General features: G+C 37.5%; 7 protein-coding genes across 9 annotated transcripts; 5 read left to right on the forward strand and 2 right to left on the reverse strand.

Moving 5' to 3' along the window:
* Positions 1-2,104: 2,104 nt before the first annotated feature.
* Positions 2,105-7,761, reverse strand: LOC140880314 (coatomer subunit alpha-1-like). The gene is made up of 3 exons (XM_073284653.1): positions 7,312-7,761; positions 5,781-6,275; positions 2,105-5,364 (listed from the first exon to the last, which is right to left on the reverse strand). The coding sequence occupies exons 1-3, from the start codon at positions 7,517-7,519 to the stop codon at positions 2,423-2,425; spliced, it is 3,645 nt and encodes a 1,214-aa protein (XP_073140754.1). The 5' UTR covers positions 7,520-7,761; the 3' UTR covers positions 2,105-2,422.
* A 9,102-nt stretch (positions 7,762-16,863) lies between these two features.
* On the forward strand, positions 16,864-19,879 carry LOC140880768 (uncharacterized). 2 transcript variants are annotated; one of them, XM_073285507.1, is made up of 4 exons: positions 16,864-17,415; positions 17,728-18,111; positions 18,716-19,291; positions 19,428-19,879. In XM_073285507.1, the coding sequence occupies exons 1-4, from the start codon at positions 16,957-16,959 to the stop codon at positions 19,557-19,559; spliced, it is 1,551 nt and encodes a 516-aa protein (XP_073141608.1). In that variant the 5' UTR covers positions 16,864-16,956; the 3' UTR covers positions 19,560-19,879. The 2 variants fall into 2 exon arrangements, with proteins under 2 accessions (XP_073141608.1, XP_073141609.1); XM_073285508.1 differs by having other exon boundaries at positions 19,417-19,591.
* A 402-nt stretch (positions 19,880-20,281) lies between these two features.
* On the reverse strand, positions 20,282-22,238 carry LOC140882101 (V-type proton ATPase 16 kDa proteolipid subunit). Its single transcript, XM_073287855.1, has 3 exons — positions 22,092-22,238; positions 21,721-22,006; positions 20,282-20,800 (listed from the first exon to the last, which is right to left on the reverse strand). The coding sequence occupies exons 1-3, from the start codon at positions 22,168-22,170 to the stop codon at positions 20,668-20,670; spliced, it is 498 nt and encodes a 165-aa protein (XP_073143956.1). The 5' UTR covers positions 22,171-22,238; the 3' UTR covers positions 20,282-20,667.
* Positions 22,239-24,592: 2,354 nt separating this feature from the next.
* LOC140878325 (uncharacterized) lies at positions 24,593-27,775 on the forward strand. Its single transcript, XM_073281928.1, has 2 exons — positions 24,593-27,275; positions 27,350-27,775. Exons 1-2 carry the CDS (start codon positions 24,593-24,595, stop codon positions 27,703-27,705), a joined length of 3,039 nt encoding a protein of 1,012 aa, XP_073138029.1. The 3' UTR covers positions 27,706-27,775.
* Positions 27,776-29,945: 2,170 nt separating this feature from the next.
* LOC140881723 (bZIP transcription factor 29-like) lies at positions 29,946-33,313 on the forward strand. Of its 2 annotated transcripts, none has more exons than XM_073287254.1 (5): positions 29,946-30,276; positions 30,362-31,628; positions 31,697-31,829; positions 31,917-32,001; positions 32,840-33,313. In XM_073287254.1, the coding sequence occupies exons 2-5, from the start codon at positions 30,658-30,660 to the stop codon at positions 33,067-33,069; spliced, it is 1,419 nt and encodes a 472-aa protein (XP_073143355.1). In that variant the 5' UTR covers positions 29,946-30,276; positions 30,362-30,657; the 3' UTR covers positions 33,070-33,313. The 2 variants fall into 2 exon arrangements, with proteins under 2 accessions (XP_073143355.1, XP_073143356.1); XM_073287255.1 differs by having other exon boundaries at positions 30,392-31,628.
* An 878-nt stretch (positions 33,314-34,191) lies between these two features.
* Positions 34,192-35,888, forward strand: LOC140883678 (probable methyltransferase At1g29790). Its single transcript, XM_073290237.1, has one exon. It carries the CDS (start codon positions 34,353-34,355, stop codon positions 35,592-35,594), a length of 1,242 nt encoding a protein of 413 aa, XP_073146338.1. The 5' UTR covers positions 34,192-34,352; the 3' UTR covers positions 35,595-35,888.
* A 2,802-nt stretch (positions 35,889-38,690) lies between these two features.
* On the forward strand, positions 38,691-39,392 carry LOC140878326 (uncharacterized). Its single transcript, XM_073281929.1, has one exon. It carries the CDS (start codon positions 38,691-38,693, stop codon positions 39,390-39,392), a length of 702 nt encoding a protein of 233 aa, XP_073138030.1.
* The last annotated feature ends 32,469 nt before the right edge of the window (positions 39,393-71,861 follow it).

Below are 71,861 nucleotides of genomic sequence, written 5' to 3' on the forward strand. Positions count from 1 at the left end.
AATAGTTGTGCGGTTGTGTTATACTCTTGGAAAGAAAATAAAATTTAGTTATGAATGAGACTTGATATGTATTAATACTATTGAGTCTTGAGCTAAAATCTCATCGACGGCTTGAGATGTTTAGTTAATTAGAATAAATTTAGGTAAAATTGTGTTTATTTTCATGCCAAAGTCGCTTGCACAAATAACTTGAGATGTTTAGTTAATTAGAATAAATTTTGGGTAAAATTTGTTTTTATTTTCATGCCAAAGTCGCATTCACGAATAAGCAAAAATGAAAGCTGTGCTGCGTGATTTTGGGACAAATGTTTACTCACAAGTTCAACTGTGCTCCAAATGGTGTAAACAGGGCAAGTGCAAGCATCACACTGCTGCTTTCGACCAGTCCCTTTCATTGTTGGAGATTCAACACTTTTTTCTAATATTTGTCATTATGAGTGTTTCTTGCTTAGAATCTTGCAAGATTTTCACTCTCTTTTAGTTGTGACAGGAAAAAAAAAAAAATTATAGGCAAACTTGGACTGGTACAAAGGCAAAACAAGAAGTTGGAATGAAGAATTTTAAAAAAATTTACTATTCAAAAATCAAAACTTTATCATAATATACCATGATCTAGCTACTTTAAAGGCAACTAAAATTGATTTTGAAGAGAGGATATATATTACTCCAACATGAAGACATATGCGACAATGACAGGTCTGAGATCTCCTAGTTTTCTTCCATACTTTGGTTAGAAAGCTGCTCAAACACATCCACCATGGGTTACAGTGATTGAGTACAAGTTGCAGCCTTCATTCAAGTCTTTTGTGTTACTGTTCCCCTCCAAACCAACACACACTTGCAAAGCAGATTCAACATCACATCACCCTTTATCTTCAATTGACTCCAGGATAAGTCATCCCAAATTGCCTCTCGCAGTATGCACATAAATCAAGATAAGGGGATTGTTTATTTCATCGACATTTCTGTTGAATTGGGTTGGCTGTGGGTAGATCCAACGTCTCATGTGGAACTGATCGACATCGATCACCCTAACGCATTTTCCAAATCCATAATAATCTCCAAATGGTCGTAGAATTTATGGGTTATCGTCAAGTGTAGTATAAAGTATGAACTCCTACACATCAACATGTCACTCTTTTATGACGAGGGATTGGTGTAAAATATGATATTTTTATGTCAAAATAACTTAGTCTATTATTCACCACAGGGGGACCACTATTATTTATTGCTTTGTGTTGGTCACTTTTGACGCATATAAAATGATTTCGAAAACCACCTATTCTTTTCTTCCACACCAAGTTCATCCCTTCAATTTATGTTCATACATGAAAATTTAATCAGCCTACTGTCCCTGACTTGATGCACCTCAAGCTTCTCTACTTCTTATCGGGATCAAAATAAATATACCAATTTATTAAAAAAGAAGGCAATAGTGGAAAGGAAACAAAACAAATATTATTGATGAGTAAAAATGTGTTGGTTTTGGTCTTCATAGACTGACTTCTCTACAGGGGAACGGCGGATTAATCACATCAAAACATAAAGTTCGGATAAATGTAAATCAAACAAATACCATTCCACTTTATGTGATGTAAGTTGCTGTAATTTGGCAAGTTGTGAAATCGTGCACGAATTCCCTTAATCGAACTGAATAAATAAATAAACCATGAAAATTAAGCTTATTTAGAGGATAGATGAACCGAGGCTTGAACAAACCATGTCCGGCAGATGCAAGAGGACTAAGCACAAAACATAGCATCGTCAACGAACATCATGTCCAGTTAAGTTCACAAAACACACAAACCAAACTAGTTGGCCATATGGATGATATGATGAATGATGCATAACCATTAGGCTTAACTAATGGACATGGAGTCCACTTTAAATATGGGAGCAACATCTTTTTGGAAATCTACTAACTAATGCTACTACATCAACTGGAAATCTAATATCGGTTGAATTTGACCAGAATGAACTGTGAAACCTAAGGACAGGAGTGTATATAGAGAAAAGTAAAATGTAGTTTCATCTATTTGAATTAACTCACAAGTATCAAAAGCATATAGTCAGAAGGATAATTGAGTAAACAAAATGTCTATTATATCTGCAAAAATAACATTAATGCCCACCGCACAAGAACTGTTGTGCGCCTTGCATAGCCACCACACAGCATAACAATGTTCAAAATAAAAAAAAACTCTTGCGTAACTTTATTACAATGAAAACTGTAACCAAGAAAAGGAGAGAAAGGGTGGGATATTGATCAACGTGATTACAAATGAAACAAATATAGAACAGATATATAAATCGGAATTCGAAATTACTACCTCTTTGTGTGTCCTGATGGTACCTGCGAACCGACATACCAGTTTTGTTTCTCCAATGGTGAACACAAACAAGAAAGACAAAGAATATGCAATCATCTGGTTTGTGAAGGAGAACAGCGCAAGCCAGATGCATCAGATCCAACCACAGAAAGGTCACAAACCATACAAAGCTGCCCTTGCTGAGATGGAACAAAGTGTGTACTGCAGTAAGGACAAGTTACATCTTTCTGCCCTCTGTAGATCGGGATGTAAGTGGCACCACACACAAAGAAAGGATTTCTAAAATCATAGTTCAGTTGTGCAGAATCTTTCATATTCTTCTCGGCAGCCTGTAAAACCTGTCGGGCTGTTCTGGCTTGGTTTTCGTTGCTTGGGTTGGTTTCTAGAAGTCGCCTGGCAAAGTTAGCGGCGGTGCTCAGATTTTGAGCCTTGTAGCAAACAGTCATGGCATTCATTAGTGCAAGTCGAGTGTGTGGAAGTTGGAGGTTGCAATGGGTTAAATATGCTGCGAGCTCCTGCTGACGAATTGAATTGTCCTTCAAATCCCTTCTCTTAAGCTCCATCTTCAAACCCAAAACATACTCTTTTACAATGATAATCAACTCTTTGACTTCATCAACCTCTCTCCGTGTTTCCACGACAATCAGTGGAATTGTGTGAAGAATCGCCAGGAAATTTCGAAGAGCTTCTGAAAACTTTCCAGCAGTCATGGCCTTATAACCAGCCTTGAGTTGTTCATCCAACTGTGGAAAATTAAACACAAGAGCGGGGGGACCCCGCACATTGGGACTTGCTGACTCGCTCCAACCCCTTTCCACTGCAACTGAGACCACTGGGGCTGACGAGAACGCACGCAAGTATGTATGGCTGCCCATGTAAAGATCAACAAATAGAGACTTCAAAGGTGAGAAATTTCGTACTCCTAACTGACGGCTCAATAGGCGCATTGCTGTGTCGAAATCCCCAGCAGCAGCATGTTCAGCAGCAAGTGATGATCTTTGGACCCAAATCTGGCTCACAGGCATGCCAGGGGCAGGGGCAACAAATACAGAGGAACGTGAAGTTGTTTTTGGCGTGTCAGCATCAGGAGGCAGATCCAAGTCCTCGAGATCCCATCCTCCCTCTTCATTCTCCTCATGCTCATCCTCATCCTCCAACACACTAATGTCTCCATTCTGTATCTTGTCCACCTCATCGATGTCCAAACCCTCACCCCAATCAGCATCTGCAGCATCTTCATAAGCATCGTTACCACCTCTGGCTGTATCATCTAGACCACCCTCAAAAATTCCTTTACTAACCATCAACAAAGGCCAATCTCCTGCACATAAAACCGGATTTGGAGGTATCAATAGAGCAGGTTTCCTTGCCTTGGGCAAATGGGGAATTTTATCCCCAAGTTCTACAGCTATACGCTCTGCAATATCATCGAGCCCATGCACAGTGGCTGTAACGTATGCAAGAGGCAGATGGCCTGCATTCTCCAGAATCTTAACACGCTCCCCAATATCTCCAAGATACAGTGCATCATGAAATTGACCCATCACATCATTCTTGACCTCGGCAATTCTCATCATTTTGGATAATTTTTCCAGATTACCGGTTATCAGATAATGAAAAGATAGTCTCTCAAAGTTTTTTGTCTTCTGGTATGCATATTCAACAATCCCGGCATTTCCCTGTCGAAGTGCCTCCACTCCTAGTCTATACCAGTGATCTTTTTCATCAATCTTTTTTGCAGATTCAAGGGCTTTCTCAATATTACCGCATTCAAGGGCTAAGTTGAAGCGAGTCCTTTCATCCTTCACGAAATAAAGAGCAACCTGTGGGAAGCCCTTCTGCTGCAGGTAAGCAATCATTGCCTGTCCACACAGTTCTGAGTTCTTTATCATGCTCATCACTTGGTCGAATTGATTTCCTAGCAAGGATAGCTTGAAGATATACTCTGTTGAGTCAATAATGATAGGGCGGTTTTTCCCCTCTCGATCCAAGCAAAATATTGAGTTCCCATATATTTTCGTAATATACACTGGGACATCCATGGTCTTAATAATTCCACTGTCCCCATTTGGAAGGCAGTACTTGATATGCGTCAGTGTCGTATAGATGAAGACTCCATTATCATCCCATGCTCCACTCTTGACACGAATAGTCTCGTGAAGAGTGCAGCGGTGCACAAGGTTTTTATCAGCAATAACAATGGAGTGTTTGCTCAATAAAGCAACAGAAGCCATATCAGGAGACCAAACCACATACCTAACAAAAGGAGTTTGAAGATCCCCAAGAACATTCCTTTGTTGGAGATCAAATATGACAACCCTGTCCTCTGCCCTGCAGAGTAGATTTCCAGTCCCAGCATAGAATATTGCATCAGTAGCAATTGGAAGAACACTCTTTTTCACTATTTCATTTTTCAGGTTCTTGACCAAGACTTGATTGCTGCTTTTCTCAAGCACCGCAAACCTATTTCGAGCCACAAATACTGCTGAACCCCCAGCACCTTTCTTTGCCTCCTGAACTGTGTCGCCTCTATTGTAGCTGTCTTTAGGAATAACATAGAGCTCATATGATCCCCCATCTGCATCTGAGCAAATCAAAACAGCATTCTCAGTAGGACTATAAGAAAGAGTTCGAGGCCCTTGATTTAAACCATGTGAACCAGGTCGGCGAATCGTCATCAGTTGAGCATCTTTCTGAGTTGAGTACTCAAATACACGAAGAAATCTGTCCTTGACAAAGAAGACTGAATCACCACTAACAGAAAAGGCAGGACGCTCTCTCTCCAACTTAAAAACAATCATGCCGCTATCATGACCAGCAGCCAAGAGATTTATCTCAGGGTGGACTGACAGGATCCAGAATCGGTCAAGCTCCCTACGAAAAGTATGCAATCCAGTTCTTTTTGTTGCATCCCAAACTCTGATACTTCTGTCTTCAGAATTTGAAATAATGATGTCCTGTCTCGCATGAAACAATGCACAGGATACATTATTCACGTGGCCTCTCAATGTGTCCACCTCCCAAGCCTTCGTATCTGAGACCAAATAAATCACATATCACAGCCACTCAGTTCTGAAACTAAAAACTTATGCGACTAGAAAAGCAGTCTATGATCACGAGGGGATTAAAGAGTAAAAAGAATCTGACATAAGGAAATTCAAAAGAGGTCTGTTAAAGAAAAAATATAGTGAAAGCTGGTTTCAATATCTTGGCTCTTTTGGCAAGGAAAAAGAATCTTGTGCTCCTTGATTAGAGAAACTACAAAACACATAATATCACCTAGTCCAACAGATTTCTCTAACTGTTCAATAATCAATATACATAATGTCAAGCAAGCACTAAACGAATATTTACACTAGCATGCATATATTTAGGTATCGGTATGAATCGTTCTAACAGGGACCGATACGCTGCAGCAATCAGCCAATCATAAATATCAGTGGGCCGTACCATTCATGCGCCAGATTTTAACTTGACGGTCATCTGCTCCAGAAACAATAAGAGGAAGAGTAGGATGGAAAGAAGCCCAGTTAACCCCTCGATCATGGCCTTCCAAGACATACTTCACAACAGCATCAACACCACCAAAGAAGTCTGCATTCATTTGAGACAATCGCAGTATGTCATCGGCTGGAGATACTGTTTTCTTCCTCAAGGCACCAATATCCCATACACGAACAGTCTGGTCCAATGATGCTGAAACAACCAAGTCTTCTTTTGGGTGGAAAGATGCACACATCACATAATGATTGTGCCCAGTCAACACAGAAATGCAAGTTCGCGACTGCCAGTTCCATATTCTAATTGTCTGATCATCACTTGCACTGACAATCCAGGGGCACTCGTGATGAAACTGAACCGTCCGGATGTAATCAAGATGTCCAAGAAGAGTAAAGAGGCACCTATGCATTTTGTAATTCCACACCTTGATTTTGTAATCGTCACCTACAAAAAACAATGTTTTGGCATAAACAAGAAATATGCATCTCAATACAAATGCAAAAAAAAAACTTCAGAAACATAGCCTATTAAAAGCAATATGTCAACCATAATCAACATTCTGCGATCCAAATAGAAACTGAGTTCAACCACATGTCACAGAAAATCAAATGATCAACAGAGATGACAATTGACTGACGTGAAAGATTATCAGACAGTTACTTACCCAGATCATAAAACCATACCAGGAATGAACATAATGATGGTGGATTTTCGACCATCAAACCCTCCACCAACTTATACAATATGTATCATTTATTCCAAGGTAATTGAAATTTTTCCTAGCATCGATTACAGCAATAAGGTGATATTTCTATCTAGAATCCCCTGCTCCGTCTGCACCAACATACTTTGCCTCAGATTAAACTAAGCTCCACCAATCGAAATTTCCCAGTAATCAGAAAACAGAAACAGAATAACCTAACATCGAATTCCAGATCTCATTTTACACATCACTGGAAAATAATTTACTGCCAATTACAGTCACATGAAACTGTTAAAAGAGATACTGAATAATCAGACGTTACCAAATAAATTATAGGCCAACCATAATTACAAAAACCAACACCATAAACTAAAATAATTAAAGTAACATAAATCGCTCTTGTTCCACGGTACAATTGTCTATCACCAGATCAACTTTCAATCACAAATTTCATTAAATAAAACCCAAGTGATAACATGGTAAGTGTCTCAGATAAGAGAGAGAAAAAAATTTACAGAACAAGCTAATTGCAATCATCGAATTCAACAACAAAAAAATAGCAAAATCAAACATCCAGCCCCCGTAAATCCAAATTGAAAAAAAACTAGTTATCTAGCCAACAGCCCAGCATCACAATCTCAGTACCAACAGTCCAATACAAAACATCAGATCCAGCCTCTAGCAGAGCGTCCATACTCCAAAAGAGCAATCAATCACATCAAATCGATCATAAATCGTAATGTAAACATGAATTCTAAGGAAAATAACGAAATAAACCTCCGGATACAAAAAGCGGCTGTGACTTATGAAAATGAACACCACGGACGGGCCCTTCGTGCTCGTCAAACCGATCAATGAGAGTGCCCATGCGATAATCCCAGAGCTGGATCACGCCGCTGTGGAGACTCGCCAAGATCCATGGCCTCTTGCTGTGGAAACTCAAGCCTTTCACTCTATTACTCTTCGTCTCAAACTTCGTCAACATTTTACAATCTACTTCGCCGACAGGGAATAAAAAAATGAGATCCGAACACAAACAGGAGATGCAAAAACCCTAATTCAGACGCACGATCCAAACATTATTGGATCTGTGAAAAATTTAGCATTCTCAAATCCAAGTGCCGGTGGGTGCGGGATAAGAAAGGTGGTGTAGGTTAGGGAAGGGAGTGTGTGTGGGGGGGGTGTAGAGATCGGGGTGAAATGAAGAGCAATTGAGTGTGCTTTCAATAATTTGTTTGGATTCAGGATCCCATATTAATTAATCGGGTTTAAATTTTAATTGTTCGATTCTAAAAACCAAAATTCCATCACCTTATTTTACGCATTAATCCTTTGGTAAAAGTAAAACTCTCGTGAAAGTTGATGTATAATTTCTAAGATAGAAGTCAAAATGTATTAATTTTTGTTGAAAATATGAGTTGGACCGATATCTTGAAACAATCTCATAATATATCTTATTTTTTTTAATAAAAAAAATAGGCTTGTGTGACTGACCGCGTTAATCGGTGTGAATAAATTCAACTGGCAAGCGTACCAGGTCAAGTAATAATATAGTGGACAAAGGTCCAAGTGTCGAACCACAGGGACTGTAAAAATATGATTACCAAAATATATTTATTTATACTTAATCTAGACTAATAAAAATATCGATTTCAGATTTTAACTAATAATTAAAAATTGCAATTAAAATTTAATTAATTAAAACACAGCAGAAGACTTTGGATTACTTAAAATTTGGAAAAAAGCTTCTATCAAGGACACACATAGGTACCAGACAATTCATGTAACAAGCAGTAAATCTAAGATATCAAACTTAATTGTAATTCACGAAAATTTTCCTAATTTGTTCGAAGGACTATTTCTAGAACAATCAAACCTATTCAAATATAGATGAACTAATCTTTCGTAATTCTAATCAAATTTGAATGCATAAATTGCTGTGAAAATTCAGTAAAAACCTAAACCGCATAATGAAACCAAATTCTATTTCTAGTCAGTTTTACACTATGTTGATTATCGAAGTGATCAAAATCGAGACCTCTTCTGTCGACTTGGAATCGATTAACAAGCAAACAAATAACTGGCCAAGAAATTTGCAAGACAAATATAAATTCGATAATTAATAAAATCAAATAAAGTCTAAAAATCTCAAATAAACAAACGAGTTTTCTACATAAATTGTCTGGCCCAATCACGTGGCCTTGGTCGAAAAAGAAAACTACTCAATAAATAAAATCATGATTAAACAAGGTTTTTAATCATCAAAAGTAAAAATAAAATAAAAGAAAAGAAGAAGAAATCTTCTCCCAAGCCTGGTAGCAGTAGCAGCCTCCTCTTCTCCGTTGAACTTCTGGAACCCTTAAAATTAATTAAGATTTTCTATTTATAGTGCCCGAATCCCGTAATAATTAAATTCCTTGCAAAATAATATTTTTTCTCGGAAATTTTGCTCTTTGCGACACACGCGCGCGCCTGAAAAAGACCTCGCGCACGCGCAGCTTTAGAAACTAGTGGCCTCACGTCTCTCGCGCTCGCGCACGGTGTCATCGCGCTCGCGCGCGTCTTCATCAAATTTTCTGAAATTTTGTACTGCGCTCGCGCGCGCGTTTCTAATTCCTGAATCTGCGCGATAGCGCAACATACTTGCGCTAATTTCTTTCCAGCTTGCGCGATTGCGCCTTGCCAAGCGTTGAACTCATCTCTTTAGCGCCAAACACAATCCTTGATGCGCGATTGCGCCTTCTCCATGTTTGTTTGCGCCTATTGTTGTGCAAACGCGCAACAACTCTCACCATCAGCGCAACCTTCAACCTGCTCCGAGCGACGATTTTGAAAAATGTATATCTTGAGTTCTAGCCGTCGGATTGACCTGAAATTTGGACTGCAGCTTCAAACACCTTGAACTTCATTCTGAACGGTGGAGATTGGATTTTGATCTCTGTAAAATTAAATATGATTTTTATATCAAGGCTGCTCCGTAATTAACTCTTCAAAAATCCATTTTCCTACAAAATTAAGCGGAGGAGTGAAATACACACACATGAACTAAAACACATAAAAACACATAAAAACAATATGAATGCACACAAAATTATATATAAAAATGTCACAAACTAATGCATACAAAATGCACTTATCAATACTTAACTCTTGCTCGCCCTCGAGCAAAACATGCAAAAACAAAATGCAAACAAAAACATAAGTAAGGATGATTCATGAGAGTGCACAGCCTCCGAGAAGTTCAATCACAAAACAAAAAACACAGACATGCTCCCAACTTTTCATAATACACTTTCGGTTTAACGTGAACGTGTGTGTGAAAAATGTCATTCCAGTTTCATGCAACTTAGACCGAATTCGTCTCAAATCTGCTTAGCGACCTATGACAAATCAGTGCAAGTTTCACTCTTCAAGTGCTCATTCCTTCCAACGACCTCTAGAAATACCCACCTCCCTTGAGATAATGAATTACACACCTCCGGATTTTGCACCCGGTATTGCTTTAGCCCCAATAATTACCTGCTGGCTATAAATGGCTAGGATACGAAAAATCATTCTATTTTTTCTTTCTAATCCCCTCGTCTATAGCCCGGATGGAGCATCAATCCCATTTAACCCGCATACTTAGCCTTAAATTTATTCTTTTATAGGATTTTAATCCTTTCAAGGCCCGGATGGAATTGTAATTTTTTTTTTCTCTAGGTGCGCCCAAGATCATAAGTATAAACTAGAGCCTCATCAAAATTTATAGAACAAAATCAAGATCCACAAACCACCTATTGTCGTGCAATGGTCAAACAGACAGAAACTTCATCAAATCTTTCGCTACAATTCACTGGTTTAACATTAGTGCTTAAAAATATTCACGGTTCAACCTACAGTTTCTTATGTCCAGTAAAGAGCAAAATTTTTCAAAAAACCATTTTTTTTTTCAAAAAAAAAAACTTCATCATCATTAGCTATTATGACTCATCCAACTCATGCAAGACAACAAAAACGAACAAAAACAAACAATATGAAAATAAACACGAAACATGACAGATGAAACACAAACACATAGATAATGCAATACTAGTCTACCCCCCCATACTTATCCAAAGCATTGCCCTCAATGCTTCAGAACAATGAACAAAATGCAAACAAACACACAATGCAATGAAAAACAAAAACACAAAAAAAACAAAAATAACACTCCCCTGGTTTTCGATTCATTCTCTTCCTTCTTGACAGAATCCTTCGGGACGGTATCAGCATTTTAGAGTACGGCAGGCACGACCAACTGGCATGGGAAAGAAACAAAAATCAAATAAAAACAAAACAAAAACCGAAAACAAAATAAAAAGCAAAAGCAAAAACACTGAGTTGCCTCCCAGACAGCGCTAAAATTATAGTCTATAGCCCGACTATACTCTTCTTTTGAGTGGCGAAATTCAAGGTGGTTTATCCACCGTCTGTGAAAAACTCAAATCAGTCCGGCACTTGCATGCTACACCATTAAAAAATTTGTGCACTTGACCAATTCCTGCAGACAACTGCACCTGCTGACATGCATCACCAACAACATCAATCATATCAATAAAACGAATAGCAGAACAAGCTTTCAAAATTGGGCTTTCAGTAGCCGACTTAGACATAGTAAAAACTACTTGTTCATCATTCAGTCTCAACACCAACTCTCCTCTCTCAACATCAATCAACGCCCTACTAGCAGCAAGAAAAGGACGTCCTAAAATCAGAGGCACCTCTAAATCCTCCTCCATGTCAAGAATAACAAAATCTACAGGATAAATAAATTGATCCATCTTGACTAAGACATTCTCCACTATCCCCCTCGGGTATTTAATAGATCCATCAGCAAATTTAAGGGAGATAGAAGCAGGTTCTATATTTTCAACACCTAGTTTTCGAGCAATAAAATATGGCATTAAATTTATACTCAATCCTAGATCACACAACACATTATCAAAAGACAAACTTCCAATATGACAGAGTATAGAAAAAATCCCTGGATCATGAAATTTTGTTGGAAGCTTCTTTTGCAACACCGCCGAGCACTCCTCCTTCATTGTGACTTGCGTAAGATCAGTTAATTTCTTCTTATTTTTCAGCAAGTCCTTCAAAAATTTAGCATATCTCGGCATCTGAGCTAAAGCATCTGCAAAAAGAATGTTAATATGCAGTTTCTTGAAAATTTCAAGAAACTTTTTAAATTGAGAATCAAATAACAGTTGCTTAGCTCTAAGGGGGGAAGGTAAAGCAGATATATCAACATTTTCATTAACTTCAAATTTTGAAGTCTTACCTTTCTTACCTGCCTTGGAGGACTTTTCAACACGCACATCCTCCATAACTTCTGCATTTTTCGGCCCCTCCATGGTCTCTTCTTCGTCCATCTGCTTTTCTGACTGTTCAGATTGTGATCTCGTCACTACCATAATTGCATTCACGCTTTTGGGATTGAGCTCAGTGTTGCTTGGTAGAGATCCAGTAGGACGATTTGACAATTGGGAAGCAATTTGACCCATCTGAATTTTCAACCTCTGCATCATAGCTTCTTGATTTTGTAAGCGAGCCTCAGTACCCGCCACATATTTCATCATTATTTCCTCGAAGCTCGGCTTCTTCTCCTCTTGCTTGGGCTGCCAGTTCTGATTATAATTGTTGTTGTAGGAGTTGTACGGTTGTCGTCCTTGATTTCCCATAAAATTTACAGCATCAACTTCAAAGTCTTCTTTCAGATTCCCTTGTGATGGCGCTGTTTTCATGAGTGCCACTTGATGTGTTAGAGCGTCGATCTTAGCATTCAGGGCCATCAAAGCATCGACCTCTAGAACTCCGGCCTTCTTTTCCTTCTTTACATCCGACCATCCAATGTTACTCTCCACCATATTTCCAATGATCTCTCAGGCTTTAGCTGGCGTCTTCCTGAATAAGCATCCATTAGCAGCAGCATCCAGCATAGATCGAACCGACTGATCGGTTCCGTTGTAGAATGTCTGGGTCTACTGGCTTTGAGTAAGATTATGCTGAGGACATGTCTTCAACATCTTTTTGAACCTGGTCCACGCCGCATGTAGAGATTCTCCCTCATTTTGTTGAAAGATATAATATCAGATAATAACTTAGCCATCTTCGTAGGAGGGAAGTATTTCTGTAGGAATTCTTGGACAAGACCCGTCCAAGTAGTAATACAACCAGTCGGCAGATCATCGAGCCACTCCAAGGCTTCGCACTGTAGAGAGAATGGGAATAACCGCAGTCTCACTGCATTAGATGTTACCCCATTGAACTTGAATGTGTCGCAGATCGACAAGAATCGCTCCAGATGAGCGTAAGGATCCTCAGTAGAAGTGCCTCCAAACCGTGCTTGAAGTTGGATCATCTGAATAGTGGAGGGTTTAAGCTCAAAGCTGTTCGCCTCAACAGCGGGGCAAACGATGTTGGATCCATAACCTTCAACCGGAGGCCTAATAAGATCCCAAACAGTGCGGTTGTCAACTTCTTCTGCCATCTCTTCCTCAAACTCAGAACTAAGTTCCATATTAAGATCTCTCTTAGCACAACGAATTTTTCTGAGTGTGCGTTCTATCTCCAAGTCGAGTGGTAGGAGATTTTTAAAAAATCTAGATCGACGCATGCACTAGCAGACGAGTACCTGACAAACAAAAATAAAATAAAAAAATTCAAAAATTTTATTAAATAAAAAAAAAACAGTCTAATCTCAAGAGAAATAAAAATTCTGATATCATAAACAGTCCCCGGCAACGGTGCCAAAAACTTGACCGCGTTAATCGGTGTGAATAAATTCAACTGCCAAACGTACCAGGTTAAGTAATAATATAGTGGACAAAGGTTCAAGTGTCGAACCCACAGGAACTGTAAAAATATGATTACCAAAATATATTTATTTATACTTAATCTAGACTAATCAAAAATATCGATTTCAGATTTTAACTAATAATTAAAAATTGCAATTAAAATTTAATTAATTAAAACACAACGGAAGACTTTGGATTACTTAAAATTTGGAAAAAGCTTCGATCAAAGACACACATAGGTACCAGATAATTCATGTAACAAGCAGTCAATCTAAGATATCAAACTTAATTGTAATTCACGGGAATTTTCCTAATTTGTTCGAATGACTATTTCTAGAACAATCAAACCTATTCAAATATTGATGAACTAATCTTTCGTAATTCTAATCAAATTTGAATGCATAAATTGCTGTGAAAATTCAGTAAAAACCTAAACCGCATAATTAAACCAAATTCTATTTCTAGTCAGTTTTACACTATGTTGATTATCGAAGTGATCAAAATCGAGACCTCCTCTGTCGACTTGGATTCGATTAACAAGCAAACAAATAACTGGCCAAGAAATTTGTAAGACAAATATAAATTCGATAATTAATAAAATAAAATCAAGTCTAAAAATCTCAAATAAACAAACGAGTTTTCTACATAAATTGTCTGGCCCAATCACGTGGGCTTGATCGAAAAAAAAAACTACTCAATAAATAAAATCATGATTAAACAAGGTTTTTAATCATCAAAAGTAAAAATAAAATAAAAGAAAAGAAGAAGAAATCTTCTCCCAAGCCTGGTAGCAGTAGCCGCCTCCTCTTCTCCGTTGAAATTTTGGAACCCTTAAAATTAATTAAGATTTTCTATTTATAGTGCCCGAATCCCGTAATAATTAAATTCCTTGCAAAATAATATTTTTTCTCGGAAATTTTGCTCTTTGCGACACACGCGCGCGCCTGAAAAAGACCTCGCGCGCACGCAGCTTTAGAAACCAGTGGCCTCACGTCTCTCGCGCTTGTGCACGGTGTCATCGCTCTCGCGCGCGTCTTCATCAAATTTTCTGAAATTTTGTACTGCGCTCGAGCGCACTATGGCCCTCGCGCGCGCGCGTTTTCTAATTCCTGAATCTGCGCGATAGCGCAACATACTTGCGCTAATTTCTTCCCAGCTTGCGCGATTGCGCCTTGTCAAGCGCTGAACTCATCTCTTTAGCGCCAAACACAATCCTTGATGCGCGATTGCGCCTTCTCCATGTTTGTTTGCGCCTATTGTTGTGCAAACGCGCAACAACTCTCACCATCAGCGCAACCTTCAACCTGCTCCGAGCGACGATTTTGAAAAATTTATATCTTGAGTTCTAGCCGTCGGATTGACCTGAAATTTGGACTGCAGCTTCAAAACACCTTGAACTTCATTCTGAACAGTGGAGATCGGATTTGGATCTTTCTAAAATTAAATATGATTTTTAGATCAAGGCTGCTCCGTAATTAACTCTCCAAAAATCCATTTTCCTACAAAATTAAGCGGAGGAGTGAAATACACACACATGAACTAAAACACATAAAAACACATAAAAACAATATGAATGCACACAAAATTATATATAAAAATATCACAAATTAATGCATACAAAATGCACTTATCAGTGACCTCGTAAGGTCTCATGGATATTGATTTTATAAGGTGGATTATTGACTTAATTTGATCTATCCATCTCACGAGATCGTCTTACAGGAACCTACTTGTTTTTCGTCACACGTCTCTTGGCTTGATATTGTCTGATATTGGAATATGAAAAATAGGATGCCGATTTTGAGACCCACACAAAGCTATTTTCTCGGAGATTTAACGAAAACAAATAAATATCTTTCGCACAAGACTGTATTTTGTATAATTTTGTATTTTTAATCACATAACTCCTATGAGATAATTTTGCGGATCAATTTGTGAGAGAGATCACCTATTCGATCCAATCTATGAAAACATATTGTTTTTTTTTCATGTAAATATGAATTGGATGGATCCATATCAAATATATCATATGTGAGACGACCTCACAAAAAATCTACTCCTTTTTTATTTTGCCCGAACAAATATTTTTATTTCATTCGATAGTTGATATGAAAAATAAAATCCAAAACTTACTAGCACAAAATTTTTCTCGATTTTACTTGAACATTATTCAAATTCAAATTATCATATCACTCATTAAAAAACTATTATAAAACATAATAAAATTCATTAGAAAATATTTAAAATAAAAAAAATCTCCAACTCACATTTTAGTGTAATCTATATTTTTAAATATAAAATCAATATGCATGGATACATCATGTGTTATTATAGGATGTTAGTTACTAAACAAAACACCGTGGTCTAAAACGGATAAACAGATTTGATGCGTATGCGTATTTTATATACGAGGTCAGTTGGAATAGATTAAAATAGTTTTTAATTCGTTTTCAAGCAACTCAATCCAATTTTTATGTGGATGTTTGCTTTTGTTCGAGCCAATTAAGAGCGATAATTAGGTTCCAATTTGAACATATTAAATCTGACCATATTCGGATTGGTTGATTGTTTGGCAAATAAGTATAGAAAAATAGCTACTTTATTAAATTTGAATGTTCATTTTTTATTATACAATCACAATATATTAGCTTCCATATGCCTTTATTTTTAAAAAATATTGATTGAAAAGTAACTATTTTTTTTTAAAAAAATTATCTAATATAATTTTTCAAGAATATTTTTTTGACAAATAAACATCCAAGACATAAAAAAAATAAATATAGTCATTCATTTCAAAATACATTTAGGATATTACCTCATAGTAAATTACTAAATTTAATGCACCATTGCATTAAAAAAAAATCATGTGAGATCAAAAGACAACACATGTTTGGATAGATAATATATTGATTCTGCAATGATGACAAATTGACAATAACCGGTAACCTAAATATAACATAATTTTCCAGTATAATATGGAGCTACACTATATGTTTTTATCATACGATAAGTATGGAACTCGCGTGTAAATATCTATTTAAAAAAAAAATTTCGAGATACTAATCTTATAATAGAGTAAATAAAATTGTATTTGGAATGAGTCAATTGAATCCATGATTTCGAATTTAATTTTTAATTGTTAATTAATTAAATTAGTTAAATATATAACACTTTAATATATTGTAATCGTACTAATTATAATGTACTGAAATACGCATCCAATTTGTGAAAATTTGAAATCCACTAGGATTATAGAATAAGCAAAGGGGTGAATCTGTTTTTTGTTTTTTAAAAATAAATTATCTAAACAATAAAAATAAAAATATATTTACCATGGATTTTTTTTGGGTTTTTTTGAAGATACCATGGATCTCGAATCCCTAACTCCGAACATGGCTAAAAGTATAGGCCTAGCTAAATGGGCTGGGCTGGACAAATTTAACTGGACTCAGATCCAATTAGAGAGAGGATTTTATCACCCTCGAAACTTCAGCTCCAGGGTTTAAGCGTTCCCACTTCATACACCAAACCCTAATTTTTGTAAGATTTTCGTTCCCTGTTCTTCGATTTCGAACGCAAGAAAGTTAAGATATCAGAGTGATAGATGGGGAAGAAAAAGAAATTCATCGACAAGAAGAAGTCCGCGACATTCCATCTCCTGTCCAGAGACACATCTGACCCGAATTACACTTCCGATACCTCTGGTGACCGGGTCTTCGTGCGGGTCGACAATAATGGCTACCCACTCGACACTTTGGATGGAGACGGAGTGCCCAAGGACGAAGTATCTCTCAGGAATCCTAATTCGATTTTCGCAGATGCCACGGAAGATTGTGGTGGCGATTGCGAGGATGGGAATTATGATTCTCGGGGATCTAGGAATCACAAGGAGCACAGTGCGGCGTTACCTGATCATGTGCGAAAGGAGATTCTGGAGCTGGGGTTTCCGGATGATGGGTACGATTATTTGATTCACTTGCGGGAGATCAAGAATAGGGGCGGCGGTTCAACTTACTACGATAATCCCAAGGCTAGCTCCACGCAGCTCCCTCGAGACGTGAAGGTAAATAGACTAAATATTTTTCTATTTCTATTTACAGTTTACTAAAAGTATCGATATTAGAGTGTTGGATTCTTTCATTATTTGTTTTTAACAATGTGTTTTGTTAAGTTCGTGCATATATTTTTTTTTTATGATTCTATGAATTGCGATTTTTTTGTGAAGGGGTATTTGTTCGGTGTTAAAAACAACTTTCATAATGACAATTAGTTGATCATTGTTTCTCTATGACTTCAAAAATTAAAAGATTTTGTTTTTCTTGGCTACATCATTTACACTATATTTATTTCTTCATTTGCTTGTATTACTTGATAGGCCTATGATTCTTCTAGGGTTGAGGTTCACAAGATAAATGATGTTTCTGTCGAGAAATCAATCTATGGTGTTGCCGCTAAGACAATTGGTGTGAGACTACAGAAAGTCTTAGATGCTGATGTGGCAGCCATGCTTGATGACAGTGACTCGTCCAAGTTTGGATCTGATGTCGAGGACCTGGAAGAGGATTTCGTTGTCATAGCAAATCTCTTAGAAGGAGCAGGTGATGACGATATTGATGCACAGTTAAACCCTGCAGGGGGACTAATGGCTGATCACATGGAAAGTGGTAATTTAGGTGTGCCGGAAAATGTGGATTCTAATTCGGGCGTAGTTGATGAGAAGCCAAGAATTCGACGGCCTTTGGATGAGCAGTTTGACTTGGTGAGTGTTGTTTTTCATTTCCTTAAAGTACGTGTGTCATTTGTTGCTATTGTGAGGTTCAATAAAATGAAACTTGGGATTTCACTTTTTTCAAGTGAGAGCTCTGAACCAAGAGACAAAAAAACTAGTCATTATACTATATTTTATTCATAGTTATTATAGATGCAAGTCACTGTGAGGCGCACGATTGGTGGATGAGGTAAGGGGTAGCATTGTTGTCCCCCTCTTAAGAGTTTGAATGGATTTTAGTTTTGGCTATCTTTTGATTGGTATATGCTTTATTAACTATAGAACAATATTACAAAAATATTTACCAAAGTGGCTATTTTAATGCATTTAAGTTGCTAAGACACTCATCATGTCAAGGCATGCCTTTCCACTCGAGGTTGTGTCATGCCTTGCACCACATATCGCCGCGTTCTGCACAACAGAACTGTACTCCATATGTGTAGTTTTGTAGATTCTACAAAGCAACTGAAGTTGGCTCCTTTGCGGATAGGAGCTACATAGTATACAGATTTTTGGTTGTGGCATGTATTGTGATAGAAAACTTCTGCCGTCTTACTTTTAAAATTTATCATAATGCTGATGGTATTTCAAACAGCTTGAACTTGAGGAATATGCCTCTGACAACGAAGAACACGGTGACTACTCGGACGAGGAAGAAGAGTTTCAGGAATCCCTCGTGGAAAAACTCAATTTTGCTTTCAAGGACCATCCTTCTGACCTCTTGCATGGTGCCAAGGGAATAGATGATGTTGAGTCACCCGAATCAACTGCAGATGTGATTCGCCGGTGCAAGGAATATGCTGTTGAATATGAAGGGGAAAATGAAAATAAAAGGGAGGAAATATTTGTTGAAAGTAGCGATGAGTCAGAAGTGTGGGATTGTGAAAGTATCCTTTCTACTTATTCAACTCTTGACAATCATCCTGGTAAAATTGGAGCGCCAGAGGCGAGGAGGAAGAAGAGGCTAGATGAAACCATATTTGGCGCTTCGAACACACAAGTGATTGCTCTGAAAGGAAAAGAAAAGATTCCTGTAGATTATTTACCTCACGGTAGAAAACATGTTGAACAGAAATCAAATGATGAGAAAGATGCTAATTCTAATAGAGCTGCACTTCAGAAGAGGAAACCGCACGGTCAAGAGTCAAAGGAGGAAAAGAAAGAAAGGAAGGTAGTATACAATTGTGAAGTCAACATTATAATTGATAAATATCCTTGCATTTTCAATTGCTTGACTTTGTTATTTAATCTCGATGGCTTCACATGTTTTCTCAATTTCTTGGTTTGGTTGATAAGTTCTTTTGCAGATTGCTGTGAAATTGGAACGACGTGAGGCAAGGCAGAGGAAAAAAGAAATGAAAGGCCTCTACAAATCGGAAGCCCAGAATGCTCAAAAAGTCGCAGCTTTCACTGGTCCCTCGTCGATTCATCTGATGTGAACAACACACTTTTTTTTTTGCCATTGGGTCTTCGTTTAGCTGTTTCAAACCTCTACTTGATTTTGATTTATTAAATTTTAAATAAGATGATAAATTATCATTTTGTTCTTTTAAAAAATTAATAAATTTGAATAAAATTGTTATTTAAGATAATATAGTAATTTAAGTTCAATCAAATAAATTGAGGTAAGATAAATATTTATCCATAGATTAATAACAGTCTTAGTCCTTATATTGATGGTAGACCATGCCTTGTAACAACCTGAAAGAATCTATAGAATGACAACCCTTTCTGTCGTGGAAGAAAGAAAGCATCACATCGCAATCTTCCATTGTTGGAGGAACTCAAATGTCATTGTATTTTATCGTTGTAATGTATACATTCTTTTTTATTTATTTTTACATATGCTCGATGGGCTCAAACCCAATTTGATGGATTTATTCAAATCAAAATATAAATTTTCATCGAAGATTGCCTTCCAATTGGTATTTGACAATGTGTTTGAATGCCAAGGGGTCGCTAACTAAACAGCATTTGAAATTACTGCATGACTTTTATATAAAAATGTGATGGGGTGAGGTTAAGTCAAGGTCAAAAATACTACGATCCAGTATTACAAAAGTTAAAAATTACCTGTCTAGCTTTAACCAGGAAGAAATGAATTATTTGTAAACTGGAAATTCATATAATATGTAGAAACTACAACCGAGAACAGAGTGACTGAGCCATATATATTATAACATAGACAAATTTACAAAAAGATGATCAACACGGATTGCCGATACTTCCGTAGGAATGCGTAACACCAAAGAGTAACATGAGTTTTGTGGTATGAAATCGAAAACAATATCACGGGCAATGGCTTTACACAAACCAAATCTGGTTGTTCCAAGTAAATATACCATAAAATACAAAGGTTCTCATGTCTCACCTAAAATTTATCCACACATATCAACCGATCTAGATTCTTCTGGCCAAGAAATTCTCCAACTCCCAAGCATAGCACAACAGATTGAGTCATGAAAACATCCACACGTAAACTACGATTGGAGGGCAAATAGATTTATGATTCATACTTGGTACAAGAATTGAGGAGACAGAAGTCCTTTATTCTGCTCTCGACTGACCAGCGCGGGAAGAGAGGATGATACCCACGATGAGACCATAAAGAGCCAAGGCTTCAGCAAAAATGAGTATCAGAATCATTCCAACAAATAGCTTTGGTTGTTGGGCATTGGCTCTGTCACATATAATAGGGTGAGAATGATTATTACCGCATTCTATGAATAGTTAAACAGGCAATCCAAAAGAATGAAACCAATAATATAGAAAGTTATGTGATGAAAAGTAGATGAAGGATAAATCAAATGGATAGAATCTCTCTTCATGACAGATACTGAACTATGAGATCAAATGATTACGGAGCAAAGATGCACCGGCTCACATCGCCTAACACCTCAAGATTCAAGAAAAATAAGTGAAATTCAGGAATGATCCAAAACACACTCAAAATTGTCAATATCCAGATTAATTTTCTTTCACACACTTCATTTTTATATCACTCGCACATCCTATTGCTGCTCCTTACCAAAAAATAAATTCACTTCCAATTCATGATCTAGTACCTTACTTGGTACACTGGAGGAAGTCCCTTGAAAGTACTAAAGATATATAATGAAAAACAACTAATTCATAATTAGATACAAAAAACACATGAACAAATTTAAGGAAGAGTGGAAGGGAGTATTCTATGAAACATAGATCAAATAGCAGATGGAAATAAAAAACAAATCCACAATCTTTTGTCAGTGTTAACAATTTACAATGCCATGGATTCCAGATAGGCTCGATGCAGCAAAATCAGAGTCAATATATCAATTTACCAATTACCAGTAAAAAGTCATAACTAAACAATTGTCTGTCAAAGCCAACGACCACACCCCAACTCTGCATCCAAGATCTTATCAAATGTCAAATTTTCAATAACAAAATCACGTTCATTCACTGTCACATTTACACCAAGTTCATCATAAAAAATTAGTCTCAGTGTCCCACTCTAATTAACTGAGCATCGCACAGATCTACAGTCATTCACAAAAACAGAGAAGCATATAATTACATTAGAAAAAGTAGACTTTTTTATTTGGGAAAAAAGTTCACCTAACACCAGCATCTCCGACGATTCCGATGGCCATACCAGCAGCAAGCCCAGCAAGACCACAAGAGAGACCAGAAGAAAGATGTGCATATCCATCAAACAAGTAGTAAGACTTGGCCTTAGGGTTAATTCCGGTGCTAATGATCACGGCAATAATCAATCCATAAATACCCAAAACACCAGCCATAACCACCGGAACGATAGACTTCATCACCAGCTCCGGCCGCATGACACCCATCGACGCCACGCCTACGCCGCTCTTCGCCGTACCATACGCAGCTCCCATACCTAACAATTAAAAAAGAAGAAATTATTAAAGTTGGGTGATATTAGCCTCAGATCTGGATGGAGTGGAGGATCATGGAAAGCTTACAGGAGAAGACGAGGGCGGCGGCGGCGCCGAGGAAGCCGAAAAACGGCGCCGTTTCATCTCCGCTAAAGGTTGACGACATTTTGCGCAGAGATTGGATCCCCAGAGATATCCTTATTTGCGCGAGAGAGACTAGAAGAGTTGGGCCACACTACATAAATCGTATGTTTTAAGTATCATTTCCCGAAGGCCCGTTTCATCCAAATAAATTAAATGGACTTGGATGAGTTCTATGTTTGGGCTTTGTTTTATGGACCATCATTTTATTTTTTTGACGAGTTTATGGACCCCCTTTTCATATATTATTTTTTCCAAGATAAAACAATAAATTTTACTAATTATATTTTATAACTGTGTATGAATGTCCAAACGAGGATATGACGAATGATCAAAATTTCGATTTTCTCTATCAACAATTTCTTAATCATTGTGGATTTCAAATTATTATATATATATAGAGTTTTTTTCAAGTGCTCACCTATCATGCCCACCACCATGCCCACCAATGATGTGGCACTATTCTATTGGACCTACAGTTTATCACATATTTATCACATCCAATAGAATAGTACCACATCATTGGTGGGTATGGTGGTGGGTATAGTAGGTGGACACTTGAAAAAAACTCAGTTATATAAATATAATTTTTTTTTAAAAAAAATTTATTTTTAAAACTCAAATCCTATGAAATCCCACGAAATCCGATCAATTTCATAAGATTTTAAGTAAAATATCATCAAATTTCAATCTATTTTGAAATTTCATTTGACGAAACACTAAAATTGTATTTCTAATTCCAAATCCCATGCAAATCCTTCATTCCAAACACAACGATCACATATAATGAAAACTCCCATGGCCATCCTATAATAAAAAGCGGAAAAAAGAAAGGAGAAGATCAAAGCCTAAAGTCATGCATGATCAATGAAAAAGAATTTCCACGAAAGTGAATGATCACAACCCCCCATACAAGCAACTTTGATTTTCCAACTACGTTAATGTATAAACTAAAAACTAAAGTGGACTAAGATAGTGTTTGGGAGAGCTTCTAGGAAGCACTTCTCAACTTTTTCTTCATAAAATTTTAAGATTTTGTGAAATTTTGTAAAGGAAAAGTTGAGAAGTACTTTCTAGAAACTTTCTCAAACACTACCTAAACCAGTTCGATATGATTTTTTTTTTTACAATTAATGTTTATTTTTTTTAAAATAAAAAACTAATAAAAAATAAAAAAGTCATTGGACTTAAAATTGGTTCAAAATGAAGGCGGAATATTAAGCTTGAACCGAGTGTTTTATATCATGTTCATCTCTCACACCTAATCGTTGGAGATGTTGAAAGAGTTGAATTACATTAACGTATCATCTTAAAATTTGACCCCATTGTCATCGCATTAAGATAGTGTTTTAAATTTTTTTTAAGAAGTATTTCTCAGTTTTTCATTCATTTAAACTTTGATATTTGATGCATAAAATTTAAATTTTCTGTGTGATAACGTAAAAATTGTATTATGCAAACTACAAGTCTAAGTCATGGTCGACACGATTGGTTCTTCCACTAACGTCATTGTTTAAACCCCCATAGAAGCCACTATGATTTTCCTAAGACTTGTGTTTGGGTTTAAAAGCTAGAACAGGAAAAACGTTTTTTTTTAAAAAAAATAAAAATAATAAAATTTGAAAGTGCATATAATTTTATATTGAGTTATTTGTACCAAACATCTCTGTGAAATATTGAAAATGCACACTTCTCCCCTGTGAAATTTTAATAGGCATCTTCAATCCTGACTTTTTAAAAAATTAGTACACTCGCCCTAGTCGCATGAGGGGCGCGTGCGCAACAATCACTCATCTGAAGGGGCGAGTGTGCTAATTTTTTAAAAAGTCAGGGTTGAAGATGCCTATTAAAATTTCACACGGAAAAACGTGTATTTTCAATATTTCACAAGGATATTTGATGCAAATAACTCATTTTATATTAATTGGATAAGGTTTTTAGTGCTTTGAAAAGTTCTTAATTAAGTTACCATCAGTGTTTTTTTAAAAAATCCCTAGCTTTTCAACTCCTTCTCTATTAATGGAACACAAAAACTCTTCGAGATGTTTATCTTGTGAGACCAATTTCTTACTCAATCAAAATCATGAAAATTTTTTTTATTCAAAATATTATTTTTCATTTTATATTTGAATCTGATCGATATCAAAATATTACTTTTCATCCTACATTTCGACTTCAAGTTCACTCACGTACACTGAAAATTTATTTAAGCTTGTTCCGAGTTACATATTTTTAAATATAATTGATTACTGTTTCAAAAAAATAAAAATAAATATATATATATATATATATATATATATATATATATAATTGATTACAAGAATATTCAAATAATTGGAGTTAATTTATAATTTTATCATGGGAGTCTATATATATGTACGTACCAGAGTGCATTTGATCATAGAGCAATACAGAAGAATTCATAGATATCGCCCCGGCCACTATAAATGGCGAAGTCTCTTGCTGCTAGCATTATAGTTTGCTCAATATTGGGGTTGTTTTATTCCACAAAAACAACTCCATTTGCATGTTCAAGCAATGAAACTGATTTACATGCACTGCTAGCCTTGAAAGCTGCGGTTTTTGATCCACTAGGTGCTCTGAACTCGTGGAATGACACGCGAGATTACTGCCGTTGGAGTGGCGTTATTTGCGGTTCCGAGCACCGCGATAGAGTTGTGGAAATAAACCTCATGTCTCGAGGTTTGTTGGGATCTCTTTCTCCCCATGTAGGCAATCTCTCGTTTCTCAAGAAAATCAATCTCCAAAACAATAGCTTCCATGGTCAAATTCCCCAACAGATTGGTCTCTTGAGGCGCCTGGAGTTTGTTGAATGCAGTAATAATTCCTTTGGTGGGGAAATACCGAGAAATCTATCCCGGTGTTCTAATCTTGTTTATCTCAACTTGATCGACAATAGACTCAGGGGAAGTATTCCAGCTGAGCTCGGCTTTCTGCGCAAACTCGAGCAACTCGGGTTATCAAAGAACAATCTTTCTGGGACTATTCCACCTTTTCTTGGCAATCTAACGTCTCTGGAAAAACTCTCTTTGATGTGGTGTGGTGGCTTGAGTGGAGAAATTCCCGAGTCACTTGTTCAACTCCGGAGCCTAAAATATTTGATTTTAGCTGATAATAGTTTATATGGTGGAATTCCTTCTGGTCTTTTCAATATATCCACCCTACTTGTTTTTGGTGTGAGTGGCAATCAACTTCAAGGGACTATGCCTTTTAACATAGGCATCACACTTCCTAATTTGAGGGAGCTTTACTTGGGAAACAATCAGTTTAGTGGAGTAGTTCCTGTTTCACTCTCAAATGCAACTTTCCTTGAACATGTATCCTTTTACTCCAATAGCTTCAAGGGGCATATGCCAAAAGAGCTTGGAAGGCTTTCAAATCTTCGAGTCCTAATTGCTTCAGATAATCTTATTCAAGATGATATAAGTTTCGTTTCATCATTCACAAATTGCACAAAACTCAGATATTTTGGAGTTGGAGATAACATGTTACATGGTTCCTTGCCGGATTCTATGGCTAATCTTTCTAGTCAAATTGAGGAACTAGAGATTTCTGGAACTCAAGTACATGGAAAACTTCCTCCAGGTATTGGAAATCTTTTCGGTCTTTTTCGACTTTTACTAAATGACAACAATCTTGAGGGTGCCATTCCTTTTAGCATCGGGGGGGTTTCAAATCTTCAAGCGCTTTACTTAGAAGGAAACAGATTCACGAGTTCGATACCGTATTCATGGGGAAACTTGACATTGTTAAATCACTTGCGCTTGGAAGGAAACAACTTGTCCGGAAGCATACCAAGGAGTTTGGGTAATTGCACCAGATTGCTATCCTTAAATCTTGCAAATAACAATCTTGGTGGCTCCATACCTCCACAGATCATGAATCTTTCCTCCCTTTCTATTTTCTTTATTCTATCTGGCAATGACTTCACAGGTTCTATCCCAACTGAAGTGGGCTCTTTTAAAAACCTTGCAAACTTGCACTTGTCAAATAACAGATTGTCAGGTCTAATTCCAGAAACTCTTGGCGGTTGCACTAGCCTGGGAAGCCTTCACCTTGAAGGTAATTTGCTTGAAGGTGAGATACCTCCAACACTTGGTGATTTGAAGGGTTTGCAAGATTTGGATCTTTCAAGAAATAATTTATCTGGTAGAATCCCAAATTTTCTGAGTAATCTAAATATAGAAAGCTTGAACCTATCATTCAATAGGCTCAGTGGTGAGGTTCCATTACAAGGAGTATTTAGAAACAAGACCAAAATTTCCCTAGAAGGAAATACAGGACTCTGTGGAGGAATCCTTGAGTTGAAACTTCCCCTCTGCCCTTCATCAAATTCCTCCACGAAACACTCGCCAAATTTGCTAAAAATCTTGATCCCATCGTTCATTGCTGGAGGCTTATGCATCACACTTTGCGTAAGCCTTTACATACATATTTATAGGAAAAAAATTGTCAAAGCAAACCAATCTTCTCTGATGTTATTTGATGGTGCTCAAATCATGAGGCTATCGTATCGAGATCTCTTCAAAGCCACCGGTGAATTCTCGGAATGTAATTTGGTTGGAGCTGGAAGATTTGGACGTGTTTATAAAGCCATTCTGGAGGATGGAAAGATGGTGGCGGTCAAAGTGCTTAATCTTTTTGTTGAAGGTTCATTCAAGAGTTTTTTAGCAGAATGCAATGCATTAAAAGGGATAAGACATAGAAACCTTTTGAAACTATTGAGCATTTGTGAAAGCATCGACTTTCAGGGGAATGAATTTAAAGCCTTGATTTATGAGTTCATGGCCGGTGGGAGTCTGGAAAAGTTGTTGTATTGCAACACAGAGCAAGAAGAAGAACACAATGAAGAATTCAGGAGCCTGGACTTGCTCGAAAGGCTCGATATCATCATCGACATTGCTCATGCACTCGAATACCTGCACAATGGCACTGATCTGCCCATAATCCATGGCGATCTTAAGTCGAGCAACATTCTTTTGGATCAAGATATGACCGCACATGTTGGCGATTTCGGACTGTCTAAGGTTGTTTCAAACATGTTCCCAACACCCGAAAGCAGCTGCAGCACAAATGGCATCAGAGGCACCTTAGGCTTTGTTCCTCCAGGTATTTATACAATTTGATTATGCCAAATGAAAGAAAATATATAAGTAATCATATTATTTCGAATTATTATCCAGAATACGGTACAAGTACACCAATGTCAATAAAAGGTGACGTCTACAGTTTTGGGATTCTTGTATTGGAAATCCTGACGGGAAGAAGACCAACAGATGAAGAATTCAAGGATAACCTAAATATCCACAATTTTGTTAGCAGTGCATTGCCATATCACGCTGCAGAAATTGTTGATCCCCTCATTAATCACGATGAATTTCAGATGAACGATGAGACGGACGAGTGTGTCGCGTCTATGCTAAGCATTGGAGTGGCATGTTCACGAGAAGTACCATCACATAGAATGCCTATGTCCGAGGTTGTTCGTGAAATATGTAAGATAAGAGATGAATATGCAGCTCGAGAATTGAGTACTTAAACGACTCTCGTTGTCATGTATGTAGCTTTGTTTTTTGTTTTTGTTTTATGTTTTAATGAGACTGTACAAAATATAAGATTTGAAGTCTAAAATTTGAACAATAATAACACTTTCAACATATATTTTGGTACTCAATATTATATATTAATACTATATTTTCAATTCCATAATTTCAATATTTTATAACCATTTTTCATCGGAGAAAAATATGTACGATAGCTGCTTTCGCGTGTTGGGAACATGTTAAAAGCAACCTCCGAAATCGCCAACATGGGCGGCAATAGTTTGATACAAAAGAATGTTGCTCGACTTAGGTAGTATTTGAGAGTGCTTCTATTAAAAACTTATCAGCTTTTCCTTCACAAAATCAAGTGCTACCTACAAACTCTTCCAAACACTACCGTAAGTTCGCCATGAATCATGGGAAGATCAGTGCCATTATGCAGGTATTCGAGTGCATGAGCAACCTCGATAATGATATCGAGCCTTCTGAGTAAGTTAAGGCCCCTCAATTCTGCACCGGCCATGAGCTCATAATCAAGGCTTAAAATTCATTCCCCTGAAAGTCGATGCTTTCACAAATGCTCAAAGGTTTCTATGTCTTACTCCTTTTAATGCAGTGCATTGTGCTAAAAAAAACTCTTGAATGAACCTTCAACAAAAAGATTAAGCACTTTGACCGCCACCGTCTTTCCATCCTCCAGAATGGCTTCATAAACACGTCCAAATTAATCGTCCAGAATTAGCGATGAATTCGACAGTGTTTGTTATATAAAGGAAAAATGTTGAGAAAATTCATCCATTTCCAAAATATGTGAGTGCACCTTGACAATTATTTTTCGAAATAGATGTACCATTCCAGTTAACTATTAACACAAAAAAAAACTCCAGATATTATTTTGCACACGTGTGGCAGTTCCTTATCTCAAATTTCTCCCACGCAACATCAGCTATCTCCAAAATCAGCTACGGCACCGTTTGCACACGTGTGGCAGTTCCGATCAAAAAATATTTATTTTCATTACAAGTATAACTCTAGTCTACCCGACAAAGTTGTACATTTTAACTTGCGAAATTAGCTAATTAAATTCTTCTGATTTGCAAAAAAATAAATAAATAAATAAAAGCATCTAAATAAACTCTGATTTTTTTAATTCAAACTTCAAATCCATCCGCAGGTTTGCAATTTTTTTCGCTTTCATTTACACAAACATCTTGCAAATCTAACTTTTAAAAAAAATTAAAAAATATAATAACATGGATGCCATTTTGAAGTTATGACATAATTCAAAGTGTAATTTGATTTCATTTATCACAGATATATTAAAATGTTGCATAAGAAAGAATATAAATTAAAATTTAAAGGTTGTCGGAGTTATTCAATTTGATCGGCGTCCCATTAACGTTCATGTTTGACGAAAGTACCATATATTTTATTTTAGTATATCTACTTATTTCGATGATAGAAATTTAAATCATTGAATTTTGAAAATTTGTCAAACCATAGAATTCAATTATTGTCCGTTTGATATTATCGTTACAGTGTAAGCTTTAAGAAAATATGGAAAAAAATATTCCCTGGGTAAAAATTTTCTTTCTTTATTTGTCAATTTTTTTAATGATTTAAGGAAAAAAATGATTAATTGTACAGATAATCTTATAGAGATAATTGGTCCTAAAAATCTGAAAATATGGATTTCACGATTATTTGAGCAAAATGTTGAATCTCATCCCGAATCTACTAAAAGATTGATGAAATATTCGATATCCTAATTGTTATTTTTATATTCAAATTTGTATTATTAATTGAATATGTATTTTTTATGTATTTTTTATATTTATGAGATTACTCCGTCTAATTCATACTTATCATGAAAAATAATATTTTTAACACGAGATTGGTATCATAAATTTAACTGATAATATCACGAGTGTTTTTTATTTATTATTTTATTCTCAATTGGTTGATTGGACATAATTTTTATATATATATATAAAAATACACACAAAAGTGCATACAAAAGTGCATATCATGAATGCTGGTAATATCAAATCTTTATATATATATATAAATATATATAAAAAAACTATTACAAGGAGTATATATGAGATAAAATCTTCTGCAAATGTTATGAATTTGTTTGTAATAAAGTGGGCCCATAATAAATGTGGAAAAATCGAGTTGACATTGCCCCAAATGCAAATGCATGTACAAATGTAAATGAAATGCAATTGCGGTCCGGATTGAATTGATTGGGGTATTTAGAAAAGAATCCATAGCCTGCATTCGACTGAGATAGCGATAAAGGAAAAAACATTTCACATTCCATTCTTCCACACTCTGTCTATTTAACAATTATATATATTCCGTCATTTTTTATGCAATCCAAAGTTTTTGTCTTCTTCCGCACAATCCCGTTTGCAGTAGTTTTCAACGATATCACCGCCATTCTCAGCGGGAAATTCGCTCAAAAGTCCATTTTTTTCCTAATAAATATATATTTCAATTTCAGGGTTTTCGTGATTGAAGGAGCTAGCTGAAAAGGGTGTTGCTGCTCGTGTGGTTAACAGGTGCGACCATTTTGTCAATGCGTGTTTTATTTTATGTCATTTTTTGTTCTAATGCTGGCATGTCATCGTGTTGTTTCGTATTTAGGGTTTTTTTTGTTTGGTGATGTTCGAGTAGGAATGAACTGAATTTGGTGTCTGAAGATTTGAATTGGGGTCACCGCGAAGTTCGCATTTGGGGTTCTTGGTTAAAAGGAATCCGGTGATTGCGATTTTGATGGTCGTTTGTTGTGTTGTATGGTTTTCTTGAGCTGACTTAACTAGGGAAAGTTGTGCTGTTTACGTTTTTGAGTCGTCGATCTGTTTGTTGGCATAAAGTTCGAGCCTTTGATATAAAGGGTCCAAGGTTTGATTGTGTGAATCCTTGGAGTTTGGTCGATTTTCATGGCTCAATCCAATTTGAAGCAATCCGTGAATCAAGCTTTCAATGTAGTAGGGGGTTCTCATTCGAGGTCTCTATCTCAACCCTCATTTTTTGCGAACAATTCGTTGCCTCCTTTGAGTCCCTTCCCTCCTAGCGAGTCTTCATTGGCGTCATCGAACTCAAACAAAGATGTGTCCATGGAGGAGATGGACGTTACTTCTAGATGTCCTCCAATAGCCCCGTCCTTTCGGAGGGAAAATTTGTTTCGAGGCACTGATAGCCTCCCCCCTCGTAGAGGGCATCGCCGTTCAAGTAGTGATGTTCCTTTGGAATTCTCAGCTATGATTCAGTCTTCTCCTCAATTGCTTCCAATAAGTGGCCAAGGGATGCTTGGACGAACTGCAAGTATGAGAGAGAATTTGGGAAATGACAAGCCCTTTGTGCTGAAGAGACAAGATATGGATATCCTAGGTCATGGAAAGATCAGTACAGATGGAATAGGTGACAGAAGATCGGAGGGGGAGGTTGTGGACGACTTGTTTAATTCTTTGATTAATTTGGATCATGTGAATGCTATGAATGACTCTGGTGTCGAGTACAAAGATAAGGAATGCATCGTAAGTGGGACAAAGTTAAGTGGTGGTGACAGCAATACTGAGTTAGAAATTGTCTCAAAGCATGAAACAAATTTGAGGGAGGGGGTCAAAAGGAGTGCTGCTGGAGATATTGCACCACCAGCTCGTCATTACAGAAGTCTTTCAATGGATAGTGCCATTGGGAATTTTCAGTTCGGTGATGAATCACCAAAGTTACAGTCTTCCTTGTTCAATCGGGTGGATCAGCTCTCACCAAGCAATTCAGCGTGCGATAACTCAGTTAAGCTAAACATTGAGTTTGGACATGGTGAATTTAATGAAGTTGAGCTGAAAAAGATTGTGGCGGACGAGAGGCTTTCAGAAATTGCAATATCAGATCCTAAACGGGCAAAGAGGTTTGGTTTAAACAATTTTACTCGACAGCTGCCGATGTCAAGATTTTTTAAGTAGTTTTTTTTTTCAGGATATTGGCTAATCGACAGTCAGCTGCTCGTTCCAAGGAGCGGAAGCTGCGCTACATATCTGAATTGGAACACAAGGTGCAAACTCTGCAATCAGAAGCCACCACACTGTCAGCTCAATTTACTATTTTGCAGGTGTGTAGTCAGTGATTGGCCAGTTATCCTGCAGTTTTTGCAATGAACACAAATAATACGGTAACACAAGTCATGTTTCATCTGCAGAAAGACTATGGCGAGCTAACCAATCAGAACAACGAATTGAAGTTTCGTCTTAAAGCCATGGAGCAACAGGCACAACTCAGAGATGGTATTCATATTTCATCCATTAATATAAATTTGTATTAAATTTTTGGCTCCCGTTCGGTAATGCACTGATTCTCACCCAGATAGTATGCGCTCACACCATATAAAGAAGATGAGAAACATATCCCTGTATACCCGAGAAATTGTAGTGCCCGACATTGGCACAGTATTTTGTCAGGGTCTTTACATTTAAAAAAACTTCTTGAAGGAATTTCCCAAAGTAATATGACTTTAGTTGTGATATTTTGACGCTAACAGTAGTTACTATCTACAGTTTTTTGACAGAATACCGATTTATTTCTTCTTGCATTTTCCCTCTACTTTTAAATACTCACTGATCACAATTTATTCATGTTTCTGGATCCTGTCTAGCAAAGCTGCCGCATTAGTAATTTGCAATTTTTTATATGCAAACGTGTAGAATCCAACACGCCTTTTCCATTCATCTGTTTTATTTGTAGACGCCGAAATTTTGATCATGTCAGCTTGAATTTTACCATGGTTACATACATACATTTGTAAAGGTATCATGAACTGCATTCGGAATGTGAACAACTACTGTGCTCAAGGGTGGTGGTGCATTATATGGAATCTGCTGCTTGTAATTATTTAACATGGTTACAACTTACAACCACCGAGTATTGAATTGTGCAAAAAATTTCTAGAAATCAAACCTCTATGCTTGCTGCTTTTGTATATTTAACTTCAGTAACAAAAAGTTGGATTTTTGTTCAGAATAATTTTCTGTATAGAGTATTAGTTACATTGTTATTTTTGACGATATTTGTTTTTCGGCTGTAGTAGGATAAGAGAATTATCGTGCTAAACTTTTTATATCGCAGCTTTACATGAAGCATTAACTGCCGAAGTTCAACGACTAAAGCTTGCAAAGATGGAGCTTAGAGAAGATGGAAGAACATCTAACGGTATCGGACAGCAGGCCCCTGTAAAGCACCAGATGTGGCAACTCCAACAACCTTCACCAAACCAGCAACCCAATCAAGTCCAACGATTATCAGTCCCAGCATCGACGACCTCTACAACTGCTTCAACTGCCCCTGCCTCCGCATAAAGGCACAAATGCCGAGATTGGAGTCTATCGTCTTTTACTGTTTTTGTGGCTTGGTTTAGAGCTGTGTTTAGGCCAATGTCTCCCGCAATGCTCTGTCATATGTAGGCAATATTTATTTGGTTGTATCTGTCCATTACAGAATGACTGCTTTGTTCATTTGATTGTATGTTGATGTATAAAGGAGGTATACTACAGTTTGACTTGACTTTGGAGCTAAGATATCTATATGTTCTTTAGAAATTCATGGATGGCTACTCTTTGAACAATTATCTTTTGCCTCTGTAATAACCGGTAATATCATCAATTTTTGGCTATGGATTATTCGGTTGCCAAAAATGAACTCAATCCATAAATTTGACGTGAGAGACCCGAAAAATATCGAATTAGGGTTGAGGATTGAGGGTTGAGAGTTCAAGTCGGATCATAAATGATTGGACCCCGAAAACGGACAAGTAATATGGGTCAAGCCAGGTTCACCCGAATTTTTTCTAAAATTTTAAAAAAATTGGTTATATATTTTTATATACTGTTTTTTTCATCATTTAATATTTATTTTGTAACATTTTGTTTTTTTAAAAAAATTAGTAATAAATATTTTTAAATTTTCAGCGATTTGTCAAATTTAAATTAATAAAGTGAAATTTTGCTAAGATGTGTTTAAATTAAAATAATACTATTATATTGTGTGTTTTGAATTTTTATTTAATTATTTTTTTAATTACTAAAACAAACAAATAATAAAATCGAATTGGTTTGGAATTTGTAGGCGGAAAAATTTTTATATGACTTGTGTCAACCGTATCCGGCCACTCGAATGGACAACCCTATGACTTAATTTCATCTAAATAATTAAACCATGCCTCATGTCCACAAAATCCTATAATTTAGCTGAAAATATTATATATAATTCGTACTTTGACTTTGGGTCGAATCCTATCCGTCGATTTCTACGTCTTCTGGTATTGAAGTTCACGAGATCAAAATTTCACCCCAATTTGAAGAAGATCCCACAACCCAACTGGATCTCCATACACGTGTACGGTTAAGAAAGTCCCTAAATCGAACCGACAAGCACCCCTTGTAGCCATGTTGAGAGTCTTCATTTCTTTAAACGTAGCTTGTTAATGTCCTAATCAAAATAAATCCTCTTTCAGCTCGCTCGCTCGCTCACTCACTCACTCTCTGAAGTGGAATCTTGAATCTATCAACTGTTTATGTTTTCTCTTCCACACTTCTTCAGTTCTTCCTGCCCTCATTTGCTATCTGGAGATTAGGCAACAAAAATGGGTTCTGTTTCTCTGAAAATCGGAGATGGGACAGCAAGATTCAAGAGGGCGTCTTATTGTTCCTCGGCAGTGAATTTGATGATGCTTTTTTCAGTAATAACCACAAATCTTTTTGCTTTCTATGCTTTCACGTACCATCCCACTACACTTCACCAGAATCCAAAGAATATGGCTGTGATCTCAGAAAAAGTGAGTTCAATTCTGCGAGAGATTGAATCTTCGCAGAAGAAGCTAGCCCAGATGGAGAAAGAAATACTAGGGTATGAAAGCCTCGACCTTTCGAGACCCAATATTGCAAATGAGCTCAAAGAGTTCTTAAACCCCCATCAGCTGCCTTTAGGCAAAGATTCAAGAACTGGAATCACTGAGATGGTGGCATCTGTGGGGCATTCTTGTGAGAAATCTGTGGATTTGCTGTCCCAATTTATGAGTTACAAGATTAATGGGCTCTGTCCTGATGATTGGAGCCTTGGTCAGAAGTTGATTCTTCAAGGATGTGAGCCTTTGCCGAGGAGGAGGTGCTTTGCGAAGACGATTCCTAAGGTGGGTTTACAGCCTTTTCCCGTGTCACTTTGGAAAAATGTTAGTGAGAAGGCATTCAGTTGGAGTGGTCTAGGATGTAAGAATTTTGCTTGTTTGAACAGTAAGAAATTGAGTCGGGATTGTGCTGGTTGTTTCGATATTGTTAATGGCTATGAGAATCAAAGATATGTTAAGGCACGAAGCAAGAATGATTTCCTTATTGATGATGTGTTGGCTATGGGAAATGGTGGGATTAGGATTGGATTTGATATTGGTGGTGGCTCGGGAACTTTTGGTGCTAGAATGTCTGTGAGAAATGTGACTATAGTGACCGCCACTCTGAATGTGGATGCACCTTTTAATGAATTCATTGCCTCTCGGGGACTTATCCCTTTGTATTTGAGCTTAGATAACAGGTTTCCATTTCATGACAATGTGTTTGATTTGGTTCACGCAGCTAATGGATTGGATATCGGGGGTAAACCTGAGAAATTAGAGTTCTTGATGTTTGATACTGATCGTGTACTTAGGGCTGGTGGATTGTTTTGGTTGGATAACTTCTATTGTTCCACCGATGACAAGAAACGGGATCTAACTCGGTTGATTGAACGATTCGGGTACAAGAAGTTAAAGTGGATTGTGGGAGAGAGAGTTAATGGTCCAGGGAAATCAGAGGTATACTTGTCTGCTGTTCTACAGAAACCAGTAAGAACATAGATTGCTGTTCTACAGAAACCAGTAAGAATATAGCTAAAAGCTTATCACGAAAAATTCTTCATGTTTCATACTATAAAGATTCATTGAATTCTATTACTTTACACGCTCAAGATTCCTTTTTAGTGCAAAATAAGTGGGTATTGGCTGTTATTTTCTTCTCTGTAATGGTAATTGCAACCAAGGATGATCTATTTACTTCTTTCTTTCTTTTTTTATATGCATTAAGTTTATATCTTTTCCTTCTACAATATTTTGTATCAGTTACTTATCAGTAGACAGTTAAATATCACTATATCAGTGCCATCATTTTGAAATTCAAGAGTTCTCTAAATGAATAGTATCTTAAATTCCTTCATATCCAGATAAGAATTCTAACAGTGTATGTCTATGTTCGAATTCGAACGATGCTCTTTGGTATTCGGTTGATCTGTGCTATCTCGAGTTGGGCATTTATCAGCATCAAGACAACTGTATCACAAGTTATCTTTGTTTTAGTTCATTAGTCCATTCAGTTGTTCACCCCTCCCCCATTATAGGCATTTGTCCCTTAATACTTGCCTAAGAACATGGAAACAAACAACAAATAACTATTCCAGTATGAAACATAATTTCTTCTTTAGTGTATTGAAGTTTCATCTTTGTTGAAGAATCTTTACAACTAAAAGCATTCGCGGCCGAGTGCGTCGTTTGCGCATTCAGCCAGTTTCTTTTTACTCCATAATTTGTTTTTACTGCTTTTAACACTTCAAAAAATGAACTTATTTAAGTTTTTTTATGAAAAAATAATCTGACTCGGGTCGAACCGTTCATATGACTTCATAGGGTGCATGAAATGTTGTATATAATATAGTTATCAGAGAGGGTTGTATGAAGGCCCAATTTGGGCTTAGCCCAAAAATAAAGCCTTCTTTCTATTATTTAACGGAAATATAAACAAATTGGGTACACTTTTTTATTTTTATTTTTGTTTACTTTTGACAAAGACTTCACATGGCAGGCTAAGCATGTGATTGATATAAAGTGGAGCACATGCTATTTTTCTAATCCTTTTCAAAATGAAGGTCAGCGCAACAAAGTTATTATCCACTATTTTTAGGATTCAGTTCACTTCCACCACCGTTGAAGATAGATCCAATAGTAATCATCGATCCAATTTTTTTTTTATATGCAAATATAGATCCAACAAATTTTCACTTCTCTTTCTTTATAATAAGAGACAAGAGAATTACAATCAAGTATGTTGAACTCCACGTATTTAGATCAATGATCGTATTTTTAGATATATGAAAATGTGACGAGTTAAAAACGGTTGAAAGTACTATAAAAAAAGTTTGAATAATATATATTTTTTTGACGATGAAATGAGGAATTTTTAATAAAAGAAATATATACAAATTGTATGATAATTGATAAGTATTTAAATCAAAACAAAACAAACACCAAAATTCGTTTTTTGTAATGGGAAAGAACAAGCTAATTATTTACTTAACAAGTCGTTAAATATCTTAATCACCTTGTCGAAATCAAGCTCTTGGATTTTTGGTTGTTTTGAACATTAGACTAGCAAAATGCTAAATTACTAAAGCAACGCGGAGTCTTTTGTCGTTTTGATTGCATATATACTAACATTATCTATCAATCATTTTCACTCCCATTTGATTTCAAATCTTTATTCCAACCTCAATATGAATACGACGGTCGTAGGGGAAAAAAAAAGATATCATGTAAATAAAAGGAGAAATTATTGAAAAATTAGTGTGTTTAAACTCCATCACATTAAAAGCTCGAATAACACGTTAATGAATTAATGGGTTTTTAGCTTAAGCTCGATTAAGCATGCATATTTTAGGTATTTTTGCCAGATAATTTCACATATTTATATTCGTAAGATGAGTTGAAAATATTCATATCTGAGCAAAAAATAATACACTTTTGACATAAATACTAAAAAGTAACATTTAACAGGTCAAGTCGATTATGAAATCATTTTACAAATTGACGTGTAAGATAGTTTTATGGTATATATACATATGTACATATATTAATTAGTAGAGCATAACATAGAGCTAATCTACAAAAGCCAAAACAACAAAACGACATTAAAATTACGTGAGTTTTAGGTAAACAATAATGTGAACTTATTGATGGTTAGCACTAAAGTTGATTGATTGAAAATCTTAGCCTCCCATCATTCACTTCAGCATAAAATCTGTTTTGTTTTATGAAATCAAGTGTACTGGAGTCTACCTACTAACATTTAACAATTTACTATGGGTGGGTTAAGATGCGAATGCATTTAGCTGTGATTCCCCTTATTTAAATTAATCAAATAAATATTGTTTGACTAATTGAAAAGATGACGAAAAATACATAACAATAGAATATAAAACAAATCAACATGCGTGAATAAGATAACGATACAGATAAATATATTGTTGGTGATAATGCTGAAAAACGTGATATTATAGTATATAATAGAAACACATTTTCATATACTGAGAAGAAAAGAGTCGCATTTCTCTTGTAGTTCATATATAAAGCATTTTGGAGGTTATTTTTAGGCTTCGTTTGGTACCGTTATTAATAATTTATGTATAAAATTGTCATATCTAATCACACGTTCTTCTCATCATAATATTTATCCATCTATTAATTATAATTTTACATCAATCAAATCATTAATTATTTATCTTATATCAATCAAATTATTGAATTGAAATTACTATATTACCCCTTATAAATAATATTATTCATATTTTTTTCTTATTAAAAGGATAATATGGTAATTTGTCATTTTTATATAAAATTTAATCAATCAAATCAAATAAACTATAATATATCAATCAAATCAAATCAAATATCCACTATCTTTTTTTATTTATTTTTTATTACATTACATTACTTATCTATATATTATTTATCACATCACCCGTATCAAACTGAGCCTTAGACTACAGATTCATTTTTCAATTGTATCACATATTTGGGATTTTTCCCTTGATTGAAGATTAATGAAGATTTCTGGTTTCTTCTTCCAATTCATCGATTCTAATATGGTATCAGAGCTTTAGGCTGCTACTCTGATTAATATTTGTAATGGCGAGAGGACAGCAAGCTCCTAACAATCAAGCTCCGCCGAATCCGCCGAATCTGATCGGACGAGCACATCTTGAAGACATTGGTAGTCCTTTGTATTTGCAGAATGACGATCATCCTGGTATGAAATTAGTATTACACCTGCTTACAGGTAACAATTATAATTCGTGGAATCGATCGATGACTACGGCTTTAACGGCCAAAAATAAGTTCGTGTTTGTTGATGGTTCATTGTTGAAACCTAATTCCGATGATTTGTTGTTCGGGGCATGGATTCGTTGCAATAATATGGTAATTTCATGGATATTGAATGCTGTGAGTCGTGATATTGCTGATAGTCTATTGTATATGCCTACTGCTTCTGAGATTTGGGGAGATTTGCGTAATCGCTTTCATGAGAGCAATGCTCCACAAATTTTCCAGATTAAGAAAGTGCTGAATGGTCTGCAACAAGGTTCTATGGATGCTAATTCATATTATACAAAATTGAGGATTCTGTGGGATGAGCTTAAGGATTTTCAACCGGTGTCTATGTGTAATTGTGGTTCAATGAAAGAATGGATGAACTACCAAGATCAGGAGTGTGTTATGCAATTTTTGATGGGATTAAATGATTATTATGCTCAAATACGAGCTCAAATCCTGATGATGGAACCGACTCCAGTAATTTCAAAGGTTTTCTCCTTAGTATTACAAGAGTAAAGGCAACGTTCCATACACAAAAATATGGATACTGGTGTGTATTTGTCATCGGTATCATCTCAACAATCTCATGTTGCTGCTGTGCGAGGTTTTCAAAATAGCAGGGGTGGTAGAAATGGATATCCTAGTGATAGACCTCTGTGTTCTGGATGTCATTATCCTGGTCATACCGTTGATAAATGCTTCAAGATTCATGGATATCCTCCTGATCATCCTAGGTATAAACAGAGACAATCAAATGATGGGAAAATGCGAGCAAATCAAACTCATGCTCATGTACCTACTGATGTTCCTATGAATGATGGAAGGATGCAAGTACACAAGTTCTTTGTGACACCTGAGGTACCCATGAGTAATATGGATGATTCTTTGAATCCAGATTAGTGCAGATAACTTATTGCATTTTTGAGCTCTAAGTTTCAGTCAGGGCATGGAAACACACTGGTCAAGCAGCAGACAGAGCCGTCTGTTTCATTCTCGAATGATATTCATTCTTTGTCAGTTGGCTTTAATTCTAATTCTTCCTTTGAATGGGTTCTTGATACGGGTGCAACACATTATATCTGTTGCTCTTTAAGTCTATTTTCTTCTTTTAAACCAAAGATTTCTCGTATTACCTTACCAGACAATTCAGTAGTATCATCCACACATGTTGGCTCAGTTCCAGTGACATGTGAGTTCGTTTTAGACAATGTCCTGTTTGTTCCTCAATTCTTTTTTAACTTGCTTTCTGTGAGCTCATTAACCACACAAATGTCTTGTTTAGTTTTATTTTCTCATGATTTCTGTCACATTCAGGATCTTACCAAGGACAAGATGATTGGGATGAGTAGAAGAGTTGGAAACTTATACATTCTGAACACTCAAATTCAAGACTTTACTCCAGCAATCTGTAATGTTTTCTTTAGTGCTTCTGAACTATGGAATTATAGATTGGGTCACCCTTCTTTTTCCAAGCTTGCTACTGTCAATAATGATTTGCATTCTGCTTCAATAAAACAGGCTGATTCTCTTGTTTGTGATACATGCCATTTATCAAAACAGAAGCGTTTACCTTTTATTTCAAATAATTCTCGTTGTGGTATTCATTTTCAATTGATTCATATTGATATTTGGGGACCGTTTCAGACTTTAAGTGTTGAATGTTATAGGTATTTTTTGACAATTATCGATGATCATACTCGTTTCACATGGGTTTATCTTCTTAAATCGAAGTCTGATGCAGTCAATACAATTCCTCAATTTTGTAAGATATACTCAATTTGGACAGAAAGTCAAATCTGTCAGATCTGATAATGCTCCTGAATTTAATTTTTCTCACTTCTTAAAAAATGAAGGGATTATTCTTACCATTCATGTGTTGAAAGGCCACAGCAGAATTCTGTGGTTGAACGAAAACATCAACACATTTTGAATGTAGCTAGAGCATTAGTGTTTCAATCTAACATTCCACTGGCATATTGGGGGGATTGCATACTCACTTCGGTCTATCTCATTAATAGGACACCTTCTTCCTTTTTATCTAACAAAAGTCCTTTTCAACTTCTCTTTGATAATGTTGAAGTATGCTTCTATCAGATTGAATGGGAATAGAGAAGAGATCAGATCGAATAGTACAGATCAGATGAGCTCGGTGATCAGATGAGTTCATGACCAGATCGTATACTGGGATCAGATCGATGTGATGGTCAGACGAGTCTTCGGATGAGTTCATGCAGATAGATTGCTCGAGTATTGTGACTTGGTTAGAAGTCAGATGAAGTGTTCAAGAAGCTATACGCTTGCAGGCAGATCGATGCAGATCGAAATACAAGGGCAGATCAAACTGATGAATGAAGACTTATCGGGCTGGATCATGTTGACTTTATAATTGAGTCATAAGTTACTGTTGACCTAAAACCCAAGATGAAAGTCGGTCTAATTCTCTATATAAGCATATGGAAGCTGGCCGAAACGGGGAGAACAAAAAATCAAATTCTTCAGAATATATTGAGAGAAGAAAATAGAGATTTTGGAGGAGAGAAACAAGCGAAGATTGTGACGGGAAGAATTCAAGTATCAAAAGCTTGAATTGAGTCTGTATCTAGCTTGAGAGTTTTTCGTTGTCCATCACTGTAATAAACTCTGTTCTTGAGCTTGGATTGTTCTGTTGGTGATTAATAAAAGTGTATGTGTTGTTCTCCCGTGGACGTAGGCAAATCTTTGTCGAACCACGTAAATACTTGCGTCGTTTAATCGCTTTCGCGTGAGTTGGTTGATTGATCTGTGTGCGTTGGTTTTATCTGCTTTTTGGGATTATTGTTCTTATCTGTGTGTTTTGTTTGTCTGGTGAATTCTCGATAACCAAATTTTGGATTGATTCCTAACAAGTGGCGCCGTCTGTGGGAAACCAAACAAAGATGGTGGGATCAATGAAGTTTGATATTGATTTACGGGCAAGAACGATTTCTCACTCTGAAGGATTAAGATGCGTGCAATACTGATACAACAAGGATTGGTGGAGGCTCTTAAAAAGAAGGAGGAGATGTCCGATGAGATAAAGAACAAGGATGAATTGCTCGAGAAAGCACATAGTGCAATTATTCTTTGTCTGGGAGATAGACCTCTTCGGGAGGTGGCCAGAGAAGAATCTGCAGCGGCGGTGTGGCTCAAACTCGAAAATTTATACATGAAGAAATCCCTGGCTAATCGTCTGTACATGAAACAGAGATTGTATTCCTTTGTGATTAAGGATGAGAAGAACCTTGAAGACCAGATCGAAGAATTCACCAAGATATTGGATGACTTGGAGAATATTGAAGTAAAGCTTGAGGATGAAGATCGAGCTTTGATACTTCTGAATGATCTTCCTAAAGCATATGAAAATTTCAGGGATGCTTTGCTATATGGAAGAGAATAGACGATAACATTGGAAGAAGTTATGTCTGCTATTCAATCCAAGGAACTTTAGAGAAAATCGAACACAAACACTGAATCACATGGAGAAGGTCTTACGGCGAGGGGCAAAAGTGATAAGAGGACATCCAGTGGGAAATACAGGCCAAAGTCCAGATCGAAGAGTCAAGAAAGATACCAGAACAGAAACTTGGGTAATATGAAGTGCTATACCTGTTAGAAGGTTGGACATCTGCGAAGAGATTGTCCTGAAAGAAAAGGGAAGCAACAGGAAAAACCCAAGGATGATGGTACTCTGGCCATAGCTACAGATGGATATGACTCAGCAGAAGTATTTGTGGTTTCTAAAGGTGATCAAAACCATGAGTGGATACTGGATTCAGGATGCTCCTTTCACATGTGTCTTATAAGATCTTGGTTTGAAAAATTAGAGGAATCAGATCAGGGAATGGTACTGTTGGGGAATAATCAATCATGCAGGATAATGGGCTCTGGAAATATGAGAATAAGGATGCATGATGGGATCGACAGAGTACTCACCAAGGTAAGGTATGTGCCCGAGTTGAAGAGAAACTTGATATCATTGGGAACGCTTGATGCTCAGGGATATTCATTCAAATCAGGAGCAGACAGTATCTCAGTGTCAAAAGGATCTCTTGTTGTGATGAAGGCTGTCAAAAGGAACCTCCTGTATGTACTACAAGGTGATACGATTATTGGAAGTACAACAAGTATTCAGGAACAGCAAGACAGAACCAAGCTATGGCATCTGAGGCTTGGACATGTAAGTGAAAAGGGATTACATGAGCTGTCTAAACAGGGTCTGTTAGGTGGAGATAAGATCGAATCACTTGAGATGTGTGATAGTTGTGCTCTTGGGAAATCTAAAAGAGTATCGTTTGGTCAAGGAAGTCACACAACTGAGCAACCATTGACCTACATTCATTCAGATCTATGAGGTCCTTCTCGGACAGAAACTCATGGTGGAGGCAGATACTTTATGTCTTTGATAGATGATTACTCAAGGAGAGTATGGATATTCATCTTAAAGACTAAGGATGAAACTTATGACAAGTTCAGAGAATGGCTGCTGGCAGTTGAGAACAAGAGTGATCGAAGAGTGAAACTGTGAGACCTCGATTCTAATCGGCTAATATCAAATAATCCATAATTAAACATCATTAATCAAAGCCTAAAAGAAAAGGAATTTTTTTTGAATGAATAGTGTCGCGCTCGATCCTAGAAAATTCCAGGATCGAGCGCACCATATTCCTGAACTCTCTGCCGAGAAAAATAAAAGTGTCGCGCTCGATCCGGCAAAAATCCAGGATCGAGCGCACCCCCCTGCCCAGAAAAATTACAGAACAGGGTATGCTATTCCTTACAAACTCAATCCAAAAATAATTCAATCTTCAATCTAAAACATGCACTAACACATCCAAACATGCATAATACATTACAAGGTAATTCTAGAGTTATACAATCTCAAACTAATAGAACATGCATCAATATAATTTCCATAACCGATACAAAATGAGTTCGAATAAAATCTACGTTCGATTACATATTCGACTTCTAAAACAACAAGGTCTCACGTCTATCATCTCAACCACCTAGCCATGCTGCCTCTGACTCGGTCCTGCCCCACCTGTTGCCAAGCACACATACAAAGACAAGACAACAGCCGGATAATCCGGTGAAAATACAATTCCCAGAAGAAGAGACAAACATGCATATCAATTAATATATCAACACATGATATATATACAAGACAATCAATTCCAAATTCATATCTAAACTCAATTCAAATGCATACAATGCAATGCATGTCTTTAAAATGTGGGATTATCAAGTCGGATAATCAAAAGAGTTGCTGCTTTTGCTTTTGGGATCCCGAGGACGAGATCACGTAAACAACTCACCGACTCTCCCGATCAAGGTGGTGCTACGTATCTCCATCCTCTAGACTTTGGTGCGACTATAAGGAGTATGCTAGCACTAGGTGAAACGGCTACACCCAGGCCACTCACAATATAATCTGAAAGAGTTGATGCCCCGCTAGCCAACTTGTGGCTAAGGGCTTTGAGAGTCTCTTTTTGTAAACAATCTTTGTTTAATATAATATACGTTCTTTAAATGACGTTCACTTTATCTTATTATTATATAATGATATACTATTGTTATTTTGATAAAGACCTTGAATATACTAAAGTAAGATGAGATAGTGAATATAGAGAGATCACTGTCATGAAACACATCTTATGTTCACTGTATATTCTAAACAGTTCCTAGTCAATTGAGCCGTCCACAAATAAGGATAAGGATCGCTCGAGATTGAGACTAGCATTTGCGATGCCGAGTACCACGTTTCATTGGTATGGAACATAGAGATGTTCGAAGCATGCAAATGGATATTCATATGATGAATGATCGAACTACCCTATTCGGACTTTCCAAGTGGTTATCACTTATCGAGTGGATATAGTCCGCGGTTTTGGTTGTACACCATTAGTCCTTATTACTTAAAACATCATTGAGACTCTATATGCTAGTACTGTGCTTTGATTCGTTTACCGACTCTATTAGGGTCATCAGGTGTCGGGATTGGGTACAGTTACGACACATATAAGAGTCGATGCTTTGTTGTCAAGGATTCACCGCACACTTGCGAGTGTGGATATCCTATGCAATCTGAGGAGATATTAGTGTGACGAATATCTGGCCAGAGTACATGATGTGTTTTAGGTTACTTGGTTTCCTAGTAGCACATGCGATGTCACTATTTGATCTTCAAGATGCATTGCATAGTTATCGAATCTTGAACGACTCTCGATGTACCAATGGTTGTTGATTCGATCGGGATATATGGATGAAGGGACCGTACTGTACGCTAACCAAAATCTACTGGTTCTTGCAGGCACTATCAGTGATACCTAGGAAATCATGGGGCGATGTTGCTAGATGCTCTTACCATGATTCGATGGGCAAGTCGGAAATTGTTGTTCCGAGTCACAAGGAGTTGTGAGCCCACGGCTAGCTGTATCCCTGAACCATTGAAGGTCACACAAGTAATGAATTTCTAATCCCCGTTGAGATAATTAAATTTAAAGAGTTAAATTTAATGGATAAAGAAATAGGACTTCTTATTTAAAAGTAGAGGGAGTAAGATTTCCTAAAATGACATATTGATGGACATTTTTGGAAACCACTGAATTCAGATTCAGAAAATTTGTCTTGACTTTAAAAGATGCAGAAATGGTTTCTGTGCACATTGGTGAAATTGGTTTATCAATCTGAGTCACGATGAATTTTATATTAATTTCTGAACATGCGGGCTTTGCTTGTCAGGTTTGAACTTATGACTAATGGGCCCTAAGCTGTTAGCAGCCCACATTATAAATAAGTTATTGCAGTACAAAAATTGACATAAGAAGGTCAAAAATTTCGAAACCCTAGAGAGCATTCTCTCAAGGGATTCGGCCGACCCCTCCCCCTCTCTCACAGTGTTCGAAAATTCAGTCTGTGAATTTTTGAATTTGCAGACTGATTTAACAGATCATATCTGTTCTATCTCATCGTAGAAACTTCTGATAGACTTTTTAGTGCAGTCTGTCAGAGAGATTAAATTTTTGTTCATGGACCTGATTGAAGAATTGTTCGTTCATCAGTTCTTGGGATATACAACAAGAGAAGATTAATCTGTTGGTGTCCATAATCTCGCTTCGAGATTTTAAGGTAAAATTTACATTGTTTAAATTTTATGTTATCAATTTTAATCGTAGGAATTTAATACCCATGATATGGAATCGTTCCATATAAAATTTTAAAACTTTCGCTGCAACGGGTATCAATTTTTTTGATCCGAAGAACGACCGTGTTCCAACAGTGTTATCAAAGCCAGGCTGTTCTCGGATTTTACGATTAAAATATTGTTCAATTGTACAAGCCTCGATTTTTCAAAAAAATAAAACGAAGAAATTTTTTTTTTAATTTTTCGGGGGGACTGGCCGCGGGTGCCGCCCAGCAGCCCAGCGCGCAGCTGGGCCGCGTCCAGCGGCCCAGCGAGGGGGCTAGGCCCCCGGCCCGAATGTCGGGGACTGCCCGGGATCATCCCGGGCAGCCCAAAAAAAAAAATTAAAATTTTATTTTTTGAAATTTTGAATTTCAGCTCGTTAATTGTTATCGGGCCCAGTTTTTTGCCCGATTGAAAATTGTTTCAGTTGGTCCACGAGGCAATGGGTCAAAATTGTTTGAGCCCAAAATTTTTTAAGAAAATTAATTTTTGGATAAATTTTGAATTTTGAAAATTTATAAATTTAATCCAATAAATTAAATCTTTAAATTAATAATTTTGGTACAATTGATAATAAAATATGATTTTATGTATAAAATTTGATTTTATATGTAAAATATGATTTTATGGATAAACTAGATAAAATATGATTTTATATATAAAATAAGATTTTATGTATGAAATATGATTTTATCTATTTAAATTTATTGCCATTGTATGTTATACAATGAATTAATTTGGAATTAAATATTATTGGATAAGGATGATCGATTGTCATGACCAATATTATAGGTGTATGTTAGGTTGTTTACATTTGGTTTTCTTATTGTTGTTAGGTTTTATTAATAGGTCTGGTTTATGGTCCAATATGAATTATCATATGTAATATAAGTGGGCCTGGTTTATGGCCCGTTCCCACCCAAATATGTATCCCCTACTTGTCATTGAAATTTATTGTAAATTTATAAGACTCAGTGGGAGATAAAGATTTGAAGACAAAGGTGGGCCCAACAGACAATAAAGACTGAAGAAATGTAAATTGGAAGCTCAATGTAATAGGATTGCATTGCATACTTTCATGTTACCTAGGATTGGACTTAGACTCGTGATTGGTAACCACGGGTCGATTAGTAATGGAATCGATCATCCTAAAATAATATATGATATTATTGTTGTATGTATGTTTAGACTAAATTGTATGAATCCCGCAAGCATACAAATTTTGAATGATGAGACAAATTTTTAAAAATAAAAATCCCTCATTTTAAATATGATTTAAAATTGATATCAAGATATACAAAAGGGAATTTAAATATTGTTTAAATATTCCTACCTTCCATCAACGATCAATGTATGAGATGCTACCTGCGGATATGGTCCGGCTCATATTATTTTGGGGGCCCGTTCGTCGAAAAGCTGTACATTGGATCGACACATGTTGTAAGTTGGGTGGAACTCCCATGGGATTGGCTCATATTATTGGGGATACACATGACAACCGTCCATCACAACTTAATATTGATGGGTCATCTTGACATGTCACAATAAACGGCGTCATATTATTGGGCCCTTATTGGACATGAGGTAAAAACATGGGGATTGCTTTGGAAGCAATTGGGCTCTACCTTTTGAAAATTATGGTTGACTGATATTATTCGGGACTATAGTTTGTCAATTGGACTCCATGTTCCTACTAAAGAAAATGTTTCTCGTTTTCACTAGAGGGTAGTGAAATCGTCAAAATAGTGGGAGTGTGATTCATAAAATAAAATTCGCCATATTTTATGTCTTAGTAAATTAATTAAACAAATCATCGATTATTGTCTGTTTCATCTCAGTATATCATTACAATGAATTCGCGAAATCCACTATACTCAATTCTCGAACAAAACAAACTTTCTGGCGCAAACTATACGAAATGGTTCCATAAGTTTAGATTGTCCTGAGTTCGGAAAAGATTTTCTAAGTGTTAGAAAAGGCTCCTCCGAAAACAGCCCCGGCTGATGTAACTTCGAAAGATTGGCCAAACTAGAGAAATGGTAGGACCATGATCTCAAGGCCAAATGTTACATGCAAAGATAGACAAGTCTAAATAAGTTTGCCATCACTGCAAAAAACCCGGTCATTGGAAACATAACTGCAAAGAATATATATCGAGTAGTTACGAACTGCAAAGTATATATTTATAAATGTTTCACTTAATACTACTTCTTGGATATTGGATACCAGATGTAGATATCACATTTGCAATGAGTTGCATATGATGGCAAGAAGTCGTAAGCTTGGGATGGGTGAGACCCAGCTGAGGCTCGGAAATGGTTCTAGAGTTGAAGCCAAAGCTGTGGGAGACGTTTGTTTAATTTTGCAGAACGATTTTAAGTTATTTTGAGAGATGTTTTATTTGTGCCAGATTTAGTTAAAAACATTATTTATGTTTCTATGCTTGATAGAGATGATTTTTCTTGTAATTTTGTGAATGAGATTTGCAATATTTACAAAAATGAATGTTTGATTGGAAATGGACAACTTGAAAACGATCTATATAACTTAAAATTAAAAGATGTTCCAATAAATTATGTTGATAAATCGGTAACAACAAACAAAAGGAAAATCAATAGTCAAAACCCGGCAAACCTTTGGCATGCTAGGCTAGGTCATATTTCCTCAAGGACTAAATCTCCTTTCAAAGGGAAGCCAGAGCGTAGTCAAAATCTATTGGATTTGATCCATACAGATGTTTGTAGACCATTTAGTATTGGTACTAAATATGGTCACACCTACTTCATTACCTTCACTGATGATTATTCAAGGTATGGGTATTTATATTTAATGAAATATAAGTCTGAATCATTTGAAAAGTTCAAATAATTCAAGGCTGAAGTAGAAAACAAACTAAGTAAAAGTATTAAAGCACTTCGATCGGATCGAGGTGGAGAATACTTGAGTACCGAGTTTTTGAGCTATCTAAAAGAGAATGGGATTCTCTTTCAGTGGACTCCTCCTATGACACCTCAGCTGAATGGTGTTTCGGAGCGTCGTAATCGAACCTTGTTGGACATGGTTCGATCCATGATGAGCTTCACTGAGCTTTCACCTTCGTTTTGGGGCTACGCGCTTGAAACAGCGGTATTGTTGTTAAACCACGTCCACACTAAAGCAGTAGATAAAACTGTTGGAAAACTGTGTTCAGATCAATTAAGAATTGATACCCGGTGCAGCGAAAGTTTAAAATTTTATTTTATTATATGGAATGATTCCATATATGGGTATCAAAATTTTTACGATTAAATTTGTTCAAGTAAAAATAAAACACAGTTAAATTTTTAGCTCGTCAAGCAAAGGCTTGATCGTGGACTCCAACAGAATTTAATCTGCTCTTCTTGTAAATCCCGGGAACCGATGACAGTCACGATCTAACTCTGGAATTAGGTCCACGAATGAAAAACAGAAACCCTCTGATTGACTGCACTAGAAATCAATCAGAAGTTTTACGTAGAGAATAAACAGATATGATCTGTTAATTCGATTTGTAATTTTTCACAAAAATCACAAGTCGATTTTTTCTCCAAAAGGGACAAAGGAATTTTTGAAAAACCTCTTGAATAATATAGAATGATTTTCGAAAATTGCTAGACTGAAAGCTTGGAATTTTCAAACACTGCAGTCCCTTTTATAGATAATTTCTAGTTATAATTGTATCAGGACTCTAACTCCTTAAAGCCCACAATCCATAACTTAAGCCCAACAAGCCAAGCCTGTTGTTATAGAAATTAATATAAAATTCATCGTGACTCCGATTGATAAACTGATTTTACCAATGTGCACAGAAACCATTTCTGCATCTTTTAGATTCAAGATAATTTTTCTGAATCCGAATTCAGTGATTTCCAAAAATGTCCATCCCTATGTCATTTTAGGAAATCCCACTCCCTTTAGTTAAGAAGTCCAACTTCTCTTTCATTAAATTTAACTCTTTAAATTTAACTATCTCTACGGGGTTTTAGTAATCCATTACTTGTGTAACCCTCAATGGTTCAGGAATACAACTAGCCGTGGGCTCACAACTCCTTGTGACTCGGAACAACAATTTCCGACTTACCCATCGAATCATGGTAAGAGCGCCTAGCAACATCGCCCCATGATTCCCTAGGTATTACTGATAGTGCCTGCAAGAACCAGTAGATTTTGGTTAGCATACAGTACGGTCCCTTCATCCATATATCCCGATCGAATCAACAACCATTGGTATATCGAGAGTCGTTCGAGATTCGATAACTATGCATTACATCTTGGAGATCAAATAGTGACATCGCATGTGTTACTAGGAAAACCCATTAACCTAAAACACATCATGTACTCTGGCCAGAGATTCATCACACTAATATCTCCTTAGATCGCATAGGATATCCACACTCGCAAGTATGTGGTGAATCCTTGACAACAAAGCATCGACTCCTATATGTGTCGTAACTGTACCCAATCCCGACACCTGATGACCTCAATAGAGTCGGTAAATGAGTCAAAGTACAGTACTAGCATATAGAGTCTCAATGATGTTTCAAGTAATAAGGACTAATGGTGTACAACCAAAACCGCGGACTTTATCCACTCGATAAGTGATAACCACTTGGAAAGTCCGAATAGGGTAGTTTGATCATTCATCATATGAATATTCATTTTCATGCTTTGAACATCTCTATGTTCCATACCAATGAAACGTGGTACTCGGCATCGCAAATGCTAGTCTCAATCTCGAGCGATCCTTATCCTTATTTGCGGATGACTCAATTGACTAGGAACAGTTTAGAATATACAGTGACTATAAGATGTGTTTCATGATAGCCATCCCCATGTGCTACCACATCTTACATACACTATAGTATATTCAAGGTCTTTATCAAAACAACAATAGTATATATCATAATATAACATTATGAAGAAAGATAAAGTCAATGTCATTATAAAAGTGTAAATTATATTAAACAAAAGATTATTTTACATAGAGTCATAAAAGCCCTTAGCCACAAGTTGGCTAACCGGGCACCCACTCTTTCAATCTCCAACTTGCCCTAAAGCCAACTAGTCATGCTACGTAATCCCATTGCTTCGCGATGTTTGTCAAACAATGGTCCTGGCAAGGGCTTAGTAAGCGGATCAGCGATATTGTCTGTAGAGGCCACTCTCTCGACACCGATGTCTCCTCTTTCCACGATCTCCCGGATGATGTGGTATTTCCTCAGTACGTGTCTAGACTTCTGATGAGACCTTGGTTCATTTGCCTGAGCAACGGCACCCGTGTTGTCACAGTACACTGGGACTGGACCAACAGCTTCAGAAATTACACCCAACTATTGGATGAATTTCCTTATCCAAACCGCCTCTTTAGCAGCAGCTGATGCTGCAATGTATTCTGCCTCAGTGGTGGAATCCGCTGTGGTGTCCTGCTTGGAACTCTTCCAAGAGACAGCACCGCCATTGAGCACGAATACAAATCCAAAGATTGATTTCGAGTCATCCACATCACATTGGAAGCTAGAGTCGGTATAGCCTTCCAACTTCAATTCTCTCCCTCCATAAACAATGAATAAATTCTTAGTCCTTCGCAAGTACTTAAGAATATCCTTCACGGCTTTCCAATGCATTTGACCGGGATTGGCTTGGTATCTGCTCGTGACGCTCAGAGCATAGGCCACATCTGGTTTGGTAGATATCATCCCATACATGATACTACCTATGGCTGACGCATATGGCACGTGTGTCATCTTCTCTATCTCTTCGTCAGTTTTGGGACACATAGACTTGGATAGAGAAACTTCATAACACATAGGTAGATGTCCTCTCTTGGACTCATCCATAGAAAACCTTTTCAATATGGTGTCGATGTAGGTTGATTGAGTGAGTCCTATCATTCTTTTAGATCTATCTCTATAGATATGAATTCCTAGAATATATGATGCCTCACCTAAATCCTTCATCGAGAATCTACCTGATAACCATATCTTTGTTGACTGCAACATCCCTACATCATTCCCCATGAGTAGGATGTCATCAACATAAAGTACTAAGAATGTTACCGCATTCTTAACTACTTTCTTGTACACGCATGGTTCCTCCGGGTTCTTGATAAAACCAAAATCCTTTATCGTTTCATCAAATTTCTGGTTCCAACTTCTTGATGCTTGTTTGAGACCATAGATTGATCTCTGAAGCTTGCATATCTTATGCTCGCTTCCCATGGATGTGTATCCCTCAGGCTGCATCATATAGATCTCTTCCTTAATGTTTCTATTAAGAAATGCAGTCTTTACATCCATTTGCCATATCTTATAGTCATACCATGCTGCTATGGCAATAAGGATTCTTATGGACTTGAACATTGCGACTGGTGAAAAGGTTTCATCATAGTCAACTCCTTGTCTTTGAGTATAACCTTTTGCCACCAATCGTGCCTTATAGGTCTATACCTTTCAATCAGGCCCAAGCTTTCTCTTGTAGATCCATTTGCACCCAATTGGAACAATTCCATCGGGAGAATCTACTAAAGACCAAACTTGGTTAGAATGCATCGAGTCTATTTCCGATTGCATAGCTTCAAGCCATAAATTCAAATCCGCATCAGAAATTGCTTCCTTGAAGTTTCTTGGATCACATCCAATGTCGGGTTCACTTCGATCCCCTTCAAAAAGAAGACCATATCTAATAGGAGGCCTAGAAGTCCTCTCGGATCTCCTATTAATAGGCATGTCTTGTGATGATTCTTGAGGTGTAGGATCGCTATTTTGTATATCGGGTTCTTCTCGAATTTCTTCGAGTTCCATCATCTTGCCTTTCTTATCCAATAAGAACTCCTTCTCCAAGAAGGTGGCATTCCTTGAAACAAACACTTTTGTTTCAGCAGGATGATAGAAATAATATCCGATTGAATTCTTCGGATACCCTACAAAATAACATAAGGTGGATCGACTATCCAACTTATCTCCCACTGTCTGCTTCACGTAAGCAGGACATCCCCAAATCCTCAAGTACGAATACTTAGGAGCTTTGCCATTCCATAACTCATATGGTGTTTTATCTACTGCTTTAGTGTGGACGTTGTTTAACAACAATACCGCCGTTTCAAGCGCGTAGCCCCAAAACGAAGGTGGGATCTCAGTGAAGCTCATCATGGATCGAACCATGTCCAACAAAGTTCGATTGCAACGCTCCGAAACACCATTCAGCTGAGGTGTCATCGGAGGAGTCCACTGAGAGAGAATCCCATTCTCTTTTAGATAGTTCAAAAACTCGGTACTTAAGTATTCTCCACCTCGATCCGATCGAAGTGCCTTAATACTTTTACCTAGTTTGTTTTCTACTTCAGCCTTGAATTCTTTGAACCTTTCAAATGCTTCAGACTTATATTTCATTAAATATAAATACCCATACCTAGAATGATCATCGGTAAAGGTAATGAAGTAGGTGTTGCCACATTTAGTACCAATCCTAAATGGACCGCAAACATCTATATGGATCAAATCCAATAGATTTTGACTACGCTCATGTTTCCCTTTGAAAGGAGATTTAGTCATTTTTCCCTTTAGGCAGGACTCACAAGTAGGTAGAGAGTTAATATCAGACATATCAAACATGCCCTCTCCCACTAGCTTGTTCATCCTCCTTGAGAAAATATGACCTAGCCTAGCATGCCAAAGGTTTGCCGGGTTTTGACTATCGTCCTTCCTTTTAATTGTTGTTACCGGTTTATCAACATAATTAATTGGAACGTATTTTAATTTTAAGCTATATAGATCATTTTCTAGTTGTCCATTTCCAATCAAACATTCATTCTTGTAAATATTGCAAATCCCATTTACCAAATTGCAAGAAAAACCATCTCTATCAAGCATAGAAATAGATATAATGTTTTTGACCAAATCCGGAACATATAAAACATCTCTAAAAAATAACTTAAAATTGATTTGCAAAACTAAATAAATGTCTCCTATAGCTTTGGCTTCGACTCTAGAACCATTCCCGAGCCTTAGCTGGGTCTCACCCATCCTTAGCTTACGACTTCTTGTCATCATCTGCAAATCATTGCAAATATGAGATCCACATCCGGTATCCAATACCCAAGAAGAAGTATTAAGCGAAATATTTATTTCAATGTAAAACATACCCTTTGCAGTTCGCAACTGTTCGAGGTATTCCTTGCAGTTACGTTTCCAATGACCGAGTTTCTTGCAGTAATGGCAAACGTTTTCATCTTTTATCCCAATTGAAGCCTTGGCCTTTCCCTACTTATTTGGTACAATCTTCTTGGGCGGTGTAGAACGTTTTTTACCCTTTCCACTTGGTCCTTTCATAGAGTTAGAAGAGGAGCCAACCAAGAGTACCGGTTTATCCTTCTTTAGTGTGACTTCATATGTGACAAGCATATTGTGTAAGAGTGGGTGCCCAGTGAGCCAACTGTGTGGCTATGGGCTTTGTTGACTCTTTGTATAAACAATCTTTTGTTTAATATTATTTACACTTTTATGGCAATGACTTTATATTACTTCATATTGTTATATATACTATTGTTGTTTTGATAAAGACCTTGAATATACTATAGTGTATGTAAGATGTGGTAGAACATGGAGATGTCTATCATGAAATACATCTTATAGTCACTGTATATTCTAAAACCGTTCCTAGTCGATTGAGCCGTCCGATAATAAGGATAAGGATCGCTCGAGTTTGAGACTAGCATTTGCGATGCGGAGTACCACGTTTCATTGGTAGGGAACATGGAGATGTTCGAAGCATGCAAATGGATATTCATAGGATGAATAGTCGAACTACCCTATCCGGACTTTCCAAGTGGTTATCACTTATCGAGTGGATAAAGTCCGCGGTTTTGGTTGTACACCATTAGTCCTTACGACTTGAAACATCATGGAGACTCTATATGCTAGTACTGTGCTTTGACTCGTTTACCGACTCTGAGGGGGTCATCAGGTGTCGAGATTGGGTACAGTTACGACACATATAGGAGTCAATGCATTGTTGTCAAGGATTCACCACATACTTGCGAGTGTGGATATCCTATGCGATCTGAGGAGATATTAGTGTGACAAATCTCTGGCCAGAGTACTTGATGTGATTTAAGAAATGGTTTCTTAGTAGCACATGCGATGTCACTAATTTGATCTTCAAGATGCATTGCATAGTTATCGAATCTTGAGCGACTCTCGATATACCAATGGTTGTTGATTCGATCGGGATATATGGATGAAGGGACCGTACTGTACGTTAACCAAAATCTACTGGTTCTTGTAGGCACTATCAGTGATACCTAGGGAATCATGGGGCGATGTTGCTAGGCGCTTTACCATGATTCGTTGGGCAAGTCGGAAAGTGTTGTTCCGAGTCACAAGGAGTTGTGAGCCCACGGCTAGCTGTATCCCTGAACCATTGAGGGTCACACAGTGTAATGGAGTTTTAATCCCCGTTGAGATAGTTAAATTTAAAGAGTTAAATTTAATGAACTAAGGAGTTGGACTTCTTAAATAAGAGTAAGGGAGTAGGATTTCCTAAAATGACATAGGGATGGACATTTTTGGAAACCACTGAATTCGGATTCAGGAAAATATATTTTGACTTTAAAACGTGCAGAAATGGTTTCTGTGCACATTGGTGAAATCGTTTCATCAATCGGAGTCACGATGAATTTTATATTAATTTCTGAACGAGTGGGCTTTGCTTGTCGGGCCCCAGCTTATGACTAATGGGCCCTAAGGTGTTAGTGGCCTGCATTATAAATAAGTTATTTCAGTACAGAAATTACACACAACAGGTCATAATTTTTGAGACAGGATTTTCGAAACCCTAGCCCCTCTCAAAAACGTTTTCGGCCGCCCCTCCCTCCCTCTGCCCGAGAAAATTCCGGTCTGTGATTTCGAATCGCAGTAAGGAATAACGAATCAAATTCGTGTATTCTCTTCGCAGAAAACTTCTGATAGATTTTCTAGTGCAATCTATCAGAGGGATTAAACCTCTGTTCGTGGACCTGATTGAAGGCGTTCATCGGTTCCAGGGAGAGACAACAAGAGCAGAATTGTTCTGTTGGTGTCCATTAATCTCGTTGCGAGATTTGAGGTAAAATTTATTTAATTGTTATTTAAATTTTACACACACAATAATTCAATCGTTGTATGGTTGATACCCACACCATGGAATCGTTCCATGAGAAAAATTTTAAACTTCCGCTGCACCGGGTATCAATCGTAATTGGTCTGGGAACTAGCCAGTTTTCCAACAGTGGTATCAGAGCCAGGTTGCTCAGATCAATCGATTGAATTAATCAATTGTACAAAATTTTTGAGTCTCGGTTTTTGAAACAAAATAAATATTTTTAATAAAAAAAATTTTTTTTTTTTTCGGGGGCGAAATCCGGGAAGCGATTGGATCGCTGCCCGGAAGGGGCAGCGATGGTCGCTGCCCCCAGGGGCGGCGCACGGCGCCGCCCAAAGGGGGCGCACGGCGCCGCCCAGGGCGGCGACCGTCGCCGCCCAGGGCGGCGCACGGCGCTGCCCAGGGCAGCGCTGTGCGCTGCCCAGCGCAGCGCTGGGCGCTGCGCAGGGCAGCGCTTGGCGCCGCCCAGGGGCGGCGCTCGGCGCCGCCCAGCGGCGGCGCCAGGCGCCGCCAGGGCAGCAAGCGTTGCTGCCCTAAGGGGGCAGCCGGGCTGCCCCGGCCCGCGCCCCGGGTGCGGGCCAACCCGGGAGTGTCCCGGGTGGCCCGCGGGAAAAATTAATATTTTATTAAAAATTAATTTTAATATGTTAAAATTTTATTTTTGGTCCGGTCAAAAATTGTTTTTGATTGGTTCACGAGATTTCGGATCGAATTGTTCGAGTCCGTAAATTTTAAAATTGATTTTGGATAAATTTGAATTTTTGGAAAATTTTAATATTTTATCCGTAAATTGAATTTTGAAATCAATTATTTTGGTACAATTGATGATAAGATATGATCTTATGATATATTGAGTAAAATATGATTTTATTTGTAAAATTGGATTTTATAGATAAAATATGATTTTATTTGATATGGAGATAAAATATGATTTTATATGTGAAATGTGATTTTATATATAAAATATGATTTTATCTTGTTTAAATTTGAATTGCCACAGCATGTTATCCAATAAATTAATTTTGAATTAAATGTTATTGGATAAGGATGATCGATTGCCATGACCAATTTTGTAGGTGTATGTTAGGAATTTACATTTTGTCTTTATTGTTGTTGGTTTTATTAATGGGCCTGGTTTATGGCCCGATATGAATGTCATATGTAATAAAAGTGGGCTTGGTTTATAGCCCGTTCCCACCCCCTAAAAATATATCCCCTACTTGTCATTGTTATTTATTGTAAATACATTAGATTTAGTGGGAGATCAAGATTTGAAGATGGTGGGCCCAGCAGACAATGAAGACTGAAGAAATGTAAATTGGAAGCATATGTAATAGGATTGCATTTGCATACTGCATATTACCTAGGATTGGACTAAGACCCGTGATTGGCAACCACGGGTCAATTAGAAATGGAATCGATCATCCTATATAATATGTGATATTATGATTGTATGCATGTTTAGACATAAATTGCGTGAATCCGGCAATGCATGCAATAAATTAAATATGATGAGACAAATATTTTATAAATAAAATCCCTCATTTTAAATATGATTTAAAATTTATATCAAGATAAATAAAGGAAATTTAAATATTGTTTAAATGTTCCTACCTTCCATCAACGGTCAATGTATGTGATGCTACCCGCGGATACGGTCCGGCTCATATTATTGGGGGGGCCCGTCCGTCGGAAAGCTGTACATTGGATCGACAAATGTTGTAAGTTGGGTGGAACTCCCATGGGATCGGCTCATATTATTGGGGATCCACATGGCGACCGTCCATCACAACTTAATATTGATGGGTCATCTTGACATGTCACTTTAAACGGCGTCATATTATTGGGCCCTTATTGGACATGAGGTAAATACATGGGGGTTGCTTTGGAAGCAATTGGGCTCTACCTTTTGAGAATTATGGTTGGCTGATATTATTCGGGACCATAAGTTTGTCAATTGGACTCCATGTTCTCACTAAGGAAAAAGTTTCCCGTTTTCACTAGAGGGTGGTGAAATCGTTAAAATAGTGGGAGTGAGATTCATAAAATTAAATTCGCCTATTTTATGTCTTAGTAAATTGTTAAACAATCATTGATATATGTTTGTTTTTCCTTTTCAGTATTTCATACAATGAATTCGCGAAATCCTTTATTCTCGATCCTCGAACAAAACAAGCTGACTGGCGCCAACTATACGGAATGGTTCCGGAAGTTGAAGATTGTCTTAACTTCGGAGAAAATGCTCTACGTGTTAGAGAAAGCACCTCCGAAGGAAGCACCAGCTGACATAAGTCCGGAGGAATTGGCCAAACTTGATGCATGGTGTGACCATGACATCAAGACCAAATGCTATATGCAAGCCTCGATGTCTGATGAACTCCAGAGGCGATTTGAGGACACGGTGAATGCTGCTGACATTCACACGCAACTCAAGGAACTTTTTGGGGCTCAGTCGAGGGCTGAAAGGTTCTCTACTGTTAAGGAGTTGATGACGTGCCGCATGCGTGAAGGGACTTCGGTCCGTGATCATGGGGTACGAGTGATTTGGCTCATACAGAAGTTAGCGACCCTTGATTTGGTGTTGGAGCATGAACTCAATGTGGACTTGCTGCTTCTATCTCTTCCTTCTTCATTTGATGGATTCGTGATAAATTTTAATATGAACAAGATAGAGGCCACCCTTGAAGAGATGGTCAATATGCTCGTTACATATGAATCCACACTTAAGAAGGATAAGCCAGCTTTCTTGGTGGGCTCCTCATCTTCTGCTAAGAAGGGGCCAAGTATGAAGGGCAAGAAACGTTCTGCCCCACCCAAGAAAGTGGAACCCGAGAAGAAGCAAAAGACAAAGGCTTCAAACGATGGAAAATCAAAGGATGTTTGCCATTACTGCAAGAAGCCGGGTCATTGGAAGCGCAACTGCAAGGAGTATCTTGAGCAGTTGGGAACTGCAAAGGGTATGTTCTATATCGAAATAAACATGTCACTTAATACAACTTCTTGGGTATTGGATACCGGATGTGGATCTCACATTTGCAATGATTTGCAGGTGATGACAAGAAGTCGCAGGCTTAGAATGGGTGAGACCCAGCTGAGGCTCGGGAATGGTTCCAGAGTTGAAGCTACGGCCATTGGAGATGTTTGTTTGATTTTGCAGAATGGTTTTAAATTATTGTTGAGAGATGTTTTATTTGTGCCAGATTTAATTAAAAACATTATTTCTATTTCTATGCTTGATAGAGATGGTTATTCTTGTAATTTTGTGAATGGGATTTGCAATATTTACAAGAATGAATGTTTAATTGGAAATGGACAACTTGAAAACGATCTATACAATTTAAAACTAAAAGACGTTCCAGTAAATTGTATTGACAAACCGGCGACAACAAACAAAAGGAAAATCGATAGTCAAAACCCGGCAAACCTTTGGCACGCTAGACTAGGTCATATTTCCTCAAGGAGGATGAACAAGCTAGTGGGAGAGGGCATGTTTGATATGTCTGATATTAACTCTCTACCTACTTGTGAATCCTGCCTAAAAGGGAAAATGACTAAATCTCCTTTTAAGGGGAAGCCTGAACGTAGTCAAAATCTGTTGGATTTGATCCATACAGATGTTTGTGGTCCATTTAGAGTAGGGACTCAACATGGCCACACCTACTTCATTACCTTTACTGATGATTATTCTAGGTATGGGTATTTATATTTAATGAAATATAAGTCTGAAGCATTTGAAAAGTTCAAAGAATTCAAGGCTGAAGTAGAAAACAAGCTAGGTAAAAGTATTAAAGCACTTCGATCGGATCGAGGTGGAGAATACTTGAGTACCGAGTTTTTGGACTATCTAAAAGAGAATGGGATTCTCTCTCAGTGGACTCCTCCTATGACACCACAGCTTAATGGTGTATCGGAGCGTCGTAATCGAACTTTGTTGGACATGGTTCGATCTATGATGAGCTTCACTGAGCTTCCACCTTCGTTTTGGGGCTATGCGCTTGAGACGGCGGTATTGTTGTTGAACAACGTCCACACTAAAGCAGTGGACAAAACACCATACGAGTTATGGAATGGCAAAGCTCCTAAGTATTCGTACTTGAGGATTTGGGGATGTCCTGCTTACGTGAAGCGGACAGTGGGAGATAAGTTGGATAGTCGATCCAGCTTGTGTTATTTTGTGGGGTATCCGAAGAATTCAATCGGATATTATTTCTATTATCCTGCTGAAACAAAGGTGTTTGTTTCACGGAATGCCACCTTCTTGGAGAAGGAGTTCTTATTGGATAAGAAAGGCGAGATGATGGAACTCGAAGAAGTTCGAGAAGAACCCGAAATACAAAATAACGATCCCACACCTCAGGAACCATTGCTGGACACGCCTGCACCTAGAAGATCCGAGAGGACTTCTAGACCTCCAGTTCGATATGGTCTTCTTCTTGAAGAGGGTCAAGATGAACCCGACATTGGATGTGATCCAAGAAGCTTCAAGGAAGCAATTTCTGATGCGGATTCGAATTTATGGCTTGAAGCTATGCAGTCAGAATTGGATTCGATGCATACTAACCAAGTCTGGTCTTTAGTGGATCCTCCCGATGGAATTGTTCCAATAGGGTGTAAATGGATCTACAAAAGAAAGCTTGGGCCTGATGGTAAGATATTGACTTACAAGGCGCGATTGGTGGCGAAAGGTTATACTCAAAGGCAAGGAGTTGACTATGATGAAACCTTTTCACCAGTCGCAATGTTCAAGTCCATAAGAATCCTAATTGCCATAGCTGCATGGTATGACTATGAGATATGGCAGATGGATGTGAAGACTGCTTTTCTTAATGGAGACATTAAGGAAGAAATCTATATGAAGCAGCCTGAGGGGTTCACATCCATGGGAAGCGAGCATAAGGTATGCAAGCTTCAGAGATCAATTTATGGTCTAAAACAAGCATCAAGAAGTTGGAACCATAAATTTGATGAAACAATTAAAGATTTTGGTTTCATCAAGAACCCGGAGGAACCTTGCGTGTACAAGAAAGTAGTTAAGGATGCGGTGACATTCTTAGTACTTTATGTTGATGACATCCTACTCATTGGGAATGATGTAGGGATGTTGCAGTCAACAAAGATATGGTTATCAGGTAGATTTTCGATGAAGGATTTGGGTGAGGCATCCTACATTCTTGGGATACAGATCTATAGGGATAGATCTAAGAGAATGATAGGACTCACTCAATCAACCTACATCGATACCATATTGAAACGGTTTTCAATGGATGGGTCCAAGAGAGGACATCTACCCATGTGTCATGGAGTTTTTCTATCCAAGTCTATGTGTCCCAAGACTGAAGCAGAGATAGAGAATATGACACATGTACCATATGCGTCAGCTATAGGTAGTATCATGTATGGGATGATATCTACCAGACCGGATGTAGCATTTGCTCTGAGTGTCACGAGCAGATATCAGTCTAATCCTGGTCAGATGCATTGGAAAGCCGTGAAGGACATTCTTAAGTACTTGCGAAGGACTAAGAATATGTTCATGGTTTATGGAGGACGAGAACTCAAACTGGAAGGCTATACCGACTCTAGCTTCCAAAGTGATGTGGATGACTCGAAGTCAACCTCTGGATTTGTGTTCATGCTCAATGGTGGTGCTGTCTCTTGGAAGAGTTCCAAGCAGGACACCACAGCGGATTCCACCACTGAGGCTGAATACATTGCAGCATCAGCTGCTGCTAAAGAGGCCGTTTGGATGAGGAATTTCGTCCAAGAGTTGGGCGTCATTCCTGAATTTGTTGGTCCAGTCCCGGTGTACTGCGACAACACGGGTGCCGTTGCTCAAGCAAAGGAACCAAGGTCTCATCAAAGATCCAAACACGTACTGAGGAAATACCACATAATCCGGGAGATTGTGGAAAGAGGAGACATCAGTGTCGAACGAGTGGCCTCTGCAGACAATATCGCTGATCCACTTACTAAGCCTTTGCCAGGACCATTGTTTGACAAACATCGCGAAGCAATGGGTCTACGTAGTATGACTAGTTGGCTATAGGGCAAGTGGGAGATTGTAAGAGTGGGTGCCCAGTGAGCCAACTGTGTGGCTATGGGCTTTGTTGACTCTTTGTATAAACAATCTTTTGTTTAATATTATTTACACTTTTATGGCAATGACTTTATATTACTTCATATTGTTATATATACTATTGTTGTTTTGATAAAGACCTTGAATATACTATAGTGTATGTAAGATGTGGTAGAACATGGAGATGTCTATCATGAAATACATCTTATAGTCACTGTATATTCTAAAACCGTTCCTAGTCGATTGAGCCGTCCGATAATAAGGATAAGGATCGCTCGAGTTTGAGACTAGCATTTGCGATGCGGAGTACCACGTTTCATTGGTAGGGAACATGGAGATGTTCGAAGCATGCAAATGGATATTCATAGGATGAATAGTCGAACTACCCTATCCGGACTTTCCAAGTGGTTATCACTTATCGAGTGGATAAAGTCCGCGGTTTTGGTTGTACACCATTAGTCCTTACGACTTGAAACATCATGGAGACTCTATATGCTAGTACTGTGCTTTGACTCGTTTACCGACTCTGAGGGGGTCATCAGGTGTCGAGATTGGGTACAGTTACGACACATATAGGAGTCAATGCATTGTTGTCAAGGATTCACCACATACTTGCGAGTGTGGATATCCTATGCGATCTGAGGAGATATTAGTGTGACAAATCTCTGGCCAGAGTACTTGATGTGATTTAAGAAATGGTTTCTTAGTAGCACATGCGATGTCACTAATTTGATCTTCAAGATGCATTGCATAGTTATCGAATCTTGAGCGACTCTCGATATACCAATGGTTGTTGATTCGATCGGGATATATGGATGAAGGGACCGTACTGTACGTTAACCAAAATCTACTGGTTCTTGTAGGCACTATCAGTGATACCTAGGGAATCATGGGGCGATGTTGCTAGGCGCTTTACCATGATTCGTTGGGCAAGTCGGAAAGTGTTGTTCCGAGTCACAAGGAGTTGTGAGCCCACGGCTAGCTGTATCCCTGAACCATTGAGGGTCACACAGTGTAATGGAGTTTTAATCCCGTTGAGATAGTTAAATTTAAAGAGTTAAATTTAATGAACTAAGGAGTTGGACTTCTTAAATAAGAGTAAGGGAGTAGGATTTCCTAAAATGACATAGGGATGGACATTTTTGGAAACCACTGAATTCGGATTCAGGAAAATATATTTTGACTTTAAAACGTGCAGAAATGGTTTCTGTGCACATTGGTGAAATCGTTTCATCAATCGGAGTCACGATGAATTTTATATTAATTTCTGAACGAGTGGGCTTTGCTTGTCGGGCCCCAGCTTATGACTAATGGGCCCTAAGGTGTTAGTGGCCTGCATTATAAATAAGTTATTTCAGTACAGAAATTACACACAACAGGTCATAATTTTTGAGACAGGATTTTCGAAACCCTAGCCCCTCTCAAAAACGTTTTCGGCCGCCCCTCCCTCCCTCTGCCCGAGAAAATTCCGGTCTGTGATTTCGAATCGCAGTAAGGAATAACGAATCAAATTCGTGTATTCTCTTCGCAGAAAACTTCTGATAGATTTTCTAGTGCAATCTATCAGAGGGATTAAACCTCTGTTCGTGGACCTGATTGAAGGCGTTCATCGGTTCCAGGGAGAGACAACAAGAGCAGAATTGTTCTGTTGGTGTCCATTAATCTCGTTGCGAGATTTGAGGTAAAATTTATTTAATTGTTATTTAAATTTTACACACACAATAATTCAATCGTTGTATGGTTGATACCCACACCATGGAATCGTTCCATGAGAAAAATTTTAAACTTCCGCTGCACCGGGTATCAATCGTAATTGGTCTGGGAACTAGCCAGTTTTCCAACATATTGACCATCTCTTCAAGGGTGGCCTCTATCTTGTTCATATTGAAGTTCATCACAAAACCGTCAAACGATGAAGGAAGTGATAGAAGCAACAAGTCCGCGCTAAGTTCATGCTCCAAAGTCAAGTCGAGTGTTACCAACTTTTCAATGAGTCCAATCATGTGCACCCCATGCTCACGGACCGAAGTTCCATCTCGCATGCGGCTCGTCATGAGCTCTCTGACGGTGGCATACCTCTCCGACCTTGACTGAGCTCCAAAGAGTTCCTTGAGGTTCTTGTGAATGTCAGCAGCATTCACGGCATCCTCGAATCTCCTTTGAAGCTCATCAGACATCGAAGCCTGCATGTAGCATTTGGCCTTGATATCATGGTCCCACCATAAATCAAGTTTGGCCAACTCTTCCGGACTTGTATTAGCCGGGGCTTCCTTCGGAGGCGGCTTCTCTAACACGTAGAAAACTTTTTCCGAAGTAAGAATAATTTTCAACTTATGGAACTATTCCTTATAGTTTGCGCCAGTTAATTTGTTTTGTTCGAGAATTGAAAACAGTGGATTACGAGAAGTCATTGTAATAGTATACTGAAAAAGAAACAGACAATAATCAATGATTGTTTAATTAATTTACTAAGACATAAAATATGGCTAATTTTAATTTTATGAATTACACTCCCACTATTTTAACGATTTCACTATCCTCTAGTGAAAACGGGAAACTGTTTTCCTTAGTGAGAACATGGAGTCCAATTGACAAATCATGATCCCGAATAATATCAGCCAACCATAATTTTCAAAAGGTAGAGCCCAATTACTTCCAAAGTAACCCCCATGTTTTTACCTCATGTCCAATAAGGGCCCAATAATATGACGCCGTTTATTGTGACATGTCAAGATAACCCATCAATATTAAGTTGTAATGGACGGTCGCCATGTGGATTCCCAATAATATGAGCCAATCCCATGGGAGTTCCACCCAACTTACAACATGTGTCGATCCAATGTACAGCTTTCCGACGAACGGGCCCCTCCAATAATATGAGCCGGACCGTATCCGCGGGTAGCATCTCATACATTGATTGTTGATGGAAGGTAGGAATATTTAAATAATATTTAAATTCCTTTTTTATTAATCTTGATATCAATTTTAAATCATATTCAAAATGAGGGATTTTTAATTTTGAAAATTTGTCTCATCATGCAATTTATGTATGCTTGCGGGATTCATATAATTTAGTCTAAACATGCATACATCAATAATATCATATATTATTTAAGGATGATCGATCCCATTAACTAATCGACCCGTGGTTTCCAATCACGAGTCTAAGTCTAATCCTAGGTGATATGCAAGTATGCAATGCAATCCTATTACATTGAGCTTCCAATTTACATTTCTTCGGTCTTCATTGTCTGCTGGGCCCACCATTTCTTCAAATCATTGTCTCCCACTAAGTCTAATAAATTTACAATAAATTTCGATGACAAATAAGGGATACATTTTTAGGGGTGGGAACGGACCATAAACCAGGTCCACTTTTATTACATATGACAATCATATTGGGCTATAAACCAAGCCCATTAATAAACACCAACAACAATAAGAAAAATGTAAATCACCTAACATACACCTAAAACATTGGTCATGGCAATCGATCATCCTTCATCCATTAATTAATTCAATAATTAAATAATTGGATAAACATGCAAAGGCATCATAATTTAAAAGATAAAATCATATTTTATCTTATCCATCCATAAGATCATATCTTATCATCAATTGTACCAAAATAATTAATTTTATAAAATTTAATTTAACGGATAAAATTTATAAATTTTCCAAAAATTCAAATTTATCCAAAAATCAATTTTAAAATTTTTGGACTCGAACAATTCGATCCGATGCCTCGTGAACCAATCAAAAACAATTTTCGATCGGATAAAAAACTAGAATTTCAAAAAAAATTAAAATTTTAATTAAAAATTAAAAAAATAATTTTTTCGTGCTGCCCGGGACAATCCTGGGCAGCCCGCGCCCCAAAAAGGGGCCCGGGCAGGGCAGCCCGTCGCTGCCCCTTGGGCAGCACCCAGCGCTGCCCTGGGCAGCGATCCAATCGCTGCCCCGGGCAGCGACAATCGCTGCCCGATTTGCCCATTAATGTTCAATTTAAAATTTTTCATTTTGTTTCAAAAATCGAGGCTTAAAAATTTTGTACAATCGATTAATTTAATCGTTTGATCTGAGCAACCTGTCTCTGATACCACTGTTGGAAAACTGTGTTCAGATCAATTAAGAATTGATACCCGGTGCAGCGAAAGTTTAAAATTTTATTTTATTATATGGAACGATTCCATATATGGGTATCAAAACTTTTACGATTAAATTTGTTCGAGTAAAAATAAAACACATTTAAATTTTTACCACGTCAAGCAAAGGCTTGATCGTGAACTCCAACAGAATTTAATCTGCTTTTCTTGTAAATCCCGGGAACCGATGACAGTCACGATCTAACTCCGAAATTAGGTCCACGAATGAAAAACAGAAACCCTCTGATTTTCGAAAATTGCTAGACTAAAAGCTTGGAATTTTCGAACACTGCAGTCCCTTTTATAGATAATTTCTAGTTATAATTGTATCAGGACTCTAACTCCTTAATGCCCACAATCCATAACTTAAGTCTAACAAGCCAAGCCTGTTGTTATAGAAATTAATATAAAATTCATCGTGACTCCGATTGATAAACTGATTTCACCAATGTGCACAGAAACCATTTCTGCATCTTTTAGAGTCAAGATAATTTTTCTGAATCCGAATTCAGTGATTTCCAAAAATGCCCATCCCTATGTCATTTTAGGAAATCCCACTCCCTTTAGTTAAGAAGTCCACTTCTCTTTCATTAAATTTAACTCTTTAAATTTAACTATCTCTACGGGGTTTTAGTAATCCATTACTTGTGTAACCCTCAATGGTTCAGGAATACAGCTAGCCGTGGGCTCACAACTCCTTGTGACTCGGAACAACAATTTCAGACTTACCCATCGAATCATGGTAAGAGCGCCTAGCAACATCGCCCCATGATTTCCTAGGTATTACTGATAGTGTCTGCAAGAACCAGTAGATTTTGGTTAGCGTCCAGTACGATCCCTTCATCCATATATCCCCATCGAATCAACAACCATTGGTATATCGAGAGTCGTTCGAGATTCGATAACTATGCATTACATCTTGGAGATCAAATAGTGACATCGCATGTGTTACTAGGAAAACCCATTAACCTAAAATACATCATGTACTCTGGCCAGAGATTCGTCACACTAATATCTCCTCAGATCGCATAGGATATCCACACTCGCAAGTATGTGGTGAATCTTTGACAACAAAGCATCGACTCCTATATGTGTCATAACTATACCCAATCCCGACACCTGATGACCCCAATAGAGTCGGTAAATTAGTCAAAGTACAGTACTAGCATATAGAGTCTCAATGATGTTTCAAGTAATAAGGACTAATGGTGTACAACCAAAACCGCGGACTTTATCCACTCGATAAGTGATAACCACTTGGAAAGTTCGAATAGGGTAGTTCGATCATTCATCATATGAATATCCATTTGCATGATTTGAACATCTCTATGTTCCATACCAATGAAACGTGGTACTCGGCATCGCAAATGCTAGTCTCAATCTCGAGCGATCCTTATCCTTATTTGCGGACGGCTTAATTGACTAGGAACAGTTTAGAATATACAGTGACTATAAGATGTGTTTCATGATAGCCATCCCCATGTGCTACCACATCTTACATACACTATAGTATATTCAAGGTCTTTATCAAAACAACAATAGTATATATCATAATATAACATTATGAAGAAAGTTAAAGTCAATGCCATTATAAAAGTGTAAATTATATTAAACAAAAGATTGTTTTACATAGAGTCATAAAAGCCCTTAGCCACAAGTTGGCTAACCGGGCACCCACTCTTTCAAAAACACCATACGAGTTATGGAATGGCAAAGCTCCTAAGTATTCGTACTTGAAGATTTGGGGATGTCCTGCTTACGTGAAGCAGACAGTGAGAGATAAGTTGGATAGTCGATCCACCTTATGTTATTTTGTAGGGTATCCAAAGAATTCAATCGGATATTATTTCTATCATCCTACTAAAACAAAAGTGTTTGTTTCAAGGAATGCCACCTTCTTGGAGAAGGAGTTCTTATTGGATAAGAAAGGCAAGATGATGGAACTCAAAGAAATTCGAGAAGAACCCGAGATACAAAATAACGATCATATACCTCAAGAATCATCACAAGACATGCATATTACTAGAAGATCCGAGAGGACTTCTAGGCCTCCTATTAGATATGGTCTTCTTCTTGAAGGGGATCAAAGTGAACCCGACATTGGATGTGATCCGAGAAACTTCAAGGAAGCAATTTCTGATGCTGATTCGAACTTATGGCTTGAAGCTATGCAGTCGGAAATAGACTCGATGCATGCAAACCAAGTTTGGTCTTTAGTAGATCCTCCCAATGGAATAGTTTCAATAGGGTGTAAATGGATCTACAATAGAAAGCTTGGGCCTGATGGTAAGGTACTGACCTACAAGGCACGATTGGTTGCAAAAGGTTACACTCAAAGACAAGGTGTTGACTATGATGAAACTTTTTCACCAGTCGCAATGTTCAAGTCCATAAGAATCCTTATTGCCATTGCTGCATGGTATGACTATGAGATATGGCAAATGGATGTGAAGACTGCATTTCTTAATGGAAACATTAAGGAAGAGATCTATATGATGCAGCCCGAGGGATTCACATCCATGGGAAGCAAGCATAAGGTATGTAAGCTTCAGAGATCGATCTATGGTCTCAAACAGACATCAAGAAGTTGGAACCAGAAATTTGATGAAACAATAAGGGACTTTGATTTCATCAAGAACCCGAAGGAACCGTGCGTGTACAAGAAAGTATTTAAGGATGCTGTGACATTCTTAGTACTTTATGTTGATGACATCTTACTCATTGGGAATGATGTAGGGATGTTGCAGTCAACAAATATATGGTTGTTAGGTAGATTCTTGATGAAGGATTTGGGTGAGGCGTCCTATATTCTAGGGATACAAATCTATAGAGATAGATCTAAGAGAATGATAGGACTTACTCAAGCTACCTACATCGACACTATATTGAAAAGGTTTTCAATGGATGAGTCCAAGAGAGGACATCTACCTATGTGTCATGAAGTCTCTCTATCCAAGTCTATGTATCCCAAGACTGATGAAGAGATAGAGAAAATGACACACATACCATATGCGTCAGCCATAGGGAGTATCATGTATGGGATGATATCTACCAGACCGGATGTGGCATTTGCTCTGAGTGTCACGAGCAGATATCAAGCCAATCCCGGTCAAATGCATTGGAAAGCCGTGAAGGGTATTCTTAAGTACTTGAGAAGAACTAAGAATGTATTCATGGTTTATGGAGGAAGAGATCTGAAATTGGAAGGCTATACCGACTCAAGCTTCCAAAGTGACGTGGATGACTCGAAATCAACCTCTGGATTTGTGTTCATGCTCAATGGCGGTGCTGTCTTTTGGAAGAGTTCCAAGCAGGACACCACAGCGGATTCCACCACTGAGGCAGAATACATTGCGGCATCAGCTGCTGCTAAAGAGGCCGTTTGGATGAGGAATTTCGTCCAAGAGTTGGGCGTTATTCCTGAAGCTTTTGGTCCAGTCCCGGTGTACTGTGACAACACGGGTGCCGTTGCTCAGGCAAAGGAGCCAAGGTCTCATCAAAGATCCAAACACGTACTGAGGAAATACCACATCATCCGGGAGATCGTGGAAAGAGGAGACGTCACTGTCGAGAGAGTGGCCTCTGCAGACAATATCGCTGATCCACTTACTAAGCCCTTGCCAGGACCATTATTTGACAAACATCGCGAAGCAATGGGACTACGTAGTATGACTAGTTGGCTTTAGGGCAAGTGAGAGATTGAAAGAGTTGATGCCCTGCTAGCCAACTTGTGGCTAAGGGTTTTGAGAGTCTCTTTTTGTAAACAATCTTTGTTTAATATAATATACGTTCTTTAAATGGCGTTCACTTTATCTTATTATTATATAATGATATACTATTGTTATTTTGATAAAGACCTTGAATATACTAAATTAAGATGAGATAGTGAATATAGAGAGATCACTGTCATGAAACACATCTTATATTCACTGTATATTCTAAACAGTTCCTAGTCATTTGAGTCGTCCACAAATAAGGATAAGGATCGCTCGAGATTGAGACTAGCATTTGCGATGCCGAGTACCACATTTCATTGGTATGGAACATAGAGATGTTTGAAGCATGCAAATGGATATTCATATGATGAATGATCGAACTACCCTATTTGGACTTTCCAAGTGGTTATTGAAAGAGTGGGTGCCCAGTGAGCCAACTTGTGGCTATGGGCTTTGATGACTCTTTGTACAAACAATCTTTTGTTTAATATAATTTACACTTTTATTAATGGCAATGACTTTATCTTTCTTCATATTGTTATATTGTGATATACTATTGTTGTTTTGATAAAGACCTTGAATATACTATAGTGTATGTAAGATGTGGTAGAACATGGGGATGTCTATCATGAAATACATCTTATAGTCACTGTATATTCTAAACTGTTCCTAGTCGATTGAGCCGTCCGATAATAAGGATAAGGATCGCTCGAGTTTGAGACTAGCATTTGCGATGCGGAGTACCACGTTTCATTGGTAGGGAACATGGAGATGTTCGAAGCATGCAAATGGATATTCATAGGATGAATAATCGAACTACCCTATCCGGACTTTCCAAGTGGTTATCACTTATCGAGTGGATAAAGTCCGCGGTTTTGGTTGTACACCATTAGTCCTTACGACTTGAAACATCATGGAGACTCTATATGCTAGTACTGTGCTTTGACTCGTTTACCGACTCTATGGGGGTCATCAGGTGTCGGGATTGGGTACAGTTACAACACATATAGGAGTCGATGCATTGTTGTCAAGGATTCACCACATACTTGCGAGTGTGGATATCCTATGCGATCTGAGGAGATATTAGTGTGACGAATCTCTGGACAGAGTACTTGATGTGATTTAAGAAATGGTTTCTTAGTAGCACATGCGATGTCACTAATTGGATCTTCAAGATGTATTGCATAGTTATCGAATCTTGAGCGACTCTCGATATACCAATGGTTGTTGATTCGATCGGGATATATGGATGAAGGGACCGTATTGTACGCTAACCAAAATCTACTGGTTCTTGTAGGCACTATCAGTGATACCTAGGGAATCATGGGGCGATGTTGCTAGGCGCTTTACCATGATTCGTTGGGCAAGTCGGAAATCGTTGTTCCGAGTCACAAGGAGTTGTGAGCCCACGACTAGCTGTATCCCTGAACCATTGAGGGTCACACAGTGTAATGGAGTTTTAATCCCCGTTGAGATAGTTAAATTTAAAGAGTTAAATTTAATGAATAAAGAAGTTGGACTTCTTAAATAAGAGTAAGGGAGTAGGATTTCCTAAAATGACATAGGGATGGACATTTTTGGAAACCACTGAATTCGGATTCAGGAAAATTTATCTTGACTTTAAAATGTGCAGAAATGGTTTCTGTGCACATTGGTAAAATCGGTTTATCAATCGGAGTCACGATGAAT

Source organism: Henckelia pumila, chromosome 2 (assembly GCF_033568475.1).
Source record: "Henckelia pumila isolate YLH828 chromosome 2, ASM3356847v2, whole genome shotgun sequence".
Classification (NCBI taxonomy): Eukaryota; Viridiplantae; Streptophyta; class Magnoliopsida; order Lamiales; family Gesneriaceae; genus Henckelia; species Henckelia pumila.

Excerpts from the sequence above, each read along its gene's own strand:
- LOC140880314 (XM_073284653.1), bottom strand. The coding sequence starts at position 7,519 with ATGTTGACGAAGTTTGAGACGAAGAGTAATAGAGTGAAAGGCTTGAGT. Across the intron at positions 6,276-7,311 it reads GCCGCTTTTTGTATCCGGAG|GTGACGATTACAAAATCAAG; the intron begins GTTTATTTCGTT and ends TGTTTTTTGTAG. Across the intron at positions 5,365-5,780 it reads TAAAATCTGGCGCATGAATG|ATACGAAGGCTTGGGAGGTG; the intron begins GTACGGCCCACT and ends ATTTGGTCTCAG.
- LOC140880768 (XM_073285507.1), top strand. The coding sequence starts at position 16,957 with ATGGGGAAGAAAAAGAAATTCATCGACAAGAAGAAGTCCGCGACATTC. Across the intron at positions 18,112-18,715 it reads TGGATGAGCAGTTTGACTTG|CTTGAACTTGAGGAATATGC; the intron begins GTGAGTGTTGTT and ends TATTTCAAACAG. Across the intron at positions 19,292-19,427 it reads AGGAAAAGAAAGAAAGGAAG|ATTGCTGTGAAATTGGAACG; the intron begins GTAGTATACAAT and ends GTTCTTTTGCAG.
- LOC140882101 (XM_073287855.1), bottom strand. The coding sequence starts at position 22,170 with ATGTCGTCAACCTTTAGCGGAGATGAAACGGCGCCGTTTTTCGGCTTC. Across the intron at positions 22,007-22,091 it reads CGCCGCCCTCGTCTTCTCCT|GTATGGGAGCTGCGTATGGT; the intron begins GTAAGCTTTCCA and ends TTTAATTGTTAG. Across the intron at positions 20,801-21,720 it reads GTCGGAGATGCTGGTGTTAG|AGCCAATGCCCAACAACCAA; the intron begins GTGAACTTTTTT and ends TATATGTGACAG.
- LOC140878325 (XM_073281928.1), top strand. The coding sequence starts at position 24,593 with ATGGCGAAGTCTCTTGCTGCTAGCATTATAGTTTGCTCAATATTGGGG. Across the intron at positions 27,276-27,349 it reads CTTAGGCTTTGTTCCTCCAG|AATACGGTACAAGTACACCA; the intron begins GTATTTATACAA and ends ATTATTATCCAG.
- LOC140881723 (XM_073287254.1), top strand. The coding sequence starts at position 30,658 with ATGGCTCAATCCAATTTGAAGCAATCCGTGAATCAAGCTTTCAATGTA. Across the intron at positions 31,629-31,696 it reads GATCCTAAACGGGCAAAGAG|GATATTGGCTAATCGACAGT; the intron begins GTTTGGTTTAAA and ends TTTTTTTTTCAG. Across the intron at positions 31,830-31,916 it reads CTCAATTTACTATTTTGCAG|AAAGACTATGGCGAGCTAAC; the intron begins GTGTGTAGTCAG and ends TTTCATCTGCAG.
- LOC140883678 (XM_073290237.1), top strand. The coding sequence starts at position 34,353 with ATGGGTTCTGTTTCTCTGAAAATCGGAGATGGGACAGCAAGATTCAAG.
- LOC140878326 (XM_073281929.1), top strand. The coding sequence starts at position 38,691 with ATGGCGAGAGGACAGCAAGCTCCTAACAATCAAGCTCCGCCGAATCCG.